Genomic DNA, 72089 nt, shown 5'->3' with positions numbered 1-72089 from the left:
ATAAAATTAAAAAAAAATCTTCATTATGTATTCTAAGATGATTTCATGAACACATATTCATGAATAATAAATATATTCATTTCCAAGCGGAATTAAAATGCACTTTGCTAAATACATATTTTAATTGAATTGAAAAAAATTATATTGATGATCCAATAATTTATAATAAACAATAATAACAAACTAAAAACCATATATTTTATTGCAGTGCATGCACCAAAATAACACTAATGCAATTAAATACTTATTAAATGCATGCACCAAAATAACAATAATGCGATTAAATACTTATTAAATGCATGCACCAAAATAACAATAATGCGATTAAATACTTATTAAATGCATGCACCAAAATAACAATAATGCAATTAAATACTTATTAAATGCATGCACCAAAATAACAATAATGCGATTAAATACTTATTAAATGCATGCAATAAAAAAACAGAAATGCAATTAAATACTCACTTATTAAATGCATGCACCAAAATAACAATAATGCAATTAAATACTTATTAAATGCATGCAATAAAAAAACAGAAATGCAATTAAATACTCACTTATTAAATGCATGCAACAAAATAATATTAATGCAATTAAATACAATTATGTAATAATGCAATTTGTTTTTTTCTGCATTATGTATTCTTAGATGACATCATAAACACGCATATTCATGAATAATAAACATGTTTCCAGGCTGGAATTAAAATGCACGTTGCTAAATACATATTTTGAATTGAATTTAATAAAATGATGACTATTATCAATAAAAGGATTTACAATAAATCTTTTGCATTGAAATGTCGATCATCAACAGCAGAAATGTGGATAAAACAAACCGCATATTTGAAAAGAAGTGGATTAAAGCATAGTTTTAGCAAAGCATGCAACAAAATAACAATAATGCGAAAATAAAAGTGTGCATCAGTAACATGCATGAATGCAAATTTAATTACTGCGATCTTTTAAACGGATATGCATGCACATCTTCGTATTAATCATCCACAACTTTTCTTTCGTGCAACCAGTGATCGGCGACAGTAGAACATGAGAAGGTCTGCTTTGTGTTTCAGCGGGAAACAGGATTGTGCAACACGAGCACGCGCAGAGAGTGAGCGCGCAGTTGCATCATCATCATCAGACGCGCGCTCTGCTCTGGCCTCGGGCATGTAAACAGGAAATGTGAACTGCAATGATGAATGTGAGCAGAGAGAGAGAGCGAGAAAAAACGCAAACGCCTTTCATCATTCCAGTGTTTCCTGAGGCGAGCTTGGGGGAACAGAGCAGAAAGAGAGAGAGAGAGAGAGACTCGGGTAAACGCAGTTAAACTGGTGATGTTTTCCAAGGCTTTCATTCCAGTCTTGCTCAGAAAAACATGGCCTCGGGCGCGTGCCAAAATATTCATGCGCTCCCCGTCCCGAAACAAAGACTTCAAAGTTCTGGAGCAGAACGTGAGCAGATCAGCAAAAACAAGCTCGTCCTGCAGACTTCAGCGCTTATCCTACGATAAATAAAACACACTCCAGACAAAGTTATTTTTGGTGGGGGCTGAAAGGTGAAAAAGTGCCTGCAGTTTCCGTGGATTGAGTTAAACGCGATTTCTGGTGTTGCAAATTATTAGGAATCAGCAGTGGTGGAGAGAGTATTGAAAAAATTATACTTATAAGTACCATTACTTGCTTAAAGATGTAGTGCAAGTAGAGTAAAAGTACCTGCTGTAAATATTACTCAAAGCCCTACTGAAAAATCCAGCTTAAACCAGCTTATGCTGGTTGGCTGATTTTAGCCGGTCGACCAGGCTGGTTTTAGAGGGGTTTTGGCCATTTCCAGGCTGGTTTTCAGCCATTTCCAGCCTGGTCTTAGCTGGTCAGGCTGGGAAATGACCAGCTAAATCTAACTAAAACCAGCTTGACCCGCCTGGTTTAAGCTGGACATAGCTGGTTTTGGCTGGTCAAGCTGGTTTTAGCTGGTCATTTACCAGCCTGACCAGCTAAGGCCAGGCTGGAAATGGCTGAAAACCAGCCTGGAAATGGCCAAAACCACTCTAAAACCAGGCTGGTCAACCAGCTAAAACCAGCCAACCAGCCTAGGCTGGTTTAAGCTGTTTTTTTTCAGTAGGGTAAGAGTAAAAAGTAGCCCTTTCAAAAGTCCTCAAGAGTAGTGAGTATTATGCTGTAGAAAGCTGATGCATTTACATGTCATTTGTGGATGTGTGTAAACGTAACGTTCTGTTGTGCATTTAGTTATTGGCCAGCAGGCACACAACATCATCAGACGTTAATATTAGGTTAGACTTAGCTTGTGATGTCAGGTGACCAAAATTCAATGTCTAGCCAGCGTCTAAGAACAATGTTATTTTGATGTCCAATAATGACATCATATGACGTTGATATTTGGTTGATTTTAGGTTGTGTTAGAAAGTGACCAAAATCAAACATCGAGCTGACATCTTAAACCAACGTCATATTGACGTCAAAATACTGACAGTTATTCGTCAGGTATGGCAACCAAAATACATCTGATAGACGTCATAGTGGTAACGTCCACACAACATCAAGCTGTAACATCATTATATTTGATATGGAGTCTTTCAGGTTCCTGGGCACCACCATCTCTCAGGACCTGAAGTGGGACACTCACATTGACTCCATTGTCAAAAAAGCTCAACAGAGGATGTACTTTCTTCGTCAGCTGAGGAAGTTTAACCTCCCAAAGGAGCTGCTGAAACAGTTCTACACCTCCATCATTGAATCAGTCATCTGCACATCAATGACTGTCTGGTTTAGCTTAGCTACTAAATACGACCTCCAAAGACTACGTCGAATAGTTCGGACTGCTGAGCGAATCACTGGTACAACCCTTTCTACTCCCCAAGAACTGTACTTATCCAGAGCGAGCAGAAGGGCTGCCAAAATCACTCTGGACCCCTCACACCCAGCACACTGCCTCTTTGAACTGTTACCTTCTGGTGGACGCTACAGAGCACTGCGCACCAGAACAGCCCGACACAGAAACAGTTTCTTCCCTCAGGCAATCCATCTCATGAACACTTGATGATAATAATTGTAGAACCAACATCACTACTGCTATACACTTTATACACATATACACTTATTTAACACACTTTACATGCCAATGTGCACATAACAGCTGCACATATAACGTTGTATATAGTAATAAACACGTACATACACTTGTCAATCTGTATATTTGCACTCTATGTATATTGTACTTCTATTTTTTAAATATATTTATGATCTGTTTTTTGTCCTGTGTCTGTAATCCTGTTGCACTGTAGAAGCTCTGTCACCAAAACAAATTCCTCGTATGTGTGAACATACCTGGCAATAAAGCTCTTTCTGATTCTGATATTTGGTTGATTGTTGGTTGAATGTTGACGTCAGCCTGACATTGGGTTCAGACTTCAACCCAATTTTAATTTCCAAGCAAAATGCAACGTCCCCACAACGTTGGGGTACAATGTCAATTTGACATCATGTTGACTTCTTATGCCTGCTGGTTGTTTAACGCCGTTTCGGTCAACATAAAGTAAACATCCGTCATCTTCTCATAAGTGACATGCATCTAAACCAGGGGTGTCCAAACTACGGCCCGCAGGCCATCTGCGACCCACAATTAATTTTGTGGTGGTCCGCGAGGCTTTTTATAAGGCCCGTTTTAAACAAATGAACGTAATTCAATAAATAACCACCAGGTGTCGCTATCACATGCCTTCAATTAGGCAGCAGTTCCTGTTATGAAGTGAAACGAACCGAACAAACTGAAGGAAACAGAATTGATCATCACGTTTTGGCAAGCCATGGCACAACCAAGAAACAGGAAAATCAGCAGTGAGTGCTGGAAGTTTCAGTCACGTTGGGGCATATTTCTTCACAGAGGTCAGAGGAATATGTGTCTGTTTTAATTTGCCAGGGATCAGTTGCAGTAATGAAGGAATATAATATTAAAAGACATTATGAAACAAAACATCAGGCCTTCAGCTCTTACACTGGTGCCGAACGAGATCAGAAAGTCAAACAATTAGCAGCTGTCTATCAGCTCAACAACAGCAGTTTATTCGTGCTAATAATGTGCAAGACAATTCTACGCTGGCTAGTTATGAGGTAATGTTAGCTCAGCTAATCGCACAGCACAGGAAACCCCTCACTGAAGGACAATTTATAAAGGAGTGTCTGATGAGGGGTGCAACTTTAATTTGCCCAGAGAAGATTCAAGAATTGAATTGGTCCGGGACAACGTCATTTTTTTGCATCTGGCCCTCGGCCCAAAAACTTTGGACACCCCTGATCTAAACAGTCTCTGGGTCAATGCGTGTAAAGATGTTTGACATCTTGGACACTATTAATGCTTCCACACAGTTTGCTGCAATTATAAATCGCCCATGTCTTGAGGTAGTTCATTATGATGTGATTTACCTTCCATGTGTGATTTGATTGGACAGGAATCACCGATTGATTCTTCTAATGCCCATAGACTAGAAAATGTTTACGTTTTATTGAGATGTTCATTCTTTCATTCATTTTCTTTTCGGTCCCTTTATTAATATGGGGTCGCCACAGCGGAATGAACCGCCAACTTATCCAGCATTTGTTTTATGCAGTGGATGCCCTTCCAGCTGCAACCCATCACTGGGAAACACATACACACTTTCTCACACACTCATACACTGCAGCCAATTTAGTTCATTAGTTCCCCTATAGCACATGTGTTTGGACTGTGGGGGAAACTGGAGCACCCGGAGGAAACCCACGCGAACAAGGGAGAACATGCAAACTCCACACAGAAACACCAACTGACCCAGCCGAGGCTCGAACCAGCGACCTTCTTGCTGTGAGGCAACAGCACTACCTACTGCGCCACTGCGTTGCCCCTTTATTGAGATGTATTGTTAGTTATGGGATGAGTGTTGGCCCGACTGAGAAGCTTTACATTGACATAGGAAAATGAAGACCTGTTTAAAATCATTTAAGACCTACAACACAATATTGTAATCAATGTATGATGTTTTAAGGCCTAGTTTTGGAATTTAAGACATTTTAAGACCCCGTAGACACCCTGTATTTACATTTCAAAAACAACATAAAGTGTGTAGAAAGAGACTGGAACAGTACAACTTTCCCCCCGCCCCCTATAAATTCTGCCTGTAAATGATGGTCTTGTAAGCAAATATCCAAATGCATTTTTGTTTTGATCTGGAAACGGAGCGGTCTGAATGTTCTGGGAATCATGTGGCGTCGCGGCAGGAGAACGACACGTGTGAAACTCCAGCAAAACACACTGATTATGCAGCCCTGGACGCCGATGACACCAGAAAACAGCTCTTCTTCCCAATGATGACTATTCATGGATGCGTAATTATTGGATGGTGATATAATTTAAAGGGAGTTCAAAGGGTTTAATTGGTATTCTCGGATGCAGCTCGACGTGATCAATGCCTGTCTCTTCTCAAAGGCTTTAATCAGACCCGCGTGCAGAGCATCAATCCCAGGCCATCTGCAGTAGCACGGGCAGTGCCAGGAGTCTCCTGTGCACACACACACACACACACACACACACACACACACACACACACACAGGAACTGAAGAGCAGGTGCAGATTAGCAGCGTCTCCTGCCTGGAAACACCACACTAGGAGGCTTTTGTTCACCTCAAAAAGCTTCAGTGGACGCCGCTGTGCTGGATATTATGCATGTGTACTGTATCAGCACTGGAAATACATGGTGAGTGTGATGGCGAGAGTGTCATGTTTACTTTTTTGGCCAATTATCGGCAAGCTGAGTTTAAGTTAATAGCTGTGTTTCCAACAAAAGACAATAAAATCATCACTTCCTGCTAAACATGCACAGATATTGCAGAGAGAAGTGGAGTTTGCTGCACTGTTGGGATTCTCCACTGTGGTGTTTGTTCTTCTCTAATAAATGAGCTGCGCCTCAGAAGACGAAGACAAAATGCAATGAACGCGGTGAATGCGGTGGCTTTTAGAGGAGTGAGACGGAAGCGCAGACAGATGCTCAAGACACTGGAGGGAAGAATAATGATACTTAAGCACTGTGATGACGGACTGACGGACACAATGGAAAGCTGTAAACATGGAGATCTGCAGACCACCATTAATGACACAAAGACCCTCACACACACACATTTATATCTGCAGACCAACATTAATGACGCAAAGACCCTCACACACACATTTATATCTGCAGACCAACATTAATGACACAAAGACCCTCACACACACACATTTATATCTGCAGACCAACATTAATGACGCAAAGACCCTCACACACACATTTATATCTGCAGACCAACATTAATGACACAAAGACCCTCACACACACATTAATATCTGCAGACCAACATTAATGACACAAAGACCCTCACACACACATTTATATCTGCAGACCAACATTAATGACACAAAGACCCTCACACACACATTTATATCTGCAGACCAACATTAATGACACAAAGACCCTCACACACACATTAATATCTGCAGACCAACATTAATGACGCAAAGACCCTCACACACACATTAATATCTGCAGACCAACATTAATGACACAAAGACCCTCACACACACATTTATATCTGCAGACCAACATTAATGACACAAAGACCCTCACACACACATTTAAATCTGCAGACCAACATTAATGACACAAAGACCCTCACACACACATTTATATCTGCAGACCAACATTAATAACACAAAGACCCTCACACACACATTTATATCTGCAGACCAACATTAATGACACAAAGACCCTCACACACACATTTAAATCTGTGAAATCATCAGGTAAAAACTCAATCACATCACACAATAATGTGCACACTTCAGTCTATTCACTAAAGGTGTTTACGGCATTTTTTTGATTATATAAAAAGTTTATTCTCTTCAGTTGTCTGCATATGCTTTTTTATGCACATTTTCTAAATTTATGCACATTTTGGCATTTACATTAAGCATTTTCATGCAGTATTGCAAAATGCACAATAAATAGGTGGATGGAAACACAGCTAATGATATGAATATATATATATATATATAATTGATTGTAATATTAAAAATATGCAATATACAGTTGAAGTCAGAATTATTAGCCGCCCTTTGAATTTTCTTTTCTTTTCAATTATTTCCCAAATGATGTTGAACAGAGCAGGGAAATGTTCACAGTATGTCTGATAATATTTTTTCTTCTGGAGAAAGTCTTATTTGTTTTATTTTGGCTAGAATAAAAGCAGTTTTTAATTTTTTATGATCCATTTTAAGGTCAATATTATTAGCCCCTTTAAGCTATATTTGTTTAGCATAGTCTACAGAACAAACCATCATTATACAATAACTTGCCTAATTACCCTAACCTGCCTAGTTACCCTAATTAACCTAGTTAAGCCTTTAAATGTCACTTTAAGCTGTATAGAAGTGTCTTGAAGAATATCTAGTCTAATATTATTTACTGTCATCATGACAAAGAGAAAATAAATCAGTTATTAGAGATGAGTTATTAAACTATTATGATTAGAAATGTGCTGAAGAAATCTGCTCTCTGTTAAACAGAAATTGGAGGAAAAAAATAAACAGGGGGGCTAATAATTATGACTTAACCTGTATATTAATATACTCAAAGGGCAAATCGCAGCACTACAAACACTAGGTCATGGTTTGGACTCCCAAGGAACGCATGAACTGGTCAAATATAGAGTCTGTATCTGGATAACAGCGTGCAGACAACCTTCTTTTATGATCTTTCATTCCTCTAAGTGTGTGTATGTGTAAATGTATGTGTGAGTGTGTATCTGTATTAAGTGTGTGTGTGTGTGTGTGTGCGTGTGTGTGTGTGTGTGCGTGTGTTTATATGTATAAGTGTGTGATGCAGCAGCAGCGCCCCCTACTGAACCCTCACAAAACTCCACTCACACTTTCTTCAGTTTCATTCCCAACACAAACACCCTCTTTCTCTCTCACACACACTCTCTCTCTCTCTCTCACACACACACACACACACACACACACACACACACACACACACACACACACACACACACTCCTGCAAAAACACATTTCTGGGTTTTTTACACCTCCTCCAATCGCTCTCATCCTCACAGCTGACGGCGCCGGAGAATCCGAGCAGAAACACGAGCAGGTGTCGGACGGAGGGAGAGAGAGAGAGATTGCTGTTTACTGAGTGTGAAAAGAGCTTCAGTAGAGCCTTCAGGCCAGAAACACACCGTCTGAAGCCCACGACGGACTTAAAGAATAGAGAATACACAACACATGTCAATTGTACAGTCTTAACTGGGGGAAAGTGTAACCTCAATATGGCAGCTCTATTGAAGGAAGCCCCGCCCTCTGGTAAAGGAGCCAATCAATGATACCCACTCGTTAAATCTGATGTCACATGATGCAGATTTGGGTCCAATCACCAATCAGACTATACCAATCAGGCTTAACAAATGGTGACAAATACATAGAAATGTTTACAAGGCACTGTAATTCTTTTGAAAAATCATGATGGATATATATATATATACATATATATAAATAAATAAATAAATATATATATATATATATATATATATATATATATATATATATATATATATATATATATATATATATATATATATATATGTATATATATATATATCCATGCCTAATATTAGATATATATTAATATATATATTAATATTAATTAATAGCGAGAAGGTGATGATTCTCCAGAGGAGGGACTCCAGTCCAGTGTGTGTTCATAAGACAGTTTCTGCAGCTTCATTGTTATGAAACCTCTGGGGTCGGTAAATGTGCAAAGATCTCAGCACATAGTTGCCTCATAGACATAACACATATATCAGCACAAAGCTTGAAATCTTTACCTTTAAGTGAACCAACAATACCTGAAAACAAATGTTCTCTGGTTTTGTAATCTGCATGAAACAAACATGAAGTACAGTCTGTCCCATCTGACTTCATGAGTTCCTGCCTCTGCCGTTCAAATGCAAATCACATGACGGAAACCACCCCAAATACCCACAACATCTAAACAAAGTCTCTGTCGGTGATGCATGCATGATCAGACGAGGCATTATTCAGAGGATGATAACACGCAAGTTATTGCTTCTTATCGTAGTTACACTATGCACTCAGCCACGTAGTGTGTGAGTTTAGTGTTGTCCCTAACGGAACACTAACATTCATTCATATTCCTCCAGCTTAGTCCCTGATTTATCAGGAGTCGCCACAGCGTTATGAGTAACACTAATATTTTTGTACTAAATGGAAATTCCAGCCAGGCTATGTTTAATGATTGCTAAATTAAATGTGAAATAATTAAACGCAAAATAAATGGCCACACTACCAAATAGTACCTGTCATACTATCAGCCCTGGCGGGGTTATTAACCCTTTTGGGTGGGTTATCAGCCCTTTAGGGTGGAGCAATCAGCCCTTTTGGGAGGGGTTATCTGTCGTTTTGGGTGGGGTTATCAATCCATTTGGGTGGGGCTGTCAGTTCTTTTGGGTGGAGCTATCAGTCCTTTCGGGCAGGGTTATCAGTCCTTCAGGATGAGGTTATTAGCTCTTTGGGGCAGAGCTATCATTCCTTTAGGGTGGCGCTATCAGTCCTTTTGGGCGGGGCAATCAGTTATTTTGGGCAGAGCTATCAGTCCTTTAAGGCGAAGCTATCAGTCCTTTTGAGTGGAGCTATCAGTCTTTCAGGCAGGGCTATCAGTTATTTAGGGCGGAGCTATCAGTCCTTTTGAGTGGAGCTATCAGTCTTTCAGGCAGGGCTATCAGTTATTTAGGGCGGAGCTATCAGTCCTTTCAGGCGAGGCTATCAGTTATTTTGGGTGGAGCCATCAGTCCTTCAGGGTGGAGCTATCATTCCTTTTCGACAGGGTTATTAGTTCTTTAGGGTGGAGCTATCATTCCTTTAGGGTGGAGCTATCAGTCCTTTAGGGTGGAGCTATCAGTCCTTTTGGACAGGGTTATTAGTTCTTTAGGGTGGAGCTATCAGTCCTTTAGGGTGGAGCCATCAGTCCTATCTGGCAGAGCTACCAGTCATTTAGGGCGATGCTATGAGTTCTTTAGGGTGGAGCTATCAGTCCTTTAGGGTGGAGCTTTCAGTCCTTTCGGGTGGAGCTATCATTCCTTTTGAACAGGGTTATTAGTTCTTTAGGGCGGAGCTATCATTCCTTTAGGGTGGAGCCATCAGTCCTATCGAGCGGAGCTATCAGTTCTTTAGGGCGAAGCTATCAATCTATTAGGGTGGAGCTATCAGTCCTTTAGGGTGGAGCTATCAGTTCTTTCAGGCTAGGCTATCAGTCCTTTAGGGTGGAGCTATCAGTTCTTTCGGGCGGGGCTATCAGTCCTTTAGGGTGGAGCTATCAGTCCTTTAGGACAGAGTTATTAGTTCTTTAGGGCGGAGCTATCATTCTTTTAGGGTGGAGCCATCAGTCCTATCGGGCGGAGCTATCAGCCATTTAGGGCGGGGCTATCAGTCCTTTAGGGTAGAGCTACCAGTCCTTTTGAGTGGAGCTATCAGTCCTTTTGGTCTGGTCTGTGAGAATTTAGGGCGTAGCCATCAGTCCTTTTCGTTTGGACCTATCAGTCCTTTAGGGTGGAGCTATCAGTTCTTTCGGGCTAGGCTGTCAGTTATTTAGGGTGGAGTTATCAGTCCTTTAGGGCGGAGCATTAGGACTGTTTCAGTTGGCTGTGCGTCATGATATGAAGGAAAAAGATCAATCAATCTTAACTTCTGTTTCATGCTGACTTGAAAGAGCCTTTGGCGGACTGCAGAAAGAGCTCTCACTGCTTCTGGACGGGGCCGACAGCACCGGCTCCAGGTTCCACTATGTGTTCCTCCTTGAAAACACATCGCATGACATCAGACAGCTCCAGTTCATGGAAAATACAGCCTCTGCTGCCATAAAGGCTTTTGCTGGGCCGCTCCTGGGCAGCAGCTCAACTGTGCTGTATTTTCCTCCAGTGGTAATAGCTGTTTTTTCAGTTGTCGTCTGCTGGCGTGACTCTGAGCGGCGCTGCGTCTGCCAGCCCTTCTGAAAAACAGCTGCAGCTCTGGGTAAAAATAATTACACTTGTGTCTCTGAAGGGGAAAGAGGAGGAGACCTGACAAACCCAAAACACTAAACCCACAGACAACTGACTCCAGACCTGCTGGAACTCACATCTGGAGGAGAGGACTTCATTTGTGGATGGGGAAAAGAAAATGACATTTAGTCCTCATTTAATGCTACTTTACCTAAAATATCTGATGCTTTCTACAGGGTTAGAAACTGAGATAAAGGGGTAGATACAGAATAATAAATGACAGATCCAAAAAAGAATAAAAAAGCATTACACAATTAATAAAAAATAAAATAAATTAAATAAATATACACCAGTCTTCAAGATAAAAAGATAAAGCATAACAACAGGCTGAAAATGCTCAAAAAACCCTACTTATACACCTAAACATTCATATTCTTAATATAATCATGCACCTAAAAATAGAGAATCAATATTTTTATGAATCAAATCGTTCTGAATTTACAAAAAAACTAAACAAATAATGTTAATAATAATAATAATAATAATAATAATAATAAAATCAATTATTAAATCAATAGAAAAAAATATAAATAAATAAAACGTAAATACAAAAATCACACCCCTAGAACAATGTTTGGTCAATAATATGTGTTACATGTAAAAATTACAATTCAGAAAGAAAACAAAGGACATAACTGTACGTTTCTGAAACTAATATTGTCTGTTGATGTTGTAAATATACAAATAAATAATACATAAAATACTAACAAATAATTAATACAGACTTTCGGAGGATAAATAGAGTGGAATACATTATTTATTTAGTAACTTTAAGTTAAATAACCTTATTTTAAGCCTTAGAGCACGATTAACACAACGTAATCTAAACATATAAACACCAAACTTACTAATAACGTACAACTCATAAAATAATGGGATACAGCTGCGGATGGAAGTTAACGATAATTATTCATATTATTTATTAAATTACCCATTAAATTGTTTTACATTAACGTCTCCAATTCTAAACCCAACCATCACAGTAATGTAAAAATATAAATTATTGTTGTATAGTGTCAAAGATTATGCTATATTGACGGGAATATCCGCTGCTGTATCTCATTTAGACTATCTCAAATAACCGTGTTTGATTTTATTCAGCGGGTCTTTACTGCCACCTGCTGTCAATCTAGAAGCAGCAACTCTTTTAAATTTGTGGATTTATAATAAAAAGAATAGCATTTTCTACATTAAGTTAAAACGCTCTTACCTTGTTTTCTCCTCCTCATTTGGGTTGAAGTTTAGATTTGTGTAGGTAGAGTCGCCGTGTGTTTGTGATCAGGCGCCATCAGCGCCCGCTCCGCTGAGTGACGTCGGCGGGGTCCTTCCTCGTGTGGCTCCGCTGAGGGTCATGCAGTGGCTCTGATCGCCGTGATTATTTGTAATTTTCCGGTGTTTATCCGCGTGGTTTGGTGTGGGTTTCTCTCGTCATGATGGGCGGCAGCAGCAGCAGGATCGCGGCTGGTTTGGGCGCGGCGCTCTTCGTCGGTTACTGCATTTATTTCGACAGGAAGAGACGGAGTGACCCGAACTACAAGAACAAACTACGAGAACGTGAGAGAAGCAGCAGCGGCCTGTCTATCCTTCTGCATAGAGCTGTATCTATCTGTCATTCTGTATACATCTAGATCTGTCTGTCATTCTGTTTACATCTAGATCCGTCTGTCTGTCATTCTGTATACATCTAGATCTGTCTGTCTTTCTGCGTCTAATGTGTTCTCTGTCTGTCCTCCTGTCTAATGTGCTTAGCTGTCATTTTATCCGTCTTGCTCTCGCTATGTGTTTGTCCGTCTGTCCGTTCGTCCATCCCTCTCTCTCTCTCTCATATTCGGGTAAAGTTGGTTTTATATTTACACATTCGGACTTTGTCCTTAAGAATATAATTTAAGAAAAATATTATATGCTAATTCTAATGGGTAAATCATATTATCAGCCAATGACTGTCGAAGAACACCACTGTTCAGTCAATTAAACAGTGCTGGTGTTGTTTTGAAGTCATGCTTACATGCAGTTTCAGAGTGAATATTCAAAGTAGCATGTCACAAGTTGTCACTGTTCAAACACACACACACACACACATACATATACACTCATCGGCCACTTTATTAGGTACACCTTACTAGTACCAGGTTGGACCATTCAGAACTGCCTTAATCCTTGGGGTGTAAATTCAACAAGCTACTGGAAATATTCCTCAGAGATTTTGCTCCATATTGACATGATAGCATCACACAGTTGCTGCAGATTTGTTGGCTGCACATCCATGATGCCAATCTCCCGTTCCACCACATCCCAAAGGTGCTCTATTGGATTGAGCTCTGGTGACTGTGGAGGCCATTTGAGTACAGTGAACTCATTGTCATGTTCAAGAAACCAGTCTGAGATGATTGGCGCTTTATGACATGGTGCGTTATCCTGCTGGAAGTAGCCATCAGAAGATGGAGACACTGTGCTCATAAAGAGATGGACATGGTCAGCAAAGTCTCTTAAATCCCCTTTCTTCCCCATTCTGATGCTCGCTTTGAACTGCAGCAGATCGTCTTGACCATGTCTACATGCCTAAATGCGTTGAGTTGCTGCCATCTGATTGGCTGATTAGAAATCTGTGTTAACGAGCAGTTGAACAGGTGTACCAAATAAAGTGGCCAGTGAGTATGAATATGTATTATATATATATATATATATATATATATATATATATATATATATATATATATATATATATATATCTTTATCATCTGTCTTTTCTTTCTTTGTCCATTCATCTTATCTTTCTATCTCTCCATGTCTATCCTCACCCCATCTATCTATCTATCTGCCTGCCTGCCTATCTGTCTGTCTGTCCATCGATCCATAATTTTGTCTGTCTACATGTGAACTGAAGTGGTGATGAGTGTTCAGGCTAGTTCTCCTCCTCTATTAGTTGTACCATCAGCTGGGCGGGTGAGTTACAGTCAGAAATACTGATCAATGTGATTTTCTTTCAGGAAGAAAAAAGCAGAAGGCCGCTCAGGAGAAAGCTGGATTATCAAGGGTAATTTCACACACACACACACACACACACACACACACACACACACACAAACGCACTAATACTGTAGACACACTGAATTATGAACTCTCTCTCATATGTTGTATTTGTGTGTGTGTGTGTGCGTGCGTGCGTGCAGTTACCAGACCTGAAGGATGCAGAAGCGGTTCAGAAGTTTTTCCTGGAGGAGATTCAGCTGGGTGAAGAGCTGCTGGCTCAGGGTGAGCTCTGCTCCAGTGTGTGTATCTGTGTTTGCTCTCAGTGAACTGATGACCTTCACAGCCAATCAGTCATTTCTGTTGAGCACTGGTGAACACAATGGCCAATCAGTGGTGTTTAGGAACATGCTCAAATGTTAGCAGGAAATAGATGTCTTTAAAATATAAGTACCACAATCCCAGTATGGTGGCAACTCGGAGTGGGTATCATTTGGGATACCGGTGGTAATTCGATACTTTTAAAAATGTACCGGTGCCTGAACTGATACTTTTTAGCCACAAAATTATTTGACAAAAAAATAAACATTTAATCATTATAATTGAACATTATAAATATATATTTATAATACGTTTAAAGTAAACATCAATTCATATTTTATATATTTGAATTGCATTAATATATTTCTTTTGATAATTTGTTAGCATGAATGCAAGATTAGCATTATCCTATTAACATTACATTAGCTTACCTCTAACCTGCTGAAAGGCGGTCATCAAAATCAGGGAACAGCTTTGTTCTGGGTTTGGGGCTTGTGACTACGTTTACATGGACATCAGTGATCTAATGATTTACCTTCATCTGAATAAGTCAATAATATGAATCAGGTGTTTACATGAGCTGCTTTTTGAATGATGCATTCATGATTCCCAGTTACATGTTATAGCACATACAGTAGATCCATTAACATCATTGCGTCACCAGCCTATCAATGTTTCCTCTGCAGTTTGTGTCTGTGGTCCTTTAAGATAATCAAAAATCACTGTTTACGTGGTCGACTCTTGATCAGAGTATTGGTGTCCATGTAAACATACTCACTGAAAGTGCCAGATGATGTCACAAGCTGTCAAAGACAGTCCATTCCTCACCTTTAGGTTGATTGCATGAACCCTCAAATTTCGTAAGTTTGTTTCATAAGTAAGTTTTAAGTACACACACCTTTTGTAATGCGTCTGCTGCATGTTGGTGTGTCAGAATCCTTGCTTGGAAATATAGCCATACTTTAGAATGCTCAGTTTAAGCAAATTAGATGAACGCGATCATGCGTGTTGATGAAGTCGCATGTGCCATACTGCGCACCTTGCCTTCTACAAGAACCAACGCCTGACATCCATATCTCTCAAAGCTGTTTAGTATTAAACATTTAGAGATGGTGTGACACAACATGTACTTATGTGTGCCTTTGATGAACCCCTTGATGCTACTTAAGGGCGTCACACACCAGATGCGCCTTTTAGAGCCGCGACATGACAGTTGATAGTATCACACACCAGACGCGCACATTCGCATGTTATTTAAAATGAAACTATTCAGAAGGGGCTCTGTGGCGCAGCAGAAATATGAAGTGTCCTGAGTCGTGACTGGGGACTGCGGAGAGCTGCCGACTTGTGAATTCTAAAATGCATGGCGCTTCGCTTCGCCGAGCGACGTTTCTGATGTGCAGCCTGCTCTTGTCACAGCACCAGTGGCACCAGAATTAGGTACCGAAATTCATATGCTGATTCGGTCCGATGCATACCAGTTCCAAAGGTATGGCACCGAGTTTCGGTACCAAACCCTAGTGGCAACATTAGTGTGTTTGATTGGTTATTCAGCAGTGAATCAGATTGTGATGTAGTGATGTAGCACGTAAACAAATCAAGCTAAGAAGGAACACACAGAGGGTGGCTGTAACTTCATTACATATCTCTAATATTTACAAACGATATGGATTAATAAAGTATCAGACATATTTGCAGGAGCCAAACCCACTGTGGTGGGTGACGATTGTTGTGATAATGGGCGTCAGAAATTCTAGGTTTAATTTTGTGTACTAGAAACAGATACTGCCCTCTGCTGGTGCAGAAACACTCATCCTCTTGTGCAGACACAGGACGTGCACTCTTAAATCAGTCGACTGCCATCCGTTTGGTGTGTTCACGGGCAGCTTTTTGCTTTAGCCATGAGGCGACAACACAGTCAGCTTGGTGTACCCGGCCTGTGAAGTCTGTGTGAAATCCAAACGTTCAGTGTTTATTTTGCTAGGTCACATTGTTATTCTTTTGGTCATACAGTAGGTCTCAAACTGGATTCCTGGAGGGCCGCAGCGCTGCAGTTTTGCTCCAGCCCTAATCAAACACAGCTGATCAACTAATGAAGGTGTTCAAGACTACCAGACATTAATAAGCAGGTGTGAGTTGGAGCTAAACTGTGCAAAGCTGCGGCACTCCAGGAATTGAGTTTGAGACTATTGCTTTAGGTCAGGGGTGTCCAAACTCTAATCTGGAGGGCCGGTTTCCTGCTGAGTTCAGCTCCAACTTGCTTCAACACACCTGCCAGGAAGTTTCTAGTTAACCCAGGCTGCGTCCGAAACCGTAAGCGTACTTCTCGGCTGTTAGAAAAGTACATTCTATACAGTACTCGGCTCGCATACTGATTTTAGCGTACTGTATAGTATGGAAGTATGCGGTTTCGGACGCAGCCCTAGTATATCTAGTGAGAGCTTGATTAGCTTGCTCGAGTGTGTTTGATTAGGGTTGAAGCTAAAATCTCCAGGACACCGGCCCTCCAGGACCGAGTTTGGACACCCCACTTTAGGTGAACAATTAATCTGCGCACATTAATCCACAGAAAATAATGTTTGTTTTGGTCATTTAAATAAAAATCAGAGTATCTGCTTCTGCGTGTGGACTGGCTGCTGCTTTGATGATGTCAGTTTTGTGCTTCACAGTAGACAACAGTATTCTTAGCTTACTGTGAGGGAGTGATGTTCTTAAAGCAAGCCCCACCCCCTACTCAATATTCAGTTTCAGTACATCGACATACTGAAATAAACCTCTCAGCAACCTTTAGTTTACGCAGACTTTAACACTCATCTTCTCTGTGTGTGTGTGTGTGTGTAGGAGACTATGAGAAAGGTGTGGATCACCTGACGAACGCCATCGCAGTGTGTGGTCAGCCTCAGCAGCTCCTACAGGTCCTGCAGCAGACGCTCCCTCCTCCAGTCTTCCAGATGCTCCTCACTAAACTGCCCACCATCAGCCAGGTGAACACACACACACACACACGCTCAAACAAACACACAGATACAAACACAGAGACGCATGCAAAAACAAATACGCACACCCAGGGTTCGACACTAAAGATTTTTTCTACTGGATCAATCGGGCCAGTCGTTCAGTTTTTTACTTGCCCTGCCAAAATTTTCACTGGCCCCCCCAAAAAAATAAATAAATAAAAGTTAATAGCTATTTCTTAGCCACATATTTTAAATAATGTGTCAAAAATAACATCTGTGAATCTAGAATTTAAAATGTTTAAAAATGGTAATGAACGATGAGCAAAATTCATTGTGTTAATGCAAACACAAAGAGATTATTTAACAAAAGGTGTCCGACTTGCCAAACTGATGACAAACTGTGCAGAACATGACGTTTTTTGTCGTGTTGTACCCACGTTCATGTCGGCTTGGAAGACGTTAGAAAAAGACGTTTTCTTTAAGCCTCATAATTTGATGTGCCGTCACTTCGTTGTACTGGTTGTTACCAGGTTATAGAAAAAATAACGTACTCACAACATCCAATCTGACAAGAGGAACCAAAAAGCAATATGGTGTTTACGACATCACAGAGAAGGTAGCATTTAAAGGCTTAAAAGAACAAACTATTTCCCAATTCTAAGACTGTATTTTACGGTGGCCGGAAAGTGCAAAACAATATTACAAACACTTTAACAGAGCTCAAGACAAATTTACATTTTGAAAACCATTTTTACCCATCATAATATATATAGGAAAAACTATTTTACCAGTCCCGAAACACATTTACAATTACAGATTCCTTACGGAAAGGGAATGTACCACACACCGAAAGTGACCTGGAATGTACCATACACCGGGAGTGATGCGGGGAAAAGTGTTGTTGGTGAGCGCGGTAAATATGTGCTGTGGAGTGAATAGCGTAAATACAGTTTATGGTGAACGTTGACTGCGGTCGAGGGATGTTTTGTCCGTTTTGTGGCAAACACATGAGCAGCTCAACGCGGTTTTGCTTTACGTGTGGTCGGTGCTTGGAGTTTCTAAAGGACGCTGACCAGACGGAAACACCAGACATACTGCATCACTCATTCAAGGTGTTCAATATTTTAACGAGAGCCACTCGTACGCTGTAATCGTGGACATGATGTCAAGTGTACACGGTGTAAACATCAGCATGAGGACTCTCAACAGTAAACTGACTGAAGCTGGTGTTACAGTTTAACTGGTGTCCGTGTTAACTGGTGCCCCTTTCCAGACGTAAACTATTCACATTTGCAGATTGGCAGATTCGTCAGTTTTCCACAGCAACAAAACATGGCCATACCAAATAAAGACTCTTATTACTGGGTGTCAGTGTAAACATTATTATTTTTAATATTTGTGTGGCAGAACAATATATGACCAAAATTAAGGTAAAGAAATATAATTGACATGTCATCAACGGGATTCGAACACATTCAAAAGGTTCAGCGCAGGTATCAAGCGACCTATCTAACTGAGCTATCCAGGTCTGCATGTTGAGGTCGGTTTCGATATCTTTATCAGTCAACATATGTCGTGCTGTGATTGTTTCAATGCTCTTGGGTTTAGACCCAGGACACGCTGGAGGGACTATGTCTCTCGGCTGGCCTGGGAACACCTCGGGATCTCCCCAGAGGAGCTGGAGGAAGTGTCTGGGGAGAGGGAAGTCTAGGGTTCTCTCCTAAGACTGCTGCTCCCGCGACCCGGCCCTGGAAAAACAGCAGAAAATGATGATGATGATGATGATGGTGGTGAACTTAAAATTCAAACTCTAATATCTTTCCCATTCTCCTGCAGCGTATCGTCAGCGCTCAAAGCATCAGTGACGACGACATCGAGTAGCAGGAGCTCCAGCAGCTGTAATACATCACTTCCTGTCTGTCCTGAATCTATAGTCCCGCACCTTTTCCATTCACAAACAGCGAACGCACAGAAGCGGATCTAAAGCAGCATCTGAAGAGAGGAACAGAAGTGAAAGACATCAGTTTAGTGTATGAATCTGAAGGTGTTTCAGTGCGTTTGAATGACAGAAGACGAGCATGAGCCGCTAACACTCATCTATTTCAGTCATTTGTTTTACTAACAAAGTGGAGAGTTTTGGAAATCATTGAATATGCAGCTGATGAAGGCTTGTAGTCCTTAGTCTGTGATGGGAAAATGGAGAGGTCATTTATCTGTGTTCATGTATTTAAGTTATTTTTATTGGCTGTGAGACGTCTGATGTGGTTTCTTAGAAGATGAAGCACGTTTAAAGGTGCTCCGAGTTTCCTCTTTTTTAAGTCCAAATAAATCAGTGTCAAAAAAAAATCACTGCGTTTAATTCATTTGTGCTTCCAACTATGTACAGTACAAAGTATTTAATAAGAATATTTCATTCATTCAGATCCAGGATGTTAGCATTTCATTTATTGTTTTGAGCACCAACAGGACATGTTTTAGACGTCTTCCTTATCTGACCCATTAACTTCAGCTTTTGGAGTCTCCTACTGTTCTGATGAGCTGATTTAGGTGTGTTTGATCAGGGAGAGGTTGACCATGTGTACTGTTGGTGTGCCTTCAGGAACAGGGTTGGGAAACACTTTTCTTGATTGATATAGGTAATTTACTATTCAGGGACAAAATGATGTGGTGCATGAAAAATTGGCAGTAATAACCCATTTTTTTTAGAAAATAATTAAGCAAATATACTTAATGTATTTAAGTGCTTCTAAAAATTTACTTTTTAAATAAAAATATTTTTAAATGTCAAAGATTTAGAATTTTATATAAAGATTTTGAATATCAAAGATATAATTTTCTATGAGGATTTTTAATATCACAGATTTAGAATTTTACATTTATTTATAAAGATATACAAAATGGCCAAATTTCTATTTATAGAACATTTATTTGCATAAAAATATTTTTGAAACTGCATATTTGCTGCAGAAATCTTCATGAAAAATTTTGCAGAAATTAATCATTTAAAACCTTTATTTTTAGTAAGATTACTTAAATGCATTTAATTAAATTTTATTTAGTTTAATTTTCTATTCAATAAAGTCAAGTTTTGATTGATAAAGTTGCTTTGTGTATTAAGGGCGCACTCACACTATGCTATGCGAACCAGGCCCGTTTCCTGGATCGTTTGAGAAGTGTGAGCGCTCTGAATCAGGCTCAGGCACGGTTGGAAGAGGTGTGCCAGAGCGTGGTTCGCTTGGTCTTTGGGGCAGTACGCTTGTAGTGTGAGCGCAAAGTGTGCCTGAGCCCAAAACTGAAAATGAGACGTGACTTTTAAGGGACTGTTTCATATGTGTTTATTAATCATTATGACTGTTCAATAAACGCGAACTGTATTAGACTTAAAGACACAAACCCCTCACTGCACAACAGCTGCACCTTCAGCAAACCTCCTAATACCTGCAGCACGAGGACTTTATGATTGTTTATGAGCGTCAAAACTGGCTGATCTGTTCGGTGATTATTTGACTGCGTGTCACCGCATCCCAAACGACTAAAACAATATAACTAAAGAAATCTCCACTGTGCTGAGTGTGAGCACTTCTTACGGACCAGCGCATCATCGATGACAGAAGCGTGGCCTGAATGTGTTGACTGTTGCGCGGGGTGGAATTCTGGGAGACAGAACAATATGGTAGATGGGTCTGATATATATATATATATATATTTTTTTTTTTTTTTCAACACATTACTAATCAATAGTGTTAATAACTCATCTCTAATAACTGATTTATTTTCTCTTTGTCATGATGACAGTAAATAATATTAGACTAGATATTCTTCAAGACACTTCTATACAGCTTAAAGTGACATTTAAAGGCTTAACTAGGTTAATTAGGTTAACTAGGCAGGTTAGGGTAATTAGGCAAGTTATTGTATAATGATGGTTTGTTCTGTAGACTATTGAAAAATAATATAGCTTAAAGGGGCTAATAATATTGACCTTAAAATGGGTTTTAACAAATTAAAAACTGCTTTTATTCTAGCCGAAATAAAACAAATAAGACTTTCTCCAGAAGAAACAATATTATCAGACATACTGTGAACATTTCCTTGCTCTGTTAAACATCATTTGGGAAATATTTAAAAGACAAAACATTCAAAGGAGGGCTAATAATTCTGACTTCAACTGTGTGCATATATATATATATATATATATATATATATATATATATATATATATATATATATATATATATATATATATATATATATATATATATATATATATATAATATGTGTGTGTATATTTTTCTATTTAGGCTTCCACAGATATTAAATAAAATGTTAGCTTTGACAAACCTTTGGGTAGCTTTAATTAAAAATCTGATTTCAACAAGTGAAACCGTGAACATATAATCAGCTTACCTGCTCATAGGACGTTATTCAGGGCCTGAAATCACAAAACATGTTATCATAGCACTAACAGTTATCATAAACAGCAGTTAAATGTATTTTATCTCAACGTTTTCTCTTAAAATCTGTTCACAAAAGTGCCGAGACAAACTTTACAGAAGAGAGTCTTATGCTAGTTTGCTATGAGAAAATGATGCGAACAAATGAGCCCCGCAGAGTTAGCCAGCATAAATCACTTCCGGTCATACGTTTCAAAATCGACACGTTTAAGATCTGCTTTCTTTAAAAATCAATGATCTCCAGTGCCTGATAGACATACGATATGAAGTGGGTATCAGACCTGTCAAAAAGCACAGCATTGAATTACGTTGTTAAGCACCGTGTCTATAAAACAGACATTTATTTTACCACAGTATTGTCAATGGAGTTTCATCGCTAGCCTGCGCTTGTGTTTACACAGTCTTTTATCTCGTTTTACGCTAGAACTAAATAAATAAATGCTGAAGTCTATTAATTGACTATATATTAATTACATTATCGATGCTGAAAAAGGAACTGTATAAAATTGAACATATTCACATTAACCTGTTATCTGTGGCTGAAAAACACTGCTAGAAGGGATACAGCTGCAGCCAAAACTTAACAAGAATAATCTATGAAATTACCCATGAATTGTATTATTTTAAAGCTTCCCCCAACCCTCATAGTAATATAAAAACAGTAATTATACTGAGTATTATTCATATTATTTATACAAAAACCAGAAACTAAGCTTTTTTAAAGCACCGATTACTGATGATCAACAGTATGACAGATTATCCCTCTCCCATCAAACCAGCAACAATCAAGAATGCATGATTATATTCTGTCACGGCTTTGCAAACTGATTATAATGGAAGTTAATGAGGAAAAAACAACCACCAACATAACCAAACAGGAGTCAATTTGAGCGTATTGTTGAGTTTTTGAAAATTATCAAAGCATTTTCCCGAAATCTGTGTCAAAATAAGATTTGTAGCCAAAAATCAGCCCATTTGCTGAAACACAGAGAACATTGTGGCCAAATTAAAACTTAAAATCAGCCCAGAGTGGATGAAAACGACCCAAAAGCACACAAGGGATCAATACTAAAATGTTGTTTTTAAAAAAGTAAGACTTTTTAAAACCCTGTGAACTAAATTAGAAAGTTTGGAGCTACTTTTATCCTTAAGATGCTTTTGTGATCTAGATTATTCTCCAGATAATCCCTCACATGATGACCAAAACAATGCTCTTCAGCTCTAGAGTGTAGTTAACCAGTCAGTATTTTTAATCAGCACAATTAAAACACATTTATACATGATAAACCTAAACATGAGCGCTGTTTTTCTTCTTCTTGTGCTTGAATTTCTTCTTCTGTGGTTTTCCTCTTTTGGCAGTGGGATCTGCCATTTCTCCTTTAAACGAGGACGCTTGTGTTGGTTTATTTCTGGGATTCTTGGTGAAGTTTTTTCTGCCCTTGTTATTTCTGAACTCCTGCTTCGGCCCTTTGAATCCTCCCGATCGCTGTCCTTCTGCTTTTCTTCCTGGCGGAGTTTTCTTTTCTTTCTCCTTCTTCACGGAGCGTTTCACACGGATCTTTCGCTCCTGTAATGTCGAGCCGTTGAGTTTCAATGCTAACATCACTGAATCTGGGCTCTGAAACAGAAGAAAAACATGAGCTTTAACACCTTATTAATCTTGTAAATCTTGATATTTAAAAAACCCCAGAATTTAATGAATATATACTGAACCTTAAATGTGTTAACTTTGCATGAATACTATTTAATAAGAGCTTTTATTGCTCATATAATGATAAATATAAAGTTTAGGACTAAATGATTTGCCTTCCAGTGAAATTTACTAGGCTATTGTCATGGCAAGAACATTTCAATAATAAATATACGATTAAACATCAACAAACAAAATGAAAACATAAATTAAATAAGATTTTTAGCGCTAATACATGATAAAACTTCTACAATTTTCCAGGAGGACCAGTAACATTGCCTTCGAAACATTTTATTCACCACTAAGGAACAGAGAAAGTAAAAGTTCTGGAAATAAACCTTCTTTAAAAGCCAGATTACGATATTTGTTATGTTTCTAAACAAACTCCTGTAACACTTTATTTTAAGGTTTCATTACAAGTATTTACTATAGTATTTACAATTAATTATGCATAACTACATGCAACTAATGCTAAACCTAACCTGCAGGTTACCTCAACCATACAGTAAATACATGTAATGAATTATTATATTACTCAGTAGTTAAATAAATAGTTACACTGTAACAAGAGCACCTTAAATAAAGGGTCACACTTTACAATAAGGTTATATTAGTTAATGTATTTATTAACAAACAATGACCAAAGCATTTATCACAGTCTTTATTCATCTTTGTTATAATGTTAGTTAATGAAAATAAAGTCGTTCATTGTTAGTTGTTAACTCTCAGCGCAAAACTAATGTTAACAAGCATGGATTAGTATTTTAATAATGCATTAATAAATGTTCAACTATGATTAATAAATGCTGTACTAGTATTGCTTATATTTTATGTTAGTAAATACATGAACTAATGTAAAGCGTGACCCAACAGTGGTACACAAAAAACTTTGATCAAGTCGATTCTTTATAAGGGTTGAGATTTTTTATTTCTGCAAGTTTTTACCTCAAAAAGGACGTAGCCGAAGCCTTTTCCCATCCCAGAATCCCTGTCTCGCACCAAACGCACAGCCTCAATGTTTCCACACTCCTGGAAGTGATTCTGCAGTGGAAGCTCACTTATATCTAAGAGAATAAACATATATTAAAGGGGAGCTGTTATGCAGAAATTACCTTTATAATTGGTTTAACCCCAGTTGTGTGTCAGCAGTGTGTGAATATTTCCAGCTGCCTCTATAAGTAATCATGAATGAATTGTATTTGTTTATAATCAGACTTGATGAGTGAAACACTTTGATTGACATTCTCCCTTCTCCCGTGTCATCAGATGGGGAAAGCTCCGCCTACTAGTGCCCATCTCTCCCTCATTAGCATAAACAGCAGCCCTGAGTGAGAAGCAGCCGTCTGTCCATTATCCATTAGAAAGTTTGAGCTGCTGAAGATAATGTCAGCATAGACTAAGAGGATTATAGATGTGGAGTTTTGACAGAACACTGTTACTCACCATACGGTAAATTCCCCACAAATATGGAGCGTTTATGATCATGCTGTAAAAATAGTGGATCTGTTATTACACAAACGCTTTCACAAATTACTGATAAATTATATTCATAATATTATTTATGAGACTCACTTTGTTGTGCTGAGAAACTCGGTCCACTCGTATGTAGAAACCTGCCTGAATCTCATGGCCATTCCTAAAAAAAAAGTGTAAATGTTTATTATCATTTATATTACAGAATGCTTGATTCTGATTGGCTGATGAGCATTCTAAGGTGTGTACATAAACGCACTGCTAAAGTAGTTCCGGCAGGTTGAGCGCAGTATGTCTGATTACACAGTAAAACGGCAGTCCTTTAGAAGTGATTTCAAAGCTTTCTCTGTAATTTAACCCTGTATCCTTAATAATTTTATTATGCTGTGAATACTGTGGAAAACTCCTACCATTTGAGAGCATCAGTGGCTGACTCTTCCTCTTTGAAGACGATGTAAGCATTAATATTTTGTTTCTTGGGATGTACTTTTCTCCTACAAATTAAAAAAGACAAAATTAGTAAAATTCTTTAAAGGGTGGGGGGGGGGGGATACGTAGGAATTGCATAACTTAGAAAACACTCTGATAAATTGCAATGGTGTAAAGAAGTTTCGTAAAACACAAGTGCATGAAATCTTTACAGACATTATAAACATGTATTTTAGTTCCCTAAGCCTACCACCAATAATTTAACAGTTAACAGTATTCAGAACAAAAATGAATGTAAAAAAATAAGACTTATGAAAATTAATCTGAATGTAATCCAAAAGTAATCTACAAAGGAGCACAAAAGTAATCTAAAAGTAATTATAAAAGAGCACAAAGGTAATCTGAATGTAATCCAAAAGTAATCTACAAAACAGCACAAGTAATTTAAAAGTAATCTATAAAAGAGCACAAAAGTAATTTGAATGTAATCCAAAAGTAATCTACAAGAGTACAAACGTAATCTGAATGTAACTCAATAGTAATCTACAAAAGAGCACAAAAGAAATCTGAACGTAATCCAAAATTAATCTTAAGAGCACAAAAGTAATCTGAATGTAATCCAATAGTAATCTACAAGAGCACAAAAGAAATCTGAATGTAATCCAATAGTAATCTACAAAAAAATCTGAAAGTAATCTACAAGAGCACAAAAGTAATCTAAAAGTAATCTATAAAACCCACAAAGGTAATCTGAATGTAATCCAAAAGTAATCTACAAAAGAGCACAAGTAATTTAAAAGTAACCTATAAAAGAGCACAAAAGTAATCTGATTGTAATCCAAAAGAAATATACAAACAAGCACAAAAGTAATTTAAAAGTAATCTACAAGAGTACAAACGTAATCTGAATGTAATAGTAATCTACAAAAGAGCACAAGTAATCTGAATGTAATCCAATAGTAATCTACAAAAGAAACCTGAAAGTAATCTACAAAAGAGCACAAAAGCAATCTAAATGTAATCCAAAAGTAATCAAATTACAATACCATATATGTGCAATCCAAAAGATAATATTACAGACTAATAATTTTGTCATGTAATATGTAATTATAATTCAGAGGATATCCACCCAACTATGCGTGCCTATGTCAATTGTTTGACGCTAATTGCTTTAGTGAATTTGCAACATATTTCAAATATTAAAAAATGTGTATTTACATCACAGCCAAATCTACCAAACTCCACACTTAACAAAAGAAACTCACTGGATGGCAGCCACTTTGCGGGACATAGTTGGATCTTCCCGAATCTGTAAAACACATGCATGATCATTCAAACCACAGGACAGACTGGGCTCATTTACGCAACAATATTTTCAGCCTAAAACAGGAACCTTTTTATGCGTTTTGCCTGTAGTTTACATGACAATGACGATTTTTGTGGTCTGAAAATGCCTGAATTTGAAAACTGTTTTTCCAAGGGAGCGTTACTGAAAACATTGCCATTATCATTTACATGTAAATACATGTCTCCCAATAGATAAATCTTTAAAGGATCACGAAACACACTGTGAGCTGTTGACAGTCATATACGTGTCCCACGCTGCTAAAAACACTATTAGGACACATATATTACACAAACAAGTGAAAACTTGTTGTTTTTGCGTTATTTCAAGCAAATCCGTTCATCCGGTTTGAAACTAATTTTTGAAACTGCGTCACGGCCATGAGATCTTAGCGTGTATTCTAGCGTGTAGACTGGCTGTCTGTACCTGGGAGTGCATCGTGACGAGTGTGCTGCCATTATTCATGAGAAAGACTTGGTTCAAACCAATCAGCACGCTCTATTGTGTACGCGGTGCAGCTTCATTAATATGCATGATAGAGCTTTGAAGACTGTTGTATCTGTACAGTGTTCAGACAGCAGAGGGACGCCACATTTTGTTGCCAAAACAAGCGGGAGAAGAATTGTTTGGAGACACGGGTCGTCAGTGTTGCTTTTATAATTTGCTGCAATGAAGGTTTTGTTTTCATTTTCCCGCTATGAGAGCGCAGCTGGACTCACGTGTGGACTACAGTGCACGTGACATGCGACAGAAATACGTGTCTAAGGAACATTTTCTTACCCGAGAGCTTCTCATCTGGAAATGGTGACATCCAGATTTTACACTCGTCTCCTTTTAATAAAGACGCGGCTCCAGTTGGTGTTGAGTGTCCCGTCTCTACAGATTTGGTCTTTGTTTATTCAGATGGTAAAGTTAGTTCGTATCGTCAGCAGTACTCTTTCAGTATTTAAAGACAGACCTCAGTCAAATGATTTCTAACTTACTAAAGTTTACAGTACGTTAATATCACTACAATATTATGGACTGAAAGATCTGCTGTAAGCGTGAACAGGACAGGAATAACACACACATCTTTCTGACGATACCAACCAAGTGCATCTAAGTTACCGAGAAATGCGGAGGGTTTTTTTCTCTCAGTCACCGTGCGGTAACAAATATTGCATTAAAAATACCAGCAGCTCCGCGAATCAAATATCTCGTTTGTCACGAGGGGCATGAATGAATCTCCTGAATGAAAGAGCCAAACTGCAGTTAAAGTCGAGAAATTAATGATATGGTTAATAATTTGTTGACTGATGTCCATGTAAACAGTCACTGTCTTTCTCCTCTGTGTTTGTTTTGCCTCTGTGAAAATCAACGCGTGCCCAAACCGACACTCCCATTTTTATGCAAATTTTTATGCACCTTCCCTCTTTTCCTCCTCCGACACTCCCCCCTAAACAGAGCTGGACACGCCCACTTTCCTGACTTTTTCCAAAGTAGAGGTGTGAAAACACCCTGCTGAGACAGAGGGGTTTCATGGCCCTTTAAAAACGATAACATCAAACATGTGGGTTAAATGTTTTAGGTTAATATGTTACATGTGGGTAATATGTTGTGTGTGTTTTAACAAACACACACAACTAACAAGTTGCCAGTAAATGTTATTAATAAACATTGTTAATTAATGTGACAGTGCCCACTACAGGCCTGGCATATGCACTACAGCAGTTTTGCCAGTTTCAGCAGATGTTTTCAGCCAAAAGAAAATCATTAACCCTCTGTTAAAATTGTAATTCTATATTTTCAAATGCTCTTTAATTATATTTATTTTCTGGAGAAAGTCTTGTTGCTTTTAGCTTGGCTGTAATAAAAAAATATACATTAAAAAAATCTGTAAAATTTGTCAATATTATTAGCCCCCTAAAGCAATATTTGCTGTCTTTGATCGTCTCCAGAACAAACCACTGTTATACAATGACTTGCCTAATTACCCTAACTTTACCCTAATTACCCTAGTGAAGCCTTTAAATGTCACTTTAAGCTGTATAGAAGTGTCTTGAAGAATATCTAGTCTAATATTATTTACTGTCATCATGATAAAGAGAAAATAAATCAGTTATTAGAGATGAGTTATTAACACTATTATGATTAGAAATATCTTCTGTTAAAAAGAACTTGAAATGAAAACAGATGTAATTACATGCTGGTATTCAATCATAAGTACGATGTAAAAACATGCATTTACACAATAACTTATACATTATAACGAAGTATTAATTACAGTGAAGTTACATATTAGTTAAGGCCACTTAATATAAAGTGGGACAACTTTGTTAATGCAAAGCAAAAACTTTGAAAAGTTTATAATTAATGTATCAGATGACGCACCACTGAACGAAAGCGAACAGACTCGATGGGTCCAGACTTCTTGAACACGGACAGAAGATTCTGCAAAACAAGATGAAAACACAGTCAGTAATGAGTCACGTTTAATCTGCAGAGTTTACCTGCTGTATCAACAATGAAGTAATAAATACATTTGTAGACAAGCTAAAGAAAAGCATCCTTAAACATGTTAAAAAACAAGCAGAGCTTACAAGCCAGCAGCGCACTTGAACAGACATCTGTATATTGGTAGACGTTGGCCCCTTAATCTCAACATTCATCTGTCATGATAACCAGCGATCTCTAACCACCAGAGGTCGCTGGTAAGCACTCACCTTCACAATAACCTATGGACTACAAATCCGCCATTCATGGACTACATTTTCATACATGCACTCCGTTCACAAACACACATGCTTCCTCATTTAGACTGATTACACTTGCACCAGCTGAGGATTGTCAAAGACTGATTACACACACTATTTAAACAACACACACACTCCCTGCCTTTGCCGAGTCTTGTTATCTGTATAGTGACACTACAACGCGTTTTCCTAGTCTAGTTTCTCCGTGTTTTGATCTTTGCCTTGTTTACTTTCTCATTGTCTGCCGCCTGCCTTCTGACCTCTCGCCTGTTACATTTGACCACGATTCTGGACTGCCTTTATACATCTGTTTGCACCTGTGTTGACCCTTGCCTCCCTGACTTTGAATAAACCTGCACGTGGATCCTAAACCTCAGTTGTCTCTGTCACTCCCCGTGTTACATCATCATAGGATTTTGTTTTGTCCTTGCATTTGTTCATTCATCTTCTTTTTCACTGAATTTATTTCGTATATAATGTATTTTTATTAATCCTCTTCTTCTTAGAGTGGATATTTGTTTAAATGGCAGGGCCCATCATCGAGATACCTTTATATTAAGTATGAATCCATTTTATTTCTTAAACATCCTTACAAAATATGGTCCTAAACAAAACTCTACCTACAAAATGATGGACTTAAAGCTTATGTGATGGCATCATTGTGAAGTTTTATGTAAACCTTTTTAGTTTTGAGTTTTATTAAATTTAATGATCTTAAATTGGTTTTTAAATGTTTAAATAATCATGATCCAATCCTGTTTTCTGATCTAATCAGTAGACATCAAACCTCTCAGAGTCACACGAGCAACTGCTAATGGTGACTGTCTAGTGCCAGAGTGTAGGACCTCTTTTGGCCAGTCTGTCTTCTCTGTAAAGGGAGCCAAACTGTGGAATGATTTACCTGTTAGCTTAAAATCAGAAGTAATCTAAATATTTTTAGTATTGTTCTTAAAAAGGGGTTAAAAGCAAAACAGCAGTGTTTGCACAAATAGTCTACTGTTAGTTTGTTGGATCATGTCGCCTTTGCTTTTGCTCCAGTAATTGTATGTAAAGAATTATGATGCTGTGTTTATGTTTTTATTATAGTTCCATTTGGTCAAGCCTCCTGTGGACAGCTGTTGAGAATTAGCAAGTTTGCTAAAACACTTAAACAAATGCATTTGGTTGTTGTAGTGAATGGTGCCCATGGAACGAATGGTGCCATTATTAACGTGAGACAACGAAAATACCAACGCAAACCTCTCCTGTATTCTGACATTCCAATACTTCAGAGTTCAACTTTATCTGAAACAGTCAAGAGCAAGAGAAGAGCACGACGTGACCAAAAGAGGGCGCGCAGGACACAGGAACGGAGAGGAAGGGAGATGCTACCTCTCTTGGACCCTCATCTGTTCTTACCCTCTCCTGACTACCTACCCTCGGAGTGCACACAGCTCGCGCAGCTGACCCTGAAGACCAGAGACTCTGCTCGCTAAGACGGGAGGTCTCATAGTCATCGTAAATTAGGGGTGCCTCTCATTGCTAATACCTTGTGGAATGCTTAATGCCTTAAAGTATCTAGACAATGTGTATGAGAGTGTTTGTATGTTGATTTATGTTCTAAGATGTGCCTATGGAACAGCTATAAACTTGTTCACGCAAGACATGACCTATAAGTTTTGCAGAATAGTAGAATTCTTGACTGAGTGGTCAGACCACATTATATTGGTATGTCAAATAAATAAATCAATAAATAAAAAAAATAGAGTGAAGAGAGGATACTTTATTTAATTAGTGTATTAAATAAGGGATTCCAGCACTTAGTTAATAAAATAAAAATATGAAAAACTTTAAAGGATTTAAGATGCTGATGTCTTTTAAAAGCACGATCACAGTCTTGCGAAAAGGGTCTATACAACACAATAGAAATCAATTTTAATTAAAGATGTCTGAAGAGGAATGTGTGCTCATTACAAACCTTCTTCTTACAGCTGGACGGAAGATTTCCCACAAAAACTGTGCGTTTCATTTTGAGCCGTTCCTCCGCATTGAACTTGGCGGTTTTCTTGTGTTTGGCGGGTCGCTCTTCTTCTTCGTCTGCACGTTTGCGTTTGACTTTCTTTGCGCTCGCTTGTCCTTCATCATCTGCGTTCTGTAGAGCGCTTTCCCTGCGGAGTTTAACAGAGTTTACATGCATTTCTCATTACATTTATTGGGGATTCTACAATTTCAACTGTTTTTCAATATATGTTTATTCATTTTCCTTCGGCTTAGTCCCTTTATTAAGCAGAGTTCGCCACAGTGGAATGAACCGCCAACTTATCCAGCATATTTTTTACACAGCAGATGCCCTTCCAGCCACAACCCAGTACTGGGAAACACTCATTCACACAAACACACACTCATACACTATGGCCAATTTAGTTAATCAATTCCCCTATAGTGCATGTGCATGTGGGGGAAACCGGAGCACCCGGAGGAAACCCACACCAACACGGGGAGAACATGCAAACTCCACACAGAAATGCCAACTGACCCAGCCGAGACTTAAACCAGCGACCTTCCTGCTGTGAGGCCACAGTACTAACCACTGAAACACCGTGCTGCCCCTTACATCAAGTTCTCTAAAACTAATCTTAGTTTGTATTTAGGGACAGTTTATCTTAAAGGGATAGTTCACCCAAAATCGAAAAATTCTGTCATCATCTACTGTCCCATCTACTGTTTACTTACATTTTTTAACCCTTAAAGTCCTTATAAACCTTTAGGAGTTTCTTTTTTTCTGTTGAAAGCAAAATAAGATATTTAGAAGAATGCTGAAAACCTGTAACCATTAACTTTTATAGCATTTGTTTTCCTACTACGGCAGTCAAAGGTTTTCAGCATTCTTCTAAATATCTTATTTTGTGTTCAACAGAAAAATAGAAACTCATAAAGGTTTATAAGGACTTGACAGACAGTAAATAAAGAGTACATTTTCATTTTTTGGGTGAACTATCCCTTTAAATATTAAATTAAAGACTCCCACCACAGCAATTTTTGACTATCTCCGCCTCCTGCAGCTTCAATTATCCTCAAATAAAAAGTCTAGTTTTCATTTTTTGCATGCGTTTACTCTATTAACTTAAATAAACACTAGCATAAACATCTATTTTCTGTATTATTTGTAAGTTCACATTTATCGTTTCATCAGTTATTGAAAAAGGCAGAGCAATAATAAGCGCTGACAGAAAAAGCATGTGACGTGCTGCACCTGACGTCACATAAGGCATTGAGGCGTGCCATTATTCTTCTCTCATTAATGTTTAGGATTCGCCAATAGTAGAATAATGATGTGTCGACTCTGTTACTGTCATATTTCAGTCAATTCACTCTTGAAATACAATAATATGATGAACAGGCATATATTTCTGTTTTAGGCATGTCGTAGAGTATATATTTAAGCTCCATTACTTTTCCAGATCTGGATTATAACAGTTTTACCCTAGGCCATGTTTTATATGATGGTGGAAGGATGCTAGATTACCTGTCCTGGAGTTTCTGCTCAGCAGCTGAAAGAGTCTTTGGTTTTTTCTTCTGTTTCTGAACCTGATCTTTGCCCTTGACTACTGCATTATCAGACACTGCAGGAGTGACTTTAGGCTCAATCTAATGAGAGAAAACACAGAAGACATCATACAACAGCTGTTTCTATACACAGATGTGAATCAGACTTATGCACAAAACTGGAGTATTGCATAAAACATTAGTGCATAAAGCTGCGTTTCCATCCAATGAGAAACTAAAGAGAACTAAATCACCACTTCCTGATAATCATCCACAGATATCACTGAGAGAAGTGGAGTTTGATGCACTGTTGGGATTCTCCACTGTGGTTTGTTCTTCTCTAATAACCTCCTAGGGTTTGAGTATCCTCATACGTGGACAGCACATTTGAGCTCTTAAGTGGCTGTTTAAAATACTTTAAACATTTTATTTTTTGTTTCAGACATACAGTGTCATCCTGCAACTGTTCTGCAGCATATGAAATGTCCCAAAACCTATTTTTAACTGTCCAAAATAGGAAAAACATGTTGATTTTACTCTCTGATAGTCAAAGCAAGTTTAAAAAAAGAATTCTATGTTAAATATGCATTAAAAACATTCAGGAAAAGTGTTTTATGTAAATTTGGACCACGAGTCCACATATATGGACATCATTTTTCTCTAAAAGTACATCATATCAAAAGAGGATACTTAGATTTTTATTCTTATTAGGTTCCAATAAGCCCAAACAGCAAAGAGAAATAAAAAATGCACGTAAAAACCCACCTCGGGCCTTAAGAGGATAAATGATCTGCGCCTCAGAAGACAAAATGCAATGAACACAGTGAATGCAATGGCTTTTAGAGGTGTGAGACGGGAGCGCAGACAAATGCTCAAGACAGTTCTGGATGGAATAACAATAGAAGAATAATAATACTGAAGCACTGTGATGACGGACTGACGGAGGACCCTCACACACACATTTATATCTGCAGACCACCATTAATGACACAAAGACCCTCACACACACATTTATATCTGCAGACCACCATTAATGACGCAAAGACCCTCACACACACATTTATATCTGCAGACCAACATTAATGACACAAAGACCCTCACACACACATTTATATCTGCAGACCAACATTAATGACACAAAGACCCTCACACACACACACATTTATATCTGCAGACCAACATTAATGACACAAAGACCCTCACACACACGTTTATATCTGCAGACCAACATTAATGACACAAAGACCCTCACACACACGTTTATATCTGCAGACCAACATTAATGACACAAAGACCCTCACACACACGTTTATATCTGCAGACCAACATTAATGACACAAAGACCCTCACACACACACATTTATATCTGCAGACCAACATTAATGACACAAAGACCCTCACACACACGTTTATATCTGCAGACCAACATTAATGACACAAAGACCCTCACACACACATTTATATCTGCAGACCAACATTAATGACACAAAGACCCTCACACACACATTTATATCTGCAGACCAACATTTATGACACAAAGACCCTCACACACACATTTATATCTGCAGACCAACATTAATGACACAAAGACCCTCACACACACATTTATATCTGCAGACCAACATTAATGACACAAAGACCCTCACACACACACATTTATATCCGCAGACCAACATTAATGACACAAAGACCCTCACACACACATTTATATCAGCAGACTAACATTAATGACACAAAGACCCTCACACACACATTTATATCTGCAGACCAACATTAATGACACAAAGACCCTCACACACACATTTATATCTGCAGACCAACATTAATGACACAAAGACCCTTACACACACATTTATATCTGCAGACCAACATTAATGACACAAAGACCCTCACACACACATTTATATCTGCAGACCGACATTAATGACACAAAGACCCTCACACACACATTTATATCTGCAGACCAACATTAATGACACAAAGACCCTCACACACACATTTATATCTGCAGACCAACATTAATGACGCAAAGACCCTCACACACACATTTATATCAGCAGACCAACATTAATGACACAAAGACCCTCACACACACATTTATATCTGCAGACCAACATTAATGACACAAAGACCCTCACACACACATTTATATCTGCAGACCAACATTAATGACACAAAGACCCTCACACACACATTTATATCTGCAGACCAACATTAATGACACAAAGACCCTCACACACACATTTATATCTGCAGACCGACATTAATGACACAAAGACCCTCACACACACATTTATATCTGCAGACCAACATTAATGACACAAAGACCCTCACACACACATTTATATCTGCAGACCACCATTAATGACACAAAGACCCTCACACACACATTTATATCAGCAGACCAACATTAATGACACAAAGACCCTCACACACACATTTATATCTGCAGACCAACATTAATGACACAAAGACCCTCACACACACATTTATATCTGCAGACCAACATTAATGACACAAAGACCCTCACACACACATTTATATCTGCAGACCAACATTAATGACACAAAGACCCTCACACACACATTTATATCTGCAGACTAACATTAATGACACAAAGACCCTCACACACACATTTATATCTGCAGACCAACATTAATGACACAAAGACCCTCACACACACATTTATATCTGCAGACCAACATTAATGACACAAAGACCCTCACACACACACATTTATATCCGCAGACCAACATTAATGACACAAAGACCCTCACACACACATTTATATCTGCAGACCAACATTAATGACACAAAGACCCTCACACACACATTTATATCTGCAGACCACCATTAATGACACAAAGACCCTCACACACACATTTATATCAGCAGACCAACATTAATGACACAAAGACCCTCACACACACATTTATATCTGCAGACCAACATTAATGACACAAAGACCCTCACACACACATTTATATCTGCAGACCAACATTAATGACACAAAGACCCTCACACACACATTTATATCTGCAGACCAACATTAATGACACAAAGACCCTCACACACACATTTATATCTGCAGACCGACATTAATGACACAAAGACCCTCACACACACATTTATATCTGCAGACCAACATTAATGACACAAAGACCCTCACACACACATTTATATCTGCAGACCACCATTAATGACACAAAGACCCTCACACACACATTTATATCAGCAGACCAACATTAATGACACAAAGACCCTCACACACACATTTATATCTGCAGACCAACATTAATGACACAAAGACCCTCACACACACATTTATATCTGCAGACCAACATTAATGACACAAAGACCCTCACACACACATTTATATCTGCAGACCAACATTAATGACACAAAGACCCTCACACACACATTTATATCTGCAGACCGACATTAATGACACAAAGACCCTCACACACACATTTATATCTGCAGACCAACATTAATGACACAAAGACCCTCACACACACATTTATATCTGCAGACCAACATTAATGACACAAAGACCCTCACACACACACATTTATATCCGCAGACCAACATTAATGACACAAAGACCCTCACACACACACACATTTATATCTGATCAGCATCTGGCAGAAATTACATCCCAGCATGCAGACTGATAAATGCACAGCTTCACTCACTACCTCAGTTTACAGCACAGTTTATGCAGTTTTATTATCATATAAAAGTATATTTGTATGCAAACATTTTTTGTGCATCTTGGGATTTCCACTAGTCATTTTTTAATGTGATATTCTTAAATGTGCATTAAAATAGGTGGATGGAAACATTCATTTAGTAACTCAGCATCACGTCTGTCTTCAGTTTAACTTACCTTTGGTGGAGGAAGGAACACTAAAGTATTTGCAGATGAAGTGGAGGCGAATAAAGAGGACAGCGCTGAGGATTTCTGTTTTTCTGGGAAGAGGCTGCCAGACACCTGACCAACTCTATAACCTCCAGCATCGCCACCATCACTGCTGAAACAACAAGAAAACGGAGCAAACCTCCTCAATATACTCACAATACAGAATCAAAAGATGCAGTTTAGGGCTGCACAATATATTGCTAAATTATCTTTATGGTCATAATAGTATACGCAGTATATATATCATAAACATGCGTGACAAACTTAAATAATAATAATAATATATTTTATTTATATCGCGCTTTTATAAACTCAAAACGCTTACAAGAAAGTAAAATCAACAAAGCACAGTAACACAATAAAGAAACACAGTAAGAATAAAAGAGATCAAATTAAGAACAGTCCTAAAAAGAGGAGTTTGAAGTAGCTTCTTAAAAGCATCCAATGAACCGGCATTTCTAATGTCAGTGGGAAGAGCATTCCACAGTTTGGGGGCACGGAAAGAGAACGCCCTACCTCCCATAGTGAGGCTGAAACAGCGTAAGACCAGAGGCAGAGTGTAGACAGCAAGAGGTAGAGGAAATGAATATCAGGTCATAAATGTAACCTGGAGCAGAACCATGAACCGCTTTATATGTTAAAATCAATGTCTTAAAATAAATACAAGACGGGCAGCCAGTGAAGCTGTTGGAGTGATGCGAGACTGAGATGATGTATGTCAACACACGTTCAGCAGAATTTTGGATGTATTGTAAAATCTTGAGAGAATTTGCTGGTAACCCTCCGAACAGAGAGGTGCAAAAATCCAAACGAGACATGATAAAAGCATGGACGAGTCTCTCAGCGTCAGGCGTTCATTATTATATTGACATGTACCTGTTTATTTGATCTGGTTCTTCATTTGAAAGTTAATTAAAAATATGAATATAGATAGATATAACACCAAGATATCACACCTGCGGAGATGGTGATAAGACAGACCCATCAACCGTTAACTCAAACTCACTACACCTCTTAATGTTAGGAGTGCCAACCAATACAATCTCTTGAACTATTCAGTTTAAGATAATTATGTTGCATTCAAGCTTTAGTTTCAGTTAAGCAAGCGTTAAGCGATGGCATTGATGCTGATGAACTGGGAGAAGTGTTCATATAGATCTGTGTGTCATCAGCATAACAATGATATCTAATAAACACTAATAATAAACACTAATGGGCGGAGTAGAGACGAGAGAGGAAAATGACAACAGCCAATCAGAGTCAGAATATATGCTGAGGTTTTCACTTAGTGTTTTAAAGATTAAATGTTCTCATCTCGACACAGTTTTATAGTCTAAATTAGAATTATATTTAAATTTATTTATTACATATTTATTGCCACATCAGCATATTATGGCTATTTCGTGGCCAAATGGATATAGATTAAAATATTACATGATAAAAACAAATTTGTATTATATAAAAAAAATTACTTAGACAAATATATAAAATATAAATAGATAAAATTTACCCAAAAAATTATTCAAAGTTAAATATGATTTTCAGTTCTATTTTTGATTTTAAAAAATGTAAAACTCTTCCAGGTGGTCCCTTTTTAGAAATGTCCATCAAAGTACTCTCCTTATAAAAATCCTGTCTAACGGAATTTAAACTTCTACATTCCAACAATATGTTTGATGGTGAGAGCAGTCTGGCAGATATTACATTTAGGTGATTCTTCATTATTTAATAAATATGAATGTGTCAACCTAGAATGTCCAATTCCACATCTGGTGTAGACCGTCAGATCATGCCTGGTTTTCGAAATTATAATTTGCTAAATGTCTTTCATTTATTTTTGGGTTAATTTCATATTATTTGTTGTTGAATTATATTTGAAAAACATATTTTATATTCTCTTTTATTTTAATATCATTACATTAATAAATAATTCAAATACATAGCTATTAAAAATAACTTTTATCTAGGGAAATGTTATATCAAAAGAAATATTATCACAATACTCAAAACAATATCACTAAAGTTTCCAGTATCATGCAGCCCTAATGCAGTTCATTATTATATTGACATGTACCTGTTTATTTGATCTGGTTCTTCATTTGAAAGTTAATTAAAAACATGAATATGAATAGATATACATTAGCATTTTGGCATCTGCATTAAATCTAATGTATAAAACTGATTTTATATACCTAAAGGCATGTTAAATATAAAAATATTACTTCTGTTTATAATAAATCACTTTGCTAAATGTAATTCTGAACTTTAAAACAGCACAGCTCATCTTTGACCCATAAACAATCATGTGAAATCCAGTACAATTATGCGAGGCATTTAACATTTAATACCACTGCACTTTCGACAAGTACTTGAATACCAAAATCTTTAGTAAATCTACAGTAAAATAAACAAAATGACCCAATACTGCACCACGTTTTCAACAAATGTATGTATTACACTACAATACACCACTGTTTACTCTAAAAACTAAAGTTTAAAATCAGTCAGCTTTACTGTCAATTCAACAACATATACAGGACATAGAGAATCGAAACTGCGTTACTCACAAACTCTAGATGCCTTACATATAATATTAATATAAAAAGTAGAAATGACAATGAATACAATTACACTTATAATATAATCTACAAATATAAGTACAAATAAAACATTGTAAGCAACACAATTACACTTAAAGGCACATGGCAATGACTATTACTGTATACTGATTGATATTACAGTATGCTGGAGACAACATTAACCCTTTGACTGCCGCTCTACCAATTAATTGACCGTGTTTTTACTGTTCTAATTAATGACTGCTAAAGTCATATAAAGACTGACTGTTTTAAATGATGCTTTACACACACAGCATCGTTGCTTTACAAAGAAAATCAAACAAACATAATCCTGTTGCACTACTGCACTTGTTTTTGGTTTTATTAAAAACAAAGCATGTTAAATGAGAATCTGAAATATTTTATGGCATACTTCAAAATAAATAAAGGTGATTTAGTATTCAAAAATGATTTATTTAGAATTATTTGTGTGTGTTACCCATAGACTAAAAGTAACGGTGTTAACTAGTGTAATAAATGGTACTATTATTAATGTGAGACGAAGAAGATACAAACGCAAACCTCTCCTATGCTCTGACATTCCAATACTTCAGAGCTCAACTCTATCTGAAACAGTCAAGTGTAAACGAAGAGCACGACGTGACCAGAGGAGGGCGCGCAAGACTAAAGAACGGAGAGGGAGAGAGATGTTATCTTTCTCTGACCCCCTCTCCTCTAAATGCACACAGCTGAACACAGAGAAAGGAGACTCTCTGTCCAAGAGACTCCCTGTCCATAGGAGCCAGAGTCCCCGTAAGCGGCGGGTACCTCGGGTAGTGCATTAATGGCTTAAAACTGTCTAAATAATATGCATGTAATTGCTTATATATTGATTCATGTTCTTAAATGTACCTAGGGACACCTATAAATTTGTTCACATAAGACATGACCAATAAGTTTTGCTGACTATTAGAAACTTTGACTGGGTGATCTGACCACATTATACAGTTGGTCTGTAGTGATTTATAATCTGTGCTTTGGTGTAATAGGTAAAACCCAAATGGAGTACGGGTACTTGTATTCCTGAGCATAACTCAATATGTCAAGTCCTCAATGCTGTATGAGGTGTAGTTATGTGCATGACCTGATTTTGGAAGTAATAAAGCTGAGCCACACTGAACAGCTTTGCGCTTTCTGACTTCTCTATCCTGAGGTTCAGTGGTGTAGTCCTAAAAAAAGGTGGTGTACTATTACACCCGACCCAAATTTGAAATGAAAGTAGGCAAAGAAACGATGAAAGTCAATGTTTCTTTGATTCAATAGCTATATATTTATATTTATATATATATATATATATATATATATATATATATATATATATATATATATATATATTGTTTTACATCAGTCACCTGTAACTATTAACTTCCACGAAAGGAAAGGAAAAGCAAATACTTTGTCAATGTAAGTCAATGGCAGGGCTGTGCACAGGGGGGTGGCCTGGTGTCTAGAGCCACTGCCCCTTTGTCCTCATTGGCTGAGGTGCCCCTCTTGCTCAATCGAGTGTCCACCAACCCCCCCTGCTCTTCAACTTGTGATCGCCCAAACAACCCCAATTTCCAGAACCCATTAAGTTACCCTGTGTGGTGAAGTATGAATCTAATTTGCAAAACATTATAAAGACGATCCTTTAACTAAACTCTAGCTGAGAAACATAGCGCAGGGAGGATCCTGGTTTATCTTTGTTTAATTAGGGTGATTAAATAAAGGCGATCCAGCACATTAGCGCCATTAGGAGGTAAGAAATCACTGAGGTAAAATTGGTTTTATATTCACACATTCAGACTTTCTCCTTAATATTATACTTTCAGAAGAAAATATTATTGGAAATTCTAAATAGTCAGTTGGCGTTTCGGTGTGGAGTTTGCATGTTCTCCCTGCGTTTGCATGGGTTTCCCCCACAGTCCAAAGACATGTGGTACAGGTGAATTGGGTAGGCTAAAATTATCCGTAGTGTATGTGTGTGAATGAGTGTGTGTGGATGTATACCAGTGATGGGTTGCAGCTGGAAGGGCATCCGCTGCATAAAACATGCTGGATAAGTTGGCGGTTCATTCCGCTGTGGCGACCCCAGATTATTAAAGGGACTAAGCTAAACAGAAAGTGAATGAATTCTAAATAGGGTAATGGCGACACAGTGGCTTAGCACTGTTGCATCTCAGCAAGAAGCTCGCTGGTTTGAGTCCCGGCTGGCTCAGTTGGCATTTCGGTGTGGAGTTTGCATGTTCTCCCCTTGTTGGCGTGGGTTTCCTCCAGGCGCTCCCGTTTCCCCCACAGTCCAAAAACTTGCGGCATAGGTGAACTGAATAAACTAAACTGGCTGTAGTGTATGAGTGTGTATGGGTGTTTCCCAGTACTGGATTATAGCTAGAACGGCATCCGCTGTGTAAAACATATGCTAACCGCTGATGACTAAAGAGATTAAGCCCAAAGAAAGTGAATTTAAAAAATCATATTAGCAGGCAAAGACTATCGAAATCCATTATTGTTCACAGTCAATTAAATAGTGCTAGTGTTGTTTTGGGCGGTTCATTCCGCTGTGGCGACCCCTGATAAATAAGCCGAAGGAAAATGAATGAATAATGTTGTTTTATATATATATATAGGCTCATTTACATTACAATACAGTTCAATATACAATTGGATGGGTAATAGTACACCACCTTTTTTTAGGACTACACCACTGCACTACACTATAGTACGGTTCAGTAAAACTATAGTATAGACTATAAATTACTAGAGCATTCCAAAGACTCCTTACAATTCCTAAACAATCATGATGTTCAACCATTTAAAGCGGATAATAAAACGTATAAAAAGGAAACAAACCTCTTTTTAATCTTCTTCATGATGTCACTCAGAGCGCATGACCATGTAAGATTATCTAGAAGATATTTCAGTAAATGTTCGCGTAATTAAAGTTACAGCGGCGTGAAGTTTCACATAAACACGTTTATTTCGCTGCCACGCGCATGCGCAGTTTTTCTGTCTCCTGGAAACCAGCAACACTCATAATCAGTTCCTAGTGAGAAATATTCCTCGATTGGCACAACAAAACATGCGTTTCTTAATACATATAATAAAAGTGTATAGATCACTCTAATACCATTTGTTTTTTTAAATGAAAATCTACATGACATAAATCCACTAACAGCAGTAGCATTAATTTAATGTTTCTCGTCGGCGCAGCAGTACGCGCAAAACCTTGTGGTGTAACATCCGGTTGCCGGTTCTGCAGGTGAGAATGATGCGGGGATGTTTTCATCCTGTTATTACTGTTTAACATGTAAGTCACCGCTTCTAATTTACATCTTCTGCTTGTTTAAGCGCACACGAGATGTTTCATAATGCTAATCTAATATATACAGACACGAGTATGTAATCGCAGACGTCATTAATCTAATCTTTATAGTGAAAATAGAGGAATAAATCGCTATATTTTAGGAGTCAAGCTATATTTAAGCTATACTTTAGGAATTATGAGGTTCAATATTCATTTTCTGAGTAGATTTGAGGTATTTATGTTTAACACGTGACCTAATATGAATAAATGGTCAAAACAACATTGTGGGATTCATATTAACGGTAACATCTTATATTACGATTTATTTACTAACACGAGCAAATGATGAAATAGACATTTATTACAATATTCATCTGTTAACCTTAGCTACTGAAAATAAAGTCGATCACTCTTAACTCACACCAGTGGATTTGACTAATAATTGACATTTATGCGTTAGTAAATGTTGAAATATGATGAATTAATTATTGTTCACGTTAGTAAATACATGAACTAATGAAACATTATTATAAAGTGTGACTGTTTTGACAAATGTCATATAAAACCTGCTAATTCCAAGCTGAAAGAAACGTCTCATACATAATGTGAATTCTTGTACTATACTTTAATTTATTGATGTAAAGTTGCTTTTATATTCGCACATTCAGACTTTATCCTTAATAATATCATGTTCAGAAAAGCATTATTTGCCTACTCTAAATAGTGAAATCATATTAGAAGCAAATAACTATTAAAGTACAACATTGTTTACAGTCAAATAAAGTGTTGATCTTGTTTTAAAGTCATACTTACATGTGATTTCAAGCCGAATATTCAAGGTAGTGTGGTAAACAATATAGGGAGCATGTCACAAGTTGTCACTGAACGGATGTGCGAATATAAAACCAACTTTACCTCAATATAATTCACATTTATTAATTAGTAAACATTGAAACATGATGGATTAATTGTTCTTAGTTCACGTTAGTAAATAAATGAACTAATGAAACATTATTGTGAAGTGTGACTGTTTTGACAAATGTCATATACAACCTGCTAATTCCAAGCTGATAAAAATGTCTCATAATTGTTTAATGTGTACTATACTTTAATTTATTGAGGTAAAGTTGGTTTTATATTTGGACATTCAGACTTTCTTCTTAATAATATCATGTTCAGAAAAGCATTATTGGCAAATTCTAAACAGTGAAATCATATTAGCACCCAATGACTATTAAAGTACAACATTGTTTAGTCAAGTACACTACACTGTTCCAATTTACTATGACCTTTTATGTGAAGCTGCTTTGACACAATCTACATTGTATAAGCGCTATACAAATAAAGGGGAATTGAATTGAAAGTAGTGTTAATGTTATTTTGAATGTGAGTTCAAACCAAATATTGAAAGTACCATGGTAAACAATACAGAGAGCATGTCACAAGTTGCCACTGAATGAATGTGCACATATAAAACCATCTTTACCTCAATGTGCTAGCGTAGTATTACCCATCTCACTTTGCTTTCATGATAACAGTGCCCTTAGATCAGCATGTTAATTAATGTCTTGTAATTGTCAGTGTTTTAGCAGCGTGTTGATGATGTTGGAGGAGGCTGTGGGCAGACGTGTGTGTTGTGATGGAGAAAGGGGAACCGTCCGCTATGTCGGTCCAGTTCCTCCTACTGCAGGTCTGTGTTCATTCCTAATCACGTCCATGTGTGTGTGTGTGTGTGTGTGTGTGTGTGTGTATATATATATTCATTTCATTAATTTTCTTTTCAGCTTAGTCCCTTTATTAATCTGGGGTCGCCACAGCGGAATGAACCACCAACTTATCCAGCACATTTTACGCAGCGGATGCCCTTCTAGCTGTAACACATCACTGGGAAACACCCATACATTCTCATTCACACATAAACTACTGACAATTTAGCTTACCCAATTCACTTGTACCACATGTCTTTGTACTGTGGAGGAAACCGGAGCACCCGGAGGGAACCCACGCTAACACGGGGAGAACATGCAAACTCCACACAGAAATGCCAACTGACCCACCTGAGGCTCGAATCAGTGACCTTCTTGCTGTGAGGCGACAGCACTACCTACTGCGCCACCGCGTGACCCATATATATATATATATATATATATACATGCATGCATGCATATAGCTCCAGTTTCCCCCACAGTCCATGCAGTACAGGTCAATTGGGAAGGCTAAATTGTCCATTGTGTATGTGTGTGAATGAGTGTTTTCCAGAGATGGGTTGCAGCTGGACGCTGTGTACAACATATGCTGGTTAAGTTGGTGGTTCATTCAGCTGTGGCGACCCCAGATTAATAAAGGGACTAAACCGAAAAGAAAATGAATGAAAATAAATAAATACACACACACACACTACACTCTACTTTAAGTTTTCTTAATTTCTCTCTGGACTGTTGCATTTGGCCCAGTGCTACAGAGCATTATGCACTAAAACAGCCAGACACAGGAACAGTTTAATTCCCAGCCCATTTCCCACCTCAATCACCTTTAATCTACCATATATGTACATGCATATCATTGAACTTTGTATATAGGAATCTGAGATGTTTTGTTGTTGGGGGAGCTAAAAATAATACATTTTGATAGCTTCAACAATCTAAATATAATACTTTATTTTTATTACTTTTCTAAGGAAGAAAAGAATAAAAAAAACAATACAATAACATCGGAAGTTACAGGTCACATTAACAAAGTACATCTAAAGATCAGTTCACAGTGGAAAGGCCTAAGCACAATCCTCCACTGTCTAAATAATGAAAGTAGGGAGGTAGAGAAAGTAGGGATTTCCATTTTTTATTTCATTATTTCTTTTGTAACACAGGCTTTATAAATTGAACAAAATGCTAATGGTCTAATCCGATTTAATTGTCTATGCTAAGATAAGCTAATGGTTTAATCTGATTCATAATAAGCTAAGCTAAAAGTGCTCCGGCCAGACCTGAAGATGGATTCAAAAATGGTCAAATTCATTTGTTTAACTCTAGAAGAGCTGCAAAATTTCCCCAAAAAGTGGAGCGTTTCTTTAACTTTGCTTTCTGAAACACTTAATTTAACGCGCCTTGGATGATTTTTGTGTGTATCTTTCTGAATTACCCCTGAAGCACTGTTTGTTTGATTCTACATTTGTCTTTAGGTGTGTGGTTGGGAGTGGAGTGGGATCATCCAGAGAGAGGAAAGCATGATGGCAGTCATGACGGAGTGCAATATTTCACCTGCAGGTGCTCAAAAGTCTCTTTATTTCTGTATTTATTAACACATCTGATTAGTTAAAGGGAGGAACTGATTTGCGCCCACAGAAATTAGCAGATTATTAGCCCATTGAGTCTATTTCTGTAAATAAAAAAAAAACAGCAACATTTCAGCTGATTGTGTAACATCTCTACATCTATTGGAGATATCAGTGTCAGTATGGTTAAAAACACTGTAGTATTTACTGTAAATTACTATAGTATATTCTCATTTGGGTGTCAGACGACTGAAAATAGATCTGGTAGCAGATATCAGCCTCTGTCACTCTTTAGCTTGTTAACATTTATTATTATTTATTTAGGATATGCATTTCACATTCTGATTCCAATGGCTCATTATTAAACTGTTATAATGACTACAGTTAAATTAAATATCTTAAGAATGAAATATGATGTGTTCTTTGAAAGAGTGTACCTGCAGTGTTATGGTATTATATTGTCATTGTGGCATTATATAATGAGTGGCATAGTCTTAAAATGACAATAATATTGTTTGTCACAACACATTTTAGTGCAATATATCCTACAACAAAAATTTACATCGTGTCGGCGCCAATAGCCTAGTGCAGTGGTGGGCAAACTTTTTAACCCGAGGGCCGCATTTAGTTTTCCAAACCAAGTGAAGAGCCACATGTCAAACCCTTCAAAAAATAACTTATTTATAGTGGCAGCAGGCATGAAACATGTAATATCAGACAGAAACATGTCACATTAACACAAAACAGATTTTAAAAATAGTTATTATTGAGTCAAATTTACAAGTCAAATGAATTAGCACTGCTATTAATATTTCCTTATCAATCATCATAAAACAATAACATAATAATAATCCCTTAAAATATAATAATATTAATAATAACAATAATAATAATGCAATAATAACAACAACAACAACAACAACAATAATAATAATTATATTAATAATAACCATAATAATTATGATAATAATAATAATAATAACAATAATGTATTTTTTTTTACAGTGGAGAATAGAAAATATATTGTCTGATAGAAAACATCTCATATTAACACATTAAAAATAATTATTAAAGTTTATTATTCGGTCAAATTGACAATATTCTAATTTGCACTGCTTTTAGAATATACAGATTAATCATTATAAAACTTGACAAAACCACAAATCTTTGATAAAAGAACTGTTTAAAGTAAATGTATGCATGGAAAATATATTCTAAGACAAAAATGAACACAATTAAACAGCAATTATTATATAATATGAGTTAAATTCACAATAATCTCATTTGAGATTGTATTTAGTGGGGAGAGTGCGTGCGACGTGTGAGGAAGGATCCGGTGGTGAGGGCTGAGAAGGGTGCGCAACTTACATGAGGACCGGGAGGGAGACGCGTGATTTCCGGGAGATTATCACTCGTTTGCGGGTATCCGGGAGTCTGCATTTGCAGGAGACTCCTGGAACTTCCGCGAGAATTGGGATGTCTGTAACACTCAACAGTAACACTCGCAAAATACCCAGCTGATTCAGTCGTTGGCTAATGACATAAAAAAAGCACACAGCGCTCCTTTATTTCTTGTCAACAGAAAGGCAGTGCTCTGCACCTCGCGGTGTTGGAACGTAAATGCCGTTCGCTGTGATCGGCCTCTTAGGTTGCTATCACATGGCGTTCACTTGTATTGCATCATTAATTTACTAATTCTAAAACATAACTGTTACTCAGAAGCAGCATTTTAAAAACTCCCTTGCGGGCCGTAGTTTGCTCACCTCTGGCCTAGTGGTTAAGTGCGCCGTCATATAGCACCAAGGTGTTCACGGTGACCTGAGTTGGATTCCCGGCTCGAGGTCATATGCCGATCCTTCCCCTCTCTCTGCTCCCAATGCTTTCCTGTCTGTCCTTCACTATCCTATAACATTAAAGGTGAAAACCCCTAAAAAATAATTATAAATAAAGACATCGTGACAGGCCTATGTATGCATATGTACACGTTTCAGTAATATTATTAAATAATATGCAAATGTTTATATGATTTATTGACCGTATAGTCTTCTGTAGATATCTTTACTTGTATTTCTGTAATACACTATATGAGAGATTTGCTTTGTTTATTAAACATGTGTATCTAATTGGATTTGCATTGTAAACCCTAAATAAAAGTTAAAAATGTATTTTTATTTCACGTTTTAAGTTTAGTTAGTTAATATGCACAGTAGAAAACATCTGTAAATGAACAGTTTTCCATATTTTTTGATCCATGTTTTAATTTTCCCCCATTTATTTCTGCTTCTGAATTGCATTATGGGATCCTGATCTTTCTTCCAACAACTTTTAACCTTGAAAAGTTGTAAAAAGTGACGTTTCTGGTCATGTGTATTAGTCTGCAGTGCTGTATTGTCTGGGTTGTTGTTGTATATTACTCTACAGAAACCTTGTAATAAACTGCAGCACATTCTCTGTTATTTTACACACTTATTTATAGATATTATTTCTTATACATTATATGATCTCAAACTCCAAAATGTCAATAAAAGTCACTGTAGAGTTAAATTTTCAGAGATCAACATCCCATAATGCAATTCACCACAGCAAATAAATAGATTTTAATAGATTTTTACAGTGATATTTTTTACAAACGTCAGTGCAGGGAAAGCAAAAGATGTCCCCAGATCCTCTCTGACTCTGTTTACAGGTTATTTTTGTTATTGTGGTCAGGCACCCAACAGGCGGCTCTTTTGTGAGGCCCCAAAAGGCCAGTTTTGGTGTGGATTATGTGACGGCTCTGAAGCAGCGCTATGAGGTGGAGATAGAGGAGGTGACGGCAGAAGAGATGAAGATCTCCAGCAAAACTGTAGTCATGGTCGGCTTTGAGAAAGTCAAGAAGAAACAGAGGTGAGCTTTCACTCGTCATTACTGCACTGCTTTTACATCTACAGTAGTCAATATTTGAAGTGGATCAATGCCTTTCTCTCAAAGTTGTCCTAAAACTATAGAACAACACCCCATCATGTCTTTGAAAAACCTTTTTTGATTAACTTCAAATGTCAGACTATATTCTAAACCAGAGTTTCCCAACCCTGTTCCTGAAGGCACACCAACAGTCCACATTTTCAGCCTCTCCCTAATCAAACACACCTGAATCAGCTTATCATAACATCAGAAGAGACTCCAACATCTGAAGTTAATGGGTCAGAAAAGGGAGACATCCAAAATATGTATTGTTGGTGTGCCTCCAGGAACAGGGTTGGGAAACACTGCTCTAAACTATGGCTGTGCAATATGACGATATACAGTTAAAGTTGAATTATTTTCATATTTTTTCCACAATTTCTGTTTAACGGAGAGAAGATTAAACATTTCTAATCATAATAGTTTTAATAACTCATCTCTAATAACTGATTTCTTTTCTCTTTGCCATGATGACAGTAAATAATATTAGACTAGATATTCTTCAAGACACTTCTATACAGCTTAAAGTGACATTTAAAGGCTTAACTGGGACGGGACGGGGACGGTCCTCAAATGGTTCAGATCTTACCTTGAAGGAAGAGGTTACTATGTCAGTATAGGTGACCATAGGTCGAGGTGGACACCCATGACATGTGGAGTCCCACAAGGCTCGATTCTGGCACCACTCCTGTTCAACCTTTATATGCTCCCTCTGAGCCAAATTATGAGAAAAAAACCAAATCTCCTACCACAGCTATGCTGATGACACTCAGATCTACCTAGCCTTACTGCCTAATGACTACAGCCCCATTGACACCCTCTGCCAATGCATTGATGAAATTAACAGTTGGATGTGCCAAAACTTTCTTCAGTTAAACAAAGAGAAAACTGAAGTCATTGCGTTTGAGAACAGAGATGAGGTTCTCAAGGTGAATGCGTACCTTGGCTCTAAGGGTCAAACAACAAAAAATAAGGTCAAGAATCTTGGTGTGACTCTGGAGTCAGATCTGAGTTTCAATAGTCATGTCAAAGCAGTTAGTAAATCAGCATACTATCATCTCAAAAACATTGCAGGAATTAGAGGCTTTGTTTCCAGTGAAGACTTAGAGAAACTTGTTCATGCTTTTATCAGCAGCAGAGTGGATTACTGTAATGGCCTCCTCACTGGCCTTCCCAAAAAGACAGTCAGACAGTTGCAGCTCATCCAGAACGCTGCGGCCAGAATTCTGACCAGAACCAGGAAATCAGAGCACATCACACCTGTCCTCAGGTCTCTACACTGGCTCCCAGTTACATTCAGAATAGAGTTTAAAGTATTATTACTGGTCTATAAATCAGTAAATGGCCTAGGAGCTCAATACATTACAGATATGCTCACTGAATACAAACCTAACAGATCACTCAGATCTTTAGGATCAAATTAGAATTAGAAATTAAATTAAATCAAATTAGATCAGATTAGAAATCCCAAGAGTTCAGTCAAAGCAGGGTGAATCAGCTTTCAGCTACTACGCCCCTCGCTGCTGGAATCAGCTTCCAGAAATGATCAGATGTGCTCCAACATTAGGCACATTCAAATCAAGACTGAAAACACATCTGTTTAGCTGTGCCTTTACTGAATGAGCACTGTGATACGGCCGACAGATCGAACTACTATCTTTTTCTCTTCTTTTTAATTCTTTTATAACACATTTTATCTGTTTTTATTTTATTTTATTTCTATTTTTACCATTTCTATTATTTGTTTTTATTTCTCTTATACTTGTTTCTTTTTTTCCTGTTTATGTAAAGCACTTTGAATTGCCACTGTGTATGAAATGTGCTATAGAAATAAACTTGCCTTGCCTTGCCTTAACTAGGTTAATTAGGGTAAAGTTAGGGTAATTAGGCAAGTCATTGTATAACAGTGGTTTGTTCTGGAGACAATCCAAAACTAATATAGCTTAAAGGGGCTAATACTATTGACCTTAAAATGGGTTTAAAACAATTAAAAACTGCTTTTATTCTAGCTGAAATAAAACAAATAAGACTTTCTCCAGAAGAACAAATATTAGAGGAAATACTGTGAACATTTTCACTAATATCAAATGAAAAATATTTGAGAGACTAAATATTTCACAGGAGGGCTTATAATTTTGCCCTCAACTGTACATAATATGTAATTAAAATATGAATTAAAATCTAATTGAATTAAAAAAATAATAAATGCAATCAAAATATAGAATTGTTAGGACTAAAACAGCTTATTTTTTGCATATTTTGGCACATGTAATCACAATATCTAGAGGAATAATTCTGCTAAAGGCACTGGTTTGTGATGTTGTTTGTGTGGTCACAGTGTGGAGAACCTGACAGAAGTCGGTCTGAGGAGATGTGAAGTTTCAGCTCCAGGCCCAGAGAACGAGATCAGAAACACAACACCATGTATCCTTCACTGAGAACACCCAAACAGATCATTCAGGACATTAACTGTGGAGTGGTTAGTGTTGCTGACTGGCATGTAGACATATTGGGTTTGAATCCAGGATAAAGTAATTACAGTCGTTTATAATGTGTTATTTGATTGCTCTGATCTTGTAATGTGTTTGGTTTTAATATCAGTCTGACATCTGAATGAACTCTTTGTGAATAAAAGACATTAAGTCACAATTTCTGAATGCTTGTACAAGCCGGGATTCCAACTCTGGTTACTCGCAGCACATTTAAGCTGATCATCCAATGTTTACATTTGTAATATTTGTGTATTATTTGCTAATTAAAAAACACTTTGTGTGTATTTTTAAAACTATATATTTTATAAATCAGAATAACTGACTTTAGCATTGCTTAAACTTTAGTATGTTCATCTAGCATGTTTCTTAAATATCAGCTAACATAAAGAGAAGTCAAAAAACGTACATACAGCACCTTTAACAGTGTCTCTCAGTCGTTCAGTCTCTGGATCTTTCTGGAAACCTGCTGAGCTCATGGGAAGTGCTGGCAGCCATTACGGAGCAGCTGAAGTCACTGCAGGAGCTGCATCTCAGGTCATTCATTACTGTCATTCAATTATTATAGGTAGAGCTGGGCCTGTATTGTATTGGACATCATTTGAATAACTTAGGCTGCATTTACACTGCAGGAATTAATGGTCAATTCTGATTTTGTGACTGTATCCGATTTTTTTGCTGACCTGCTTACATCATCTTTAAAAAGTGACGCGAATTAGCTCGTCTGCATTTACACAGCACACGGCAAAGGCGCAATGACCAGGAAAAAAAAGAGCGGGCGCTGACTAACAGCTGATAATTAAAGAGTGCTCTTTCTCTATTCCTGTATGTAATCTGTTCGCAGCCTTTGACAAGCTGTTTTACTATAGTATATAACAGAAAGGTTCTCATTTGTCCATCTTCTTTTAATATATAGGCTTTTTTAAACCTTTAGACATCTTAATGTCATGTCCATGGCGGGATTTATGCACGTGATGTATGCACTAGTTTTATATTAGTTTATATTGGTTACATGGCGGACATTACACTCTCTCGCTCTCATTATCATGCTTTAATACCTGCGCTATATGACAATATAAAAGCTGTTTAAGTCCTCATGTGTGAGATTTTAAGGTTTGGGATTCTGCTGAAGTCTGTTCTGAAATGAAAGCGTCGGACTTGACGTCATTCGCTACGGTTTTTAATGATGCGCAACTTGCATTGACAGGTGAAAATCCGATCTACCTGCTTACCTGCTCACACGAAAACACGATCTGATTCATATCGGATACATTTCCACATATGAACAAGGCCTGAATCTGATTTGAGTAAATCAGAATCCATGTGATTTGTTTCTGCTTACACGTGCATGGGCTATATCAGGTCTGTGCCACATGGGAGAAAAAATCAGAATTGAGTCACTTGAACAGTGCAGTGTAAATGCGGCTTAATATGCACATATATGTTTAAATATATTCACATTTTATATACACTCTGTATGAGCCTCAAAACAGCAATTAGTTGCATAATCGCAATTATTTCTTGGACATTAATTGTGAGCCCAATGTCATAATCATGACCTCTAATGTCTGCTTATATTTAAATCTCATTACAAGTGTCTGAATAGATGAGGTGTGTGTGCTGAAAGTGCTTTATGTACCTCTCTGCAGTCACAACAGGTTGAGCATCTCCAGCGACCCAGGCGCTTTAAGCTCCGCCTTCTCCCGTCTGAGGGTCCTGTCAATCAACAGCTGCGCGCTCACCTGGACTCAGGTAACATGTACAGTGTGAACCAAGGTTATTATAGTTATCGAAAACGAACGAAAAAAAAAAACGACAGCTAAAATGTAAAATAATTGTCGTTAACTGAAATAAAAACGAGTTTTTCAAAAACTAGAACTAACTGAAACTGTATTGTGTTCATACAAAACTAATTGAAACTTACTAAAATTATAGCTAAAACCTCCTTCGTTTTCGTCTTTGTAAATGTATTTAATACATAATCTTACTGTGCGCCTTTTAGAAGTAAATCTATACTCCGCGCTGCAGGTGTTTGACCCGTACGGCACCTCAGAGTCTGTAGTTCTGCTGCCATTGGCCAGATCGAGCTGTTTCTCCTTCAGTCATCCTCACTGTTGCTCTCGCGACAAAAACAATGAGTGTACATGACAGCAGCACGGTGACAGCATTAAATACAGACACTTAAAACTATTACTTTAACACGTTTGTGCCCAATAATGTGTTTTATTTCTGTATCGCGGTCGCGAATGAATCTTTTTAACCGGATCTTCTAAGTGAACCAGTTAAACTAGTTCACCAAATTGAACTGAATCATTTGAAACGATTTGCGTCTCCAGTAAGCACTCGTCCACAAACTATACTTTTTAACAAGCCTAATACCCCCTTTAACTATATTAATCCAATATATATTCTTATTCAGTTATTAGAACAGTGACGTTACACTGAGATCAAATTTGAGAAGCGGTTAACTGATAATACTGCGCATGCGTGATTCAGTGAACCGAACACAAACAGTATATGACAGCCTGCTGTGACTGAACTAAACTTCAACAACTGCAGCGCGGGTAAACCGAGGGCTTAAATGAGAGGATCTGGTGAAACGTACGTTTATTTCATAAAAGAAAATCGTAATGGAGTTTAAATAGGTGAATCATGCTTCAGTTGGGTTGCAAAACTTTACTGTAAGACATTTTTCAGATCATGGTGATGTTTTAATTGACTGAAATGACTATTGCTGACTACATAATGTTGAGTCCTAACATCTGCAATAAATATCTGAACTTCCCATCACTACTGTGTATCTAACCTCTGAAGCAGCCTTGCACACATATTGTACTGAAGGCTGCTGTCTTGTGGGCTGTTGTATTTGAATTTGAGGATGGGTAGATGGTATGGGTAGATGATAGTGTTCATGTGTCCTCTGAATACAGGTTTCAAAAGATGCATGACTGAGTTTTTATTCTACAATATTTATTCTGTTGATTTTTAATCTTGCACCTAACAAATATCCTTATTTAGAAAAAAAACTAAAACTAATACTGAAACTAATAAAAACTGAAGTAAAACTAAATAATTTCAAATATAGAAACTAATAAAAACTAGTAAATCTGCCTCTAAAACTAATTAAAACTCACTAAATTTTAAAACAAAAAGTCAAAACGAAATAGAAACTAAAACTAATGAAAAACCCAAAACTATTATAACCTTGGTGTGAACAGGAAAGTCTGAAATGATCAATCCAAACCCAATGTAGTATGTACATACCTGTGCTGATTCTCTGGTAAACTAGATGACTTTATACTTAATATTATGTACTAAGATACTGCACTACTAGACTAAGGGTTTGGAAAATGTAATATTAATATATTTACTGCATTTGTTTGATTTAATTTTAGAGTAAAAATACAAATAAAAAAGAGGAAAATTGTGAAATATTATTCCAATTTAAAATATCATTTCTCTGTTAGTATATTGCACAATTTAATTATCCCATGATTCTTCTCAAGACATTTGAATATGCATATTTATTTGCATATTTGTTTATAAAAGGAAACATTTCTGATTACTATCGATGTCAGTTGTACTGCTTTGCTAGTGATTTTAAATTGTAATAACATTGCACAATATTGCTGTATATTTGATTTAAAAATAGCTGATTTAGTGAGCAGAACAGTGCATTTATTCTTCATTTTTGACTAATAGTGCATGAGAATTCAGTAGTAATTGATCTATTTTTTTGGCAGGTTCTTCATTGCGCCCCCATGTGGCAGCAGGTAGAGGAACTTTATCTGGCTGACAACAACATCACACAATTACTGAAGTATGTCACTTAATAACATTCATATCACAGAACATGAATATTAGAAAACTGATAGAAACAAATAATTCTTTCCTTTATTCAGACCAGAACATGTGCTACAGGCGTTAACAGTTCTGGATCTGTCCAATAACCGAATAGCCCCGGAGACGGTACTGGAAATCTCACATTTACCCCGGTAAAAATACATAATGGCAAGAAAAATCCTAAACATCAAACTGTGCAATAAATAAAAACTAACGTTTGTATCTTCAGGTTGGAGAGGTTGAATCTGTCAAGCACCACTTTATCAGAAATTGAGTTCAGTGATGTTCCAGGAGGTATATTTACAATGATAATCTATATTTTTATTGTGTGTTCATGTATAAACATAATTAAATAATATTTTTATGCTGTGAAGGCAAGAAGACAACCTTTTTTCTTGCCTTGAAGGAACTTTTACTAGATGACAACAACATATCAGAGGTGAGTATTAGAGAATCTGTTGTTTTATTACCATTGAGATGCATTCATAGTAGATGTAAAATCTCAAGTCATCTCATATCCTGATAATAATATATATAGAAATATTAATGAAATATAAAACACAAAAGATTACAGGCTCAACATAAAATATGGCTAAATTAAATGCAAACACTAAACATTGTATGTATATGATTGTAAGTTCCTCACGATGCTGTTGGTCATGTTTCGGTCTGCATCTCTGTTACGGTGTGTAATATATTGCACTCATATAAACTATTAAAGTATTAACTGTATTTTACCACAGCACAATATAAACTATAGAGCATAATATGAAACGATAGACTTTTTATTTTGTCCATATGATATATATTGTCATATTGAACCTTATTTGTTATTATTAGATTTGGTACTTTAATTCTAGTGAACATAGTATTCATTTTGATAGTCATTTTTATTAGTTTGCTTGTTTAATGTGTGTGTGTGTGTGTGTGTGTGTGTGTGTGTGTGTGTTCGTGTGTAGTGGCGTGTGGTAAATGAGCTGGAGAAGCTGCCATCTCTGGTTTATTTATCCTGCAGGAGGAACCCACTGCTGCACAAAGAGAAAAACCTGGAGACGGCGCGACAAATAATGATCGCACGACTGGGTCAACTAGAGCTGCTCGACATGAGACAGGTGAGTTCAGCGTTTCCTACTTAAACAATCCTGTGATGTGCTTTTAAATGTGTATTTATAGTTGACGTTTGACGTAATTTCAACTGAAACATGAGGACAGGGCGGGACATAGAGTAGCTCCTCCCCCTTTTCATAAATAGCCAATAGCGTTTTGTTTACATCGCAACTCGGCCAGTCAGAGCTGTTGTGGCTACAGTAGACTATTGCCGATGCACACGTTGTGATGGTAGCTATGTTTCCATCCAAAGATGCTAATTCAATTTATCCACAAAACTAGAATTTGACATGTATAGAAGAAGCTGCATTTCCATCTAATGAGAAACTAAAGAGAATAAAATCATCACTTCCTGATAATCGTGCACAGATATCACTGAGAGAAGTGGAGTTTGATGCACTGTTGAGATTCTTTACTGTGGTGTTTGTTCTTCTCTAATAAATGAACTGCGCCTCAGAAGACAAAGACGAAACGCAATGAACGCTGAATTATGGAATAAAATCATTGTCATTAATATTTCGTGTGTAAATAAAATTCACGCATCCGTAATTATAAAATCGTAAAGGAAAACGAAGCGTACTCGTAATTTTACGAGGGGACAATTCCAAAATCTGCGTTTAGAACAGACACAGATACGACATTTTGTTTTTTCTGTTTGTTTATGACTGATAACTTTACGATGGGTGTACTTTACACACGAATTACAGTTTCACCACGAACACGAAGTCCTGATTACGAGTACGAATCAAACAGCGACACTCCACTGTCAAAATTACGTCACCGCTGTCACAGGCATTAATAAACAAGCGAGAGTCATCGATCATAACGCCTGCTGGACACTCAAGCTCCACACACACCGTCTCAGGCAAGATTTCTGTTATTCCCTCTTTGAGAAATGTCCGTCATGAGCTGTAATAAAGGTTGAGACTCAATGAGGTCCTATTTCGCTGTGTTTCTTGGACATTTTACTGAATCAAAATTTAGAACGGGTCGAGGATAGAGAGCTAGCATAATGTCAGTTAACATTACAGGCAGCAAGCGCAGAGTCTCTCAGTGAATCACTTAACTATAACATGACATCTGTTGATTAAGTCACCTATTTTAACTGTTTAAATAACTCTCAAATACTCTAAGATCACCAGAGAATGCAGAGGCCTGTCGGATATGATTAATAAAGTTGCTGTCTGGTGTTGTTCTCAGATTTTGTCAGATGAGCGGAGGGGTGCGGAACTGGATTACTGTAAGATGTTTGGATCTGCATGGCTGCGGGCTGGAGGTCATGGTGAAGCAGAGAAAAACCACCCGAACACAGACTTCATGACTGAACACCCGCGATATCTCACGCTCATCCAGAGTGAGGCTCTGTTTAAACTCTGCTGGGAAACTCCACCCCCAGTGAAATCCCATTGGCTAATTAAATTTTTAGTAAATAAATGCTAAATCAAACACAAAGTGTTTCAGGGGGTAATTGATGTGTCAGTGATCTTTGGATAAGGGATTCATAAAGATAAACAAAAGAAATTAAAATCACAAGTCCAAGGCACTCAAAGTAAGTGTAAAAGTTAAAAAGCCTTTAATAACATGGCTATTGTTTATTTATTTTTTAAACGATAGCCATGGTAATGACTTTTTCCACTTGCTTTTTCAAGTGCTTTGGACTTATGATTTTTTCTGCTTATCTTTATAAATCCCTTAATTTTTTGTTTACATTTTGAATATTTTGTTGGTTGTTTAAGGCCTCGATCATCCCGAACATGTTTTTTTTTGCAGTGAAAGGTGCCTTTTAAAAATGTTTTTCTATTGATGTTTCACATTTGTAAACTGTTTATTGTGTTTTAGCCATCATAATTAGCCATTATGTTTTTAGCCATCTGTGCACAAGCAATTAAAAAAAATTGAAAAAGGACCCGATGTCATGCACTCCAGCACCAAGACCATTAATACTGTGGTTCCCTAGCAACAACAAAGCGCAGTACACTGCTTTTTTCTAAAGTAAAAATAAGGTTGTGCAGTGCGCCATGCTTTTTGGACAGAGCGGTCTGTGCACATGCAGTTTAAAAAAACTGCACCTTTCCAAATTTCAACAAATTGAAAAAAAATCACCCATCGTCAAGCGCTATAACAGTAGTTACCAAGCACATAAAAAGGACAGTGCACTGCTCTTTTCTGAAGTAAAAAAAAATAAAAACCAAAAAAAAAATTATGTTGGGTGAGATCAGCCCCTAGGGTTGTCACGATAATGTAATTTGGTACCACAGATTCAGAGATACTGGAGCTTTTCAATACAGTGAAGATCAGTCAATTCATCAGCGGATCACTCGTGTGTCAGCTTATAGACAGGTCAGCTGATCGACGTAACTTGGAAATGCTCCAGTGTCCCTGTGTCTGTACTTACACTCAGTAAACAGCAGTGAGTTCGGTGAACTGATGACCTTCAAGGCCAATCACAGTTATTACTGTTGAGCACATGAACAATTGGCAAATCAGAGCAGTTTAAAAACATGCTCAACCATCGCTTAAATTTTAAAAATGTCCATTTCCCGCTAACATTTAAGTACTGATTGGTATCGAATTCCAGTATCATGACAACCCTATCGGCCCCATAACAATGTTTGTTATGCTTTCATGATGACGAATTTGTTTTGTCTGGTTGAACCAAACTGATGTCTTTGTTTGTTTTAGAGTATGGTGCTCCAGACGAGGGCGAGCTAAGAGAACAGAAACCATTTGCTCTAAAAAATCAACTATTAAGTATGAAATCACCATCATGAAAACAATAAGGACCATTTATAACATCAAAATATGGTCTCATCTCAACATTTCTGCTTTTATTTCAGCCATAACGTTTCTTTGTCCAGAGGATTTGGAGAGGAAGCCTATTGAAAAGAAGCTGCCAGGTAAAAACATTTTATTACATGGCTGTCTGAAATACTTGATTCTGATTGGTCAATCATGCCATTACAAGGTGTGTTAATCGCCAATAACTTACTCATCCAGGTACTACAAATCATCTTGACTCTTAATGGTTATTTTAATATATTTACATTTATATTCATATATCCACCACTTCGCTGTTCTTGACAGTTTGGTGCTAGTTTTTTGACTGAATAATAATAATAATAATAATAATAATAATAATAATAATAAGCAGGTTAGTGGCAATTTCCTTTCTGCAAGCTTAATTTAAAAAGTTAGAAAATGATCACAGCTCAGATTGATTTTTCTGTCTAATAGTTTAGCTCGACCAGGATAATGTACATCCAGCTGGTTGACATTACAGATTAAACCCTTCAGTTTTATAAAATAGCTGCTGATCAACCTGTTGGGCTTTATTCTGTAATAATCAGCTGAATGTACATTATCCTTTACTTTAAACATTGTCTGTGTTAAATGTGTTTGTGTTGTTTTCAGGGTCGATGATCGTTCAGAAGGTGAAGGGGCTTTTACACCGGCTGCTCAAATTACCAGGAGTCGAGTTGAAACTCACCTACACCTGCGCGAAGGTAAAAACACTGATAATAATCACACAGCGTGTCTTCAAGAATACTGTACAGGGCTCGAAATTGCGATTGTTTTGGTAGCATATGCGCCCGAAATTTTATCTATGCGACCTCAAAATATATTTGGGAGCATTTGTGCGAGTGCATAAAATTGTTGTCGTGCGACCAGTTTTCACAGCAAAATGTTTACGTCATGCGTGGATTTAGGGGGCATTCATGCATTAAGCATCTTTGCACCTAAAAACACCAAACGTAGCGCTCAGGAATGGATTAAAACAGTTTTCATGTCAACTTGCTGCAGTAAACAAAGCCTGCAATGCTTGCCCCACCTTCAAGCTCTTTATATTGGCCCACTGCGCTAAAACAGAACGCGAATGGGTTGGTTAATATCAGCTGTCAATCACTGACAGGGAGCTACAGCTGTGAAAACGTAAAGGTCTGGATACGAGAGAATGAAAACAACACTGACAGATTTTAGAAACCACTTAAAGTTACAAATAATGGCACATCTGATTAGTGATCATGTAATGAACGTTTAGTTCAAGAGTGGATAAAAGACTTCCAGTGGTTAAAGTCCGCTGTGAAAATGACTAAAGCATTCACCGTAAACCCGGTGGGATGGAGTTTTTAGGTAAAAACGTTTGCCACACGATGTTGTCAGTCGTGCGGCTGACACCGCGTTTACCATCGCTAACGAGCATGCATTCACTGAGATGAAACTAATATTGCAGCTCATGAAAAGACTTATTGCTGTTAAGATGACGTATGCAAATAATAGGTTATATGTCAATATCAGACAGCACCAGTGAGAACAGCACAGTTATTATCGTTAATTCAGTTCATCTCATTCATGTCAAGCAGTGCGTGAAGTCCGGTGAGAGTTTTGTTTATTTGTTAGTTTTGATTAGAGTTGTTTTCAAATGCAATAAATCTGTTCATATTAAACGTGTAGTAACGGTGCTCATCATTTTAGGTGGGTGCGACAAAATTTTGTCTTGTGCGCCTAAATTTTTGAAGTTAGGAGCACCGGTGCTACCAAGAATAAAGGTTCATTTCGAGCCCTGCTGTACTTCAGCTTTATGCCATTTAACAGCTGCACTTAGATCAGACCGGTTATCAACGCTTATATTTTAAGTTAGAGTGAAGAGGAGTGGGAAACGTGGCCGAATAATAAACTGTATGTTAAAAAGGCCTGTTCACACCAAGCACAATAAAGATTGTTTTGTTTACGATTATACCTAAAATGTTAACCATGATAACTGCACAATATATCGTATTCATTCATTTCCCCTTGGGTTAGTCCCTTTTTATCAAGGGTCGCCACTGCAGAATGAACCACTAACTATTCCAGCATATGTTTTACACAGCGAATGCCCTTCCAGCTCCAACCTAGTACTGGAAAGCACCCATACACACTCATTCACTAGTCAATTTAGATCCTCCAATTCATCTGTAGCACATAAAGCATTATTTATTTCATTTTTGTTTGCTCTGCTGTGTTTATCTGTGTTTTTCATTTGTTTATTATCTTTTATGCAGATGCACTCCCATACAAAATCATCCCAATCAATCAGTCTAAATTTATGAATTATTTCCAAAAAGAGATATATCAGATATCGGGTTAAATCATATTTATATCAAAATATATATAATGCTGAAGAACAAAATATCGCAGTGTCAAATTTTTTTTTTGCAGCCCTATAGTAGTTAACTATAGCTTAAATAATAAAACGTTTAGAGAAAATACCTAAAATAGTTTGCTGTTTTATTTTTGTCCTCCAGATGGCCGATAGAGAAATTGAGATTGACAACGATCTGAAGCCGCTTCAGTTTTACTCGGTGGAGGATGGCGACAAAATCCTGGTGCGCTGGTCCTGATGAAACCGCAGGGAATTGTGGGAAATTTGAGTCTTAGAGACTGAGCATCACTCTAATCCAAAAGATTTACCATCTTCTGCACTGACCACTTAAAAACATCACGGATCATAACAAAGAAATGAGAATATTCCCTGTTACTGGCCTTCATCATCTCCACGTTTGTGTTTACAATTATAAAACCACATTTTAGTGCAGAAACTCAATACAGCATCGCCAAGCTCTGAACTTTTAATATATAGAGCAGGGGTCATCAATCTCAGTCCTGGAGGGCCGGTGTCTCTGCAGGGTTTAGCTTCAACATGCCTCAACACACCTGCCTGGGTGTTTCAAGCATACCTAGTAAGAACTTGATCAGCTTGTTCAGGTGTGTTTGATTAGGGTTGGAGCTGAAATCTGCAGGACACCGGCCCTCCAGGAACAAGATTGCTGACCCCTGATATAGAGTATAACTTTGCATTGTTTGTGGAAATCATTTCAGTCTGTCACCACCAGATGGAGCTTTAAAGGAACCAAATGTGAAAAATCAATTCATAAGATGAATCTCACTTAGAAATGCACCTCATGTTCACTCCGATGTCATTATTCTGCTTGTCTTTTTAAAATCTAAAATAAATTCAGTATAATACGTCATCAAATACACTTGCAATACCGCTGCGATGTTTTTCCTATTACACTTGGCAATGTGCTTAATAAGCATTTACAAACCATACAGCATAAAAGTGTTTTATGTAAAATATATTATAATTTTTTTTATTCTTTCTGCCACAATAAAAAGCAAAAAAAAAGAATTATCTTGCAATTTCTCATTTATTTAAAATTTCTAGTCAATTTAAATGTATAACTCACAATTCTGACTATTTCTTGAGCTTTATATCTTACCATTTTTACTTGCAGCTTGTTTTTGTCGCAGTTGCATGTTCATAGGCATTGTTTTTACAATTTTAAGTTCAAGTCTCACCGTTGTAACTTTTTCTATGAATTGAACGGTAAAAATTCAGAATTTAGAGATTTAGTCATAATAGCAAGACAGTAAAACTATTCTGAAAAAGCAATGTTTCATGAAAATCAACTAAACAAAACCATTCTTAAATGGCATGGGTTTATTTATGGAATAATCAAGATAAATACAAAGTATGAGTGAAAATTATCTACATTTCCTTATGTAAATATATGAATATATATTTAAAGATAAGTAGTGCTGGGCAAAGATTAATCACATCCAAAATATTGTGTTTATTTCGACAAAATAGATGTGTGTTATATATTTTTATTATGTATATATCAATTTAAATATCTATGTATCATATGCAAATATTATATCTAAATATAAATAAACATTTTCTCAAATATATGCTTGTATTTATACAACAAATATACAGCGTACACACTTAAATTATGTCAAAACAAACTTTTATTTTGGATAAAGGTTTTATTTTGGTGATTAATTTTTGCCCAGCACTAATAAAAACTTAATTTTAAATTAGTAATATGCATTGCAGATATTGATTTGGACAAAGGTGATTTTCTCAATATTTTTTTTATCAGATTTTCAATATCTCAGCCAAATATTGTCACATCTCCTAACAAAGCACACATCAATGGAACGCTTATTTATTCAGTTTTCAGATGATCCCTAAATCCAAGAATTGACACTTATGGCTGTTTTTGTTATCCAGGGTCACATATAAGCATTGTTACAGTTGTGTGTTTGCATATCTGTAGTACACTGAAAAACCTCAGACTTTCACATGGTAGTACCAGATGAATGGTTTCCTAATGTGAGTGTTGTGTGAACTCGTCTGGAGTGTGTGTATGTCTGAGTTATGTTAACTCGTGTGTGTGTGTGTGTGTGTGTGTGTGTGTGTGTGTGTGTGTGTGTGTGTGTGTGTGTGCGTCAGAGAGATTACAGCTCAACGTGAAGGCAAACAGCTGCTGGGCCTCAAACTTAACTTGCAGCAGGAAACCGATTATTTGACATGCTTGTGAAAGTCTACAATATTGTGAAAGACTCGCCAAAAACAAAGCTATCAGATCAGATGTCCATCTGCATTTTACTATTTGACGCGTAATGTTAACAAAAAGCCAGCGTTTCTCGTTTTCCTGAACTCATTACAATCAAATACAGTCATCAGCGGCACTTAATGTTCCCTAGAAAGGTTTTGTGAAACGGTAAATCGATATATAGCATGTAAGTTAGTAGATTAAACGCCACTTACCTTTATTTACACGTCCATTGCTGTTTTTACCAGTCAGTTCACATCACATTTGAACGCGACGCCATTTTATAAACAAATACAATGCAGATTTTACCACAAATGCACATTTGCTGCATAGATGGATACTAATCGTGTCTTTCATTTGTAATTATCCAATTCCACCGTTGTTTACCTTTGTTTACAGCTTAAAACGGTCAGCCGCAGTGTATTTCTCTTCCGATTTATAAATAAGCCCGGGAACTTTTCGCGCCGCTTAATAACATCTTCCAATGAAATTAAAACTTGATGCCGGCCGCCTTAACATGATTGGTTGATGAAATGTTCTTCACAAACGGGCATATACTATAAATTATTGTTAAATATGTTGACTATTTTTCTTTTATTTAATCAATACACCTGCTTTTATTGTCATACATTTTAAATTTATTGTAGTTTGCCATCATTGGGCCAAGAATCCATTCATAACAAATGTTCTAAGTATGAATACTTAATTTGTCATATTTCTTGTATTGAATTGATAGGATAAGCAGAATAAAGTCCAGATAATGTTAGCTCATTAACCAAAAAGCATTTAGTAATCAGAAATGGGTTTTCCCTTTAACATTTTTCAAGTAAATTATCATTAAATAGACGGAAAAAAAAATAACTTCGCAATTTTCAGACTTTTCAGAACTTATGGTTATGTACACTATCATTTAGATTGTAATTTTAATTCAAATGCACTTTTATTGACTGCAATATCAATGATTGTTGTTGTTAGAAATGTGTATTTTAATAATTAGGTCAAAGCTCTGAATATTCACAGTAATAAACATCTTTTGTAACGCTGTTATGTAAGTCACATTTGAACATGTCTGGAGCAATAAAACACAAGGACTCAAAACTCTTACAAAATGTGTTTTAATCGAACAGCTGTACAGATCAGTGTCTCTCATATCCTCTGTCCAGCTGTATACACAGCGGTCCGCCTTTCCATCATGCAATGTGTAAACAATCAGTGTGATTTCCCATGTGTGTTGAGGAGGGTCTCGTCCAGATGTAAACGTCACATAAAAAGGCCTGAAACGGGCTCTCGGCCCCAGAGCACCAGAAATACAGTATAACGGTGTAATAACGATGATATACTTTCAATATTTACAATAAACAAAAGGAAAATCTTTGGCGTTTCATAAATCAGATTAAAATATATTTGTAAATAATATTTCACCTATGAAAAAACTACTATAAAATAACATTTATTATCTAACTATCAACTAAAACTGCCCAACTGGATTCATGTTTTCAAGTCGTGGTTTTAAGTAGGGATGCATCAATACAGACATCCTTATATATATAAATATTAATAGTTTCATCAGAGGATCACATGTTTACAATTTAAATGTAATTAATTTGTCATTATTAAATCAAACAATATAATATATGTATCAGCATTATATAAGCAGATGTTATATCAGCTATTGAAAACAAATAATATAAACAATTGATATTTTAAAAATATTATAAAAATGGCTGCTAATATAATACATATTTACTATTTTACCTGCTTTAAAAACATTCACATTAGAGAATTTTATGAGCAAACAAAAGTGAAATCATAGATGAAAACTATATATGTGAAGTAAAAATAAGTGTAAGTATGGAAACTTGTTTCTGTCATTTAGATACATAAAAATGCAGAAATCTAACTTTTTTAATACCCATGCAAGAGTCAGAGATATAAACTCAATTCGCATGAGGAGATATAAATTTTTAATTCCAAAAAAAATTGAGAATTGTAAAATATACTCATTGTGTAAAGTCAAAATTATGTGAAATTAACTTACAGTTGCGAAAAGTTAAATTTCTTGAGAAAAAAAGGCAATTGTGAGATATTAAGTGAGATATTAATTGTAGTTGAAGAAAAAAGTCAGAATTGCAAGATATAAACTCGTAATTGTAAAAAAAAGTCAGAATTGTAAGATATAAACTCGTAATTAAGAAAAATCTGAATTGCAAGATATAAACTTGTAGTTGCGAAAAAGTCATAATTGCAAGATATAAACAAGCAATTGAGAAAAAGGTCAGAATTGCGAGATATAAACAATTGCGAAAAAGTCTTATTTGTGAGATATAAACTCGTAATTGCAAAAAAGTCAGAATTGTGAGATATAAACTCGTAATTGAGAAAAAGGTCAGAATTTTTAGATATAATTTCGTAATTGAGAAAGAGTCAGAATTGAGATATAAACTCGTAATTAAGAAAGAGTCAGAATTTTGAGATATAATCTCGTAATTGCGAAAAAGTCAGAATTTTGAGATATAAACTCGTAATTAAGAAAGAGTCAGAATTTCGAGATATAAACTCGTAATTAAGAAAGAGTCAGAATTTTGAGATATAATCTCGTAATTAAGAAAGAGTCAGAATTTTGAGATATAAACTCGTAATTAAGAAAGAGTCAGAATTTTGAGATATAATCTCGTAATTAAGAAAGAGTCAGAATTTTGAGATATAAACTCGTAATTAAGAAAGAGTCAGAATTTTGAGATATAATCTCGTAATTAAGAAAGAGTCAGAATTTTGAGATATAAACTCGTAATTAAGAAAGAGTCAGAATTTTGAGATATAAACTCGTAATTAAGAAAGAGTCAGAATTTTGAGGTATAATCTCGTAATTAAGAAAGAGTCAGAATTTTGAGATATAATCTCGTAATTGCGAAAAAAGAATTGTGAGATATAAACTCGTAATTGAGAAAGAGTCAGAAGGTTGAGATATAATCTCGTAAATAAGAAAGAGTCAGAATTTTGAGATATAAACTCGTAATTGAGAAAAAAGTCAGAATTTTGAGATATAATCTCGTAATTGAGAAAAAAGTCAGAATTGTGAGATATAAACTCGCAATTGAGAAAAAGGTTAGAATTGCGAGATATAAACACTTAATTGCGAAAAAGTCTTAATTGTGAGATATAATCTCGTAAATAAGAAAGAGTCAGAATTTTGAGATATAAACTCGTAATTGAGAAAAGTCAGAATTTCGAGATATAATCTCGTAATTGCAAAAAAGTCTTAATTTTGAGATATAAACTCGTAATTGAGGAAAAAGTCAGAATTTTGAGATATAAACAAGTTATTGCGAAAAAGAGTCATAATTGTGAGATATAATCTCGTAATTGAGAAAGAGTCAGAATTGTGAGATATAAACTCGTAATTGCAAAAAAGTCAGAATTTTGAGATATTTGAGACTTGAGACTTTTTTCGCAATTACAAATTTATATCTTTCAATTATGACGTTTTTTTTCGCAATAACTTGTTTAGTTATTGCGAAAAAAAACGTCATAATTGAAAGATATAAATTTGTAATTGCGAAAAAAGTCAGCATTGTGAGATATAAATCCATAAATGTAGGAAAGAGTTAAGAGTTTACAATTACATTATTTCTTCCGTGATTGAAACAAGCTTCCATACAGTTTAGTACTTTTGAAAGATTTTAAGGAACACTAATCCCTGATTTGATCTACGTCTCTTAGTAACCACAACAAACAATAATGTAACAATACAATAATACAAAACACTGCTATTGGCAGATAAGAATCTCTAGTCTCCCTCACTGTACTGATTGTGTCCTTCTGACGGGACGGAGCTGCTGTTCGGTTCTCAGAAGTTTTGGTCCTCTTCGACACATGAAGCGTCTCTGGCATCAGGACACCGGCAGGAGAATCCGCCAGGACGCGGTAGACATAAATGAGAACAGCCTCCGTTATCGCGAGAGCAGTAGTTTACACCTGCGGATTACAGTCATGTGATTAATCCCTGTGTACTGTTCACATTGACTCCCCTTGGGTGATGTTGGTGCTGTTTTAGCCTCATTGACTTCCATTATAATCACATTTATTGATTGCAAAGCCATGACAGCATATAATCATGCACTCTTGATTGTAGCTGGTTTTCCCATTGTGAGACCTTTGCACACTTATCTTGATATGTCTGAGAAAATCTAAATCGTCTCCTCAGCTCTCAGAACACAGTAAGTGTATTTCTGAACACACACTATAATCTGCTGTTTTACTCCACTGAACTCCATATAAAAGCCAGAAACTCTTCAGCACAGGCCTATCTAAAGGGTTAATGCGCATGAACTGATGATCAACAGTAAAATGACAGATTATCCCTCTTCCCAACCAGAAAAACCAGCAACAATCAAGAATGCATGATTATATGCTGTCATGGCTTTGCAATCAATAAATGTGGTTAAAATGGAAGTCAATGGGGCAAAATCGCTATACAATTAACTTGAATTGAACAATGAGATTAATCTGAACTCAGACCTGCAGGGCATTGTGGGTAAGTGATAGCGATGCCGTATGTACGTGAACGTCTCTGAGGAAGAAATTCCTCCACCTCCATCCCATCATGACGGTCCAGAGCGATCACTGCTTCTCTAGAGACACCATAAACACACACAATCAAACATCCAATATTTAAAAATAAATGAACATCAAATACTACGAATTAATTATAAATATGTTCAATTTAAATAAATAATACAAATAAATAAATAAGTCAAGATATAGGTCATTTAATCCATTATATTTACATATGTATTCTTTATGAAATTCATCAATGAGGAGAAAGATTTTCTTTTAATATTTTTATACATTATTATTCATTTGTCTTTTGTGATTATCACCGTTTAACTGCACATTGTCAAATAAACATCGTCAGGGAATCAGAGGTTTATTCATTAGCCATTTCAATGATTAATTTCACTCATTCAAATTGAATCATTCATCAAATGAACTGATTCATAAGAGTCACTTTAGGTGAATCAGTAACTCTGAACGCACCTTCTCCAGTCGGTGTAGTAGAGGTTTCTGCCGTAGGACACGATGGCGAACGGATAATGAATCCCTTCGGTCAGTTTTCTTCTGACACGAGAATACAGATCCAAACACTCCACCTTACGAGTTCCTTAAACAAACGAACAAACAAACGCCATTTAATTCAACAGAAGAACTCATTTCATGTGATTGATTCACCACTGATGCTTTTCTAAAGAAAATAAAACACATCTTCACAATCCTGATAATCAACAATGATCAGTTTTATAAGATGCCACAACTCTTAACTTTTAAAAATGATTTGATGAAAAAGATTTATGTTGCTGAACAAATATGAATGTACAGTTGAAGTCAGAATTATTAGCCCCCCTGAATTATTAGCCCCCCTGTTTATTTTTTTCCCCAATTTCTGTTTAACGAGAGCAGATTTCTTCAACACATTTCTAATCATAATAGTGTTAATAACTCATCTCTAATAACTGATTTATTTTCTCTTTGTCATGATGACAGTAAATAATATTAGACTAGATATTCTTCAAGACACTTCTATACAGCTTAAAGTGACATTTAATTAGGTTAATTAGGTTAACTAGGCAGGTTAGGGTAATTAGGCAAGTTATTGTATAATGATGGGTTGTTCTGTAGACTATCAGAAAATAATATAGCTTAAAGGGGCTAATAATATTGACATTAAAATGGATATTAAAAAATTAAAAACTGCTTTTATTCTAGCCGAAATAAAACAAATAAGACTTTCTCCTGAAGAAAAAATATTATCAGACATACTGTGAAAATTTCCTTGCTCTGTTAAACATCATTTGAGAAATATTTAAAAAAGAAGAAAAAAATCAAAGGGGGCTAATAATTCTGACTTCAACTGTATACCTGTATCCGCTCAGCACTCTTAACACACTTATAATAAAATTAATCAATTGAATAAAATAAAATCAAAAATGTATTAAATAAAAAAATTGGTCATTTAAATATAATTTAAAACAAATAAAACACTTAGTATTAAAAAACTAAAATTGACTGTATAATAAATAAATTGACATAAGCACTCGCTTCAAATCTTCTCACTCGACTGAATGGGCGTAATCAGTGGTTATCGGCTGATAGACATGGGCCAGTAGGGGCCATCTGCGCCTAAAGGTAGGCTCAGAAGGCTGTTATCATTCATCCACATGGTTAATCAGCTATATTAATAGAGTAGACTCCAGATTCAGATCTGTTTTTACATTACTGTGATGATTGGGTTTAGAGTTTGGGTGGGGGTAGACGTTAATAAAATACAGTTAATGGGAAATATAATAAGTAATATAAATAATTCTTGTTAACTTCCAGCCACAGCCGTATGTGATCTATAGCTGATTAACTATGTGGATGGATGATAACAGCCTTTTCAGCTTACCAGTAGGCCCCTACTGGCCCATATCTATCAGCTGATAACCACTGATAACGCCAATTCAATCAAGTTATAACATTCGAATCGGCTGATATAAAACAATAAGCATATGAGGTAATTAAAGTAATTACATATATATGTGTGTAATTAATAGTTTTTTAAATGTAATAATTTTTTAAAAGTATAACTATCTAAATAATAACTATGATTTAAAGAAAATATTTAGTATAAATAATAAAATCATATATAGTTTTATAATAAAACAATCAAAATAAGACACTGATTAAAACTGAATTAAAAATCTATAATAAAATGTAATGTTTTAAAATAAACACTAATAATAAATCACAAAAATGTTAAATAAAAATTAGAACAAAAATTTCTTAACTAAAAATTATAAAATAAGGTCGGTACAATAGCCTAGTGGTTAGCGATGACATATGATGCAGTAGCACTTCAGGGCGTCCCGAGTTCGAATCCCGGCTTGAGGACATTTCCCGTCCCTACCCCCTCTCTCTCTCTCTCTCTCTCTGCTACTTCGCTTCCTGTCTGTAATACTGTCCTAGCCACTTAATAAAGGCAAAAAAAAGGCCAAAAATAAATCTAAAATAAAAAATAAGTGAGTAAATCATAAAATAAATAAACAAAAAACTAAAAAATAAAACAGTAAAATAGATACAAAAAAAAAAAAAAATTATAAAAATAAAATGATTAAAAAACAAAAAATAACACAAAATAGTGATCAAATTAACTAAAATATTAATTTTTAAAAATAATAATACATTTAAAAAAATACAAATGATCAAAATAACTAACAAATATTTAAATGACAAAAATGAAATTTTTTAATGATATATTTTTAGAACAGCACAGACCAGCGTCGGCCCAGCACAGCAGCTGGCTCTGGCTGTCGTAACTCAGGCCGTTGGGTAAACTCAGGCCGTCCTGCACCAGAACCGTGCGCTCTGTCCCGTCCATGCTGGAGCTCTCAATCTTCGGTCCATCTCGGTTCCAGTCAGCCCAGTACAGACGACTGCAGGACAGAGAAAACCAGAGTCACACGTCTGCATGTGTTCAGTTCAGTTCAGCGCTGGGAATCAATTCAGATGCGCTGATTTGATTGATCCGATGATTACATTTTTAATATCCTCCCTTACCTAAGTAAATGACGTGCAACAGAAAGCCCAGGCGCCAACTTCTTATTGTTTACTTTATTATTCCACTTATTTCAATGTCTTCTTGTGTTGATATGTGTGTGTGTGTGTGTGCCCTGTATGTTTGCACATTCTGTAGATCATTCTGATTCTGATTCTGATTTTAAGAAATTGCGCAGCTCTAGTTTAGAGTGTTTTACCCATAGACAGGCTCTGCGATGATTGGCCGCGGGTTTATTAGGTCATTGTCGAACAGAACACGTCTGTTACTGCCGTCCAGACGGGAAACCTCGATACGGTCCAGCACTGAGTCCGTCCAGTACATGTTTCTGGACAGATGATCGATGGCGATTCCTTCAGGACTGCCCAGATCTGCAGGAAAACACACAGCAGAGGTCAATACTAGAGTCCAGACATTATTCAGCGCTACACACACACACACTGGTACAGCTTTCTTTACAGCTGTAATGAGGTTTTACTGTACAGACTGTATATTCTCTCATCTCCCCCTAAATAAACCATCACAGCAAACAATCTGCATTTTTACATTTAAAAAATAAAAAGAGCTGTTGTTCTCATGGAGACCCCAAAAAAGGTCAAAATGTACTGGTATTG

General features: G+C 36.7%; 4 protein-coding genes across 5 annotated transcripts in view; 2 read left to right on the top strand and 2 right to left on the bottom strand.

Annotated features, from left to right (window-relative positions):
- Nucleotides 1–12442: 12442 nt before the first annotated feature.
- tomm20b (translocase of outer mitochondrial membrane 20b) lies at nt 12443–19730 on the top strand. Its single transcript, XM_056468332.1, has 5 exons — nt 12443–12690; nt 14124–14170; nt 14307–14388; nt 17266–17408; nt 19218–19730. The coding sequence occupies exons 1-5, from the start codon at nt 12567–12569 to the stop codon at nt 19260–19262; spliced, it is 441 nt and encodes a 146-aa protein (XP_056324307.1). The 5' UTR covers nt 12443–12566; the 3' UTR covers nt 19263–19730.
- Nucleotides 19731–23062: 3332 nt separating this feature from the next.
- Nucleotides 23063–42497, bottom strand: rbm34 (RNA binding motif protein 34). Of its 2 annotated transcripts, none has more exons than XM_056468698.1 (11): nt 42399–42497; nt 36919–37063; nt 33010–33131; nt 31462–31651; nt 29143–29202; nt 26693–26736; nt 25409–25492; nt 25098–25161; nt 24969–25011; nt 24471–24589; nt 23063–23453 (listed from the first exon to the last, which is right to left on the bottom strand). In XM_056468698.1, the coding sequence occupies exons 1-11, from the start codon at nt 42416–42418 to the stop codon at nt 23124–23126; spliced, it is 1221 nt and encodes a 406-aa protein (XP_056324673.1). In that variant the 5' UTR covers nt 42419–42497; the 3' UTR covers nt 23063–23123. The 2 variants fall into 2 exon arrangements, with proteins under 2 accessions (XP_056324673.1, XP_056324674.1); XM_056468699.1 differs by having other exon boundaries at nt 36919–37060.
- A 288-nt stretch (nt 42498–42785) lies between these two features.
- On the top strand, nt 42786–62387 carry tbce (tubulin folding cofactor E). The gene is made up of 17 exons (XM_056468755.1): nt 42786–42807; nt 44434–44542; nt 46031–46115; nt 48833–49009; nt 51405–51490; nt 51993–52092; nt 53205–53307; nt 55299–55375; nt 55458–55550; nt 55628–55692; nt 55773–55837; nt 56358–56510; nt 57706–57859; nt 59188–59256; nt 59343–59402; nt 59917–60008; nt 61788–62387. The coding sequence occupies exons 2-17, from the start codon at nt 44452–44454 to the stop codon at nt 61881–61883; spliced, it is 1566 nt and encodes a 521-aa protein (XP_056324730.1). The 5' UTR covers nt 42786–42807; nt 44434–44451; the 3' UTR covers nt 61884–62387.
- Nucleotides 62388–67400: 5013 nt separating this feature from the next.
- Nucleotides 67401–72089, bottom strand: part of LOC130237110 (nidogen-1-like) — a 66586-nt gene continuing 61897 nt past the window's right edge. Inside the window, exons 17-21 of the mRNA XM_056467915.1 lie at nt 71675–71846; nt 71196–71353; nt 68922–69045; nt 68403–68515; nt 67401–67859 (exon numbers count right to left, since the gene is read on the bottom strand). Of these exons, the coding sequence (XP_056323890.1) occupies nt 67732–67859; nt 68403–68515; nt 68922–69045; nt 71196–71353; nt 71675–71846 (695 nt within the window). The 3' untranslated portion in view covers nt 67401–67731. The remainder of the gene's footprint in view (nt 67860–68402; nt 68516–68921; nt 69046–71195; nt 71354–71674; nt 71847–72089) is intronic.

The sequence above is a fragment of the Danio aesculapii genome, chromosome 11 (assembly GCF_903798145.1).
Source record: "Danio aesculapii chromosome 11, fDanAes4.1, whole genome shotgun sequence".
Classification (NCBI taxonomy): domain Eukaryota; kingdom Metazoa; phylum Chordata; class Actinopteri; order Cypriniformes; family Danionidae; genus Danio; species Danio aesculapii.
This window is presented reverse-complemented; position numbering and strand designations above follow the sequence as displayed.

Bases quoted from the DNA above. Each gene is read 5' to 3' on its own strand.
- tomm20b (XM_056468332.1), top strand. From the start codon at position 12,567: ATGATGGGCGGCAGCAGCAGCAGGATCGCGGCTGGTTTGGGCGCGGCG. The intron at 12,691-14,123 runs GTGAGAGAAGCA...ATTTTCTTTCAG, and splicing joins CAAGAACAAACTACGAGAAC to GAAGAAAAAAGCAGAAGGCC. The intron at 14,171-14,306 runs GTAATTTCACAC...GCGTGCGTGCAG, and splicing joins AGAAAGCTGGATTATCAAGG to TTACCAGACCTGAAGGATGC.
- rbm34 (XM_056468698.1), bottom strand. From the start codon at position 42,418: ATGAAGAAGATTAAAAAGAG. The intron at 37,064-42,398 runs GTTTGTTTCCTT...TTGTTGTTTCAG, and splicing joins ATGAAGAAGATTAAAAAGAG to CAGTGATGGTGGCGATGCTG. The intron at 23,454-24,470 runs GTAAAAACTTGC...CTTCTGTTTCAG, and splicing joins TCGGCTACGTCCTTTTTGAG to AGCCCAGATTCAGTGATGTT.
- tbce (XM_056468755.1), top strand. From the start codon at position 44,452: ATGATGTTGGAGGAGGCTGTGGGCAGACGTGTGTGTTGTGATGGAGAA. The intron at 46,116-48,832 runs GTGCTCAAAAGT...TATTGTGGTCAG, and splicing joins GTGCAATATTTCACCTGCAG to GCACCCAACAGGCGGCTCTT. The intron at 51,491-51,992 runs GTATCCTTCACT...AGTGTCTCTCAG, and splicing joins GATCAGAAACACAACACCAT to TCGTTCAGTCTCTGGATCTT.